The sequence below is a fragment of the Argiope bruennichi genome, chromosome 5, assembly GCF_947563725.1.
Source record: "Argiope bruennichi chromosome 5, qqArgBrue1.1, whole genome shotgun sequence".
Classification (NCBI taxonomy): domain Eukaryota; kingdom Metazoa; phylum Arthropoda; class Arachnida; order Araneae; family Araneidae; genus Argiope; species Argiope bruennichi.
In genome coordinates, this window is record NC_079155.1 from 79,899,659 (window position 1) to 79,971,747 (window position 72,089).

At 27.6% G+C, this 72,089-nt stretch overlaps 1 protein-coding gene across 1 annotated transcript; it reads right to left on the minus strand.

Moving 5' to 3' along the window:
• Positions 1-26,556: 26,556 nt before the first annotated feature.
• On the minus strand, positions 26,557-35,423 carry LOC129968305 (uncharacterized). The gene is made up of 2 exons (XM_056082160.1): positions 35,109-35,423; positions 26,557-26,958 (listed from the first exon to the last, which is right to left on the minus strand). The coding sequence occupies exons 1-2, from the start codon at positions 35,421-35,423 to the stop codon at positions 26,557-26,559; spliced, it is 717 nt and encodes a 238-aa protein (XP_055938135.1).
• Between the last annotated feature and the right edge of the window lie 36,666 nt (positions 35,424-72,089).

Below are 72,089 nucleotides of genomic sequence, written 5' to 3' on the forward strand. Positions count from 1 at the left end.
TAATACTTATTAATAAATAGTTTATAGAAAATAAAATACTTCTTCCACTTCAACACTCGTTTCGAGAAAGATGGGTTTATGCATTATCCGTTTAAAAATCGTCCCAGTTTGTAAGTTGATTTAGATTTTTTTGCACAAAAATCTCTTTTGTCCGTAGTGCTAAGTATTTGGTTAAATATGAAACTTTTGAGAGTGAAGTATCATGCTGTCCTGCCAACATCAAAATTCATACATTGTTTTTATGATCTAAATTAGAAAATATAGCCTGGATATTTAAAAAAGTGCTAAGGACCTTTTTCGAATCGCGATTTTTTTTTCTTCTTTTATTTTGAGACTAGCATATTGCATTCAACTAATTGAATATAATTTTTATCAAAATGAAACCATCTAAAGGAATTTTACGGGAATAAGTCTCAGTTCCTATCTTACGTAATTGAAATAAATTTGGGAAATGATTCAATATGTATTCAGGTTTTACCAATGACTTGAAGCATTTGATAAAATAAGGAAAATGCTTCCACAAAATGCAACCAATACTTTAGAAATCATTAAAAAATAATTATTTATGATTGGTGATAAGTCCTTCTTAATTTATCCTTAATTAATAGCAACGGCTTTTTTTATTTCCTTCTCCTTTTTTTAATAATCAGTCTTTAGTTTTCCACAGAAACCCTTTAATTTAATTAAACAATTAATCTATAAAAATAATATTGAAGTTCTTTTACTTGACACAAGATAATCTGTGTTGTGTTTGTGTTGTTTCTTATGGCACTTGCCATGGACAAGCCCGCTGTTACGAAGACAGCCATTTAAGCCGGTGGGGGAGCGTCTCTTGTTTTTATAGTAGCGCCAACTTCGGCCAAGAGTACTACTTTGCTACTCACGCATCACTCATTCGCTTGCACAACCCCTTTTTACAGGACGGAACATTCACACCTCTCACAGATAGAACGATGGAAGAACAACCATGCCCAAACCCGGACTCGAACCCAGGACACCCATATCACAGGGAAGACGCGCTACTCCTATGCCAGGGCGCAGGCTATGTTGTTATAATTTGTTGATATGGATACTACACAATTCGTGTTTTAATAAGAACTCTTAAAATTTGTGCTTGAATTCCGGTAAAGAATTTGACACGTGGGGGATTTTTCAGTAAGTAATGAAATTATGGTACTTTACAATAATTGAAATTGCATTTTGCTCTAGTATCTAAGGTAAGTATTTATCGATGTCTCGGATGACGAATTAGTTGGGATTTTATCTTATAATTTAAAGAGCATTTATTGAAGTTTATAACTGCATTTGGATAACTCTAATAATTATTCGAGTTTTTAGCTCTGGTTATCCTTTTCATGCATGTAATTGCTAGGTCATTATTTTATGTTCGGAACTTATATTCCGGTGATGTTTTAAAGTTCTACAATTCATCCATATTGGATTTGCATTAATCAAATAATAAGATATACTCTAAAATATCATATTGCTAATTCTTGATGAAGTGGGATATAAATTATACACTGATGGATACAATATTATAAACGTTAGGTTTTCGGTATGTTTTCTCATAAGAGTGCATTTCTCATATATGTGTATTGTTATAATATAAGCTATAAATCTTTATGATGCCATTTTCAAAACTGAGGTGATGGAAATTTATTTTGTGATGTTCTGGGTCTTGAAGAAAAGTATTAATTCTTAAAACTTTCCCAATCTCTTGTTCTTCACTTCAGATTCTCATTTCCTTTGAGATCAAACCCAGATGTATTTTGCACATTAGAAGTAATATTTTTAATGTGAAACATTCGGCCATTCTCACTTGGGTGAAAATTCATGTCGAAAGTTTACGTTGCCAATAAATTTGAATGTGTATAAATAATTGATACCCCGTTCTATATTATTTAATTAAGGAAAAAATCATGTAGATTGTATTCAAAATCAAGGAAAAATTATTGGTGAAATTCTGAGACTGGTAACATATGGAAGAGATTTTTTTTCCTGCTCAGATTTGAAGATATTAGATAATAATAAAAATGTTTTCTGCATTTTTTAACAATCCTTTATCAATTTCTAGTTTATTATTTATATCCCATAACTTAAACAGTAAGAATTGTCCTTCAAGGCGATTTAATGATAACTACATCATTTTTTTTTTAGCTTTTCATTTATGAAAGATTCTAATCTTCTCCATCTTGGGTCAGAGCATAAGCCATATTGGTTTCGAATTTAGTCAAGAAATGTCATGTTTTCAAGGAAATTACATATTATAATGAAAATAATCAAGGTGATTTATGATTATCTCCCCTCTAAATGGTGATTTTCTTGTTATCTTTTCTTACTTTTGGTGAAATTTTGTTTCGTACTTTTTAAAAATTTTTTTTATCTCTTTTTAAATAAGTAAAATAATGTGGTTTAGGATTATCTGTCTAGATTTTAGTTTAGTATTTGATTGACTATAATATTCCTTTTGTAATTTTTCTTGGTTTTTATTAAGTGAATGTTTGATTGTAATATTGTATTAATAGGATTGCATATAATTGAGGTTTGGACAGTGAAATGGTTCCCTGCGCCCATTACTCGCCGAAAATAATATGGTTGAGTAAACTGATATAAATTGTAAATAAATAACGAGAGAAAAAAAATTTATAAGCATAAAATAATGTATTACTTATTTATAAATAGAAGCGAGTTGGATTGTTTGTAAATTTACAATGAGACAAACTTTGCTTTCTTGTTTATTATGCATACACGTTTACAGAATTCTTTTAAAATTTTCTGCATACGCAAAAATAATCAGAAAATTTTATTTCCAGATAAAAAAACTGGATTTTCATGTTTTTTTTTTAATCCTGAATCCTTAACTGGTTTGCCTGTAGACCTGCATGCATCGATTTACCTTATTTTAACAATTTTAAACAATAACAAAGCCATTTGTAAAAGCCTACACAAAAATTACATGGACCAGATAAATAACTCAAGCATTCTATCTAAATTCAAACTTTAATCAGAACGACAAAACATTTTCAAAACAGACAATTTTTCATAATTATAAAGTAGAGAAAAATAAACTAGTTAAGTGGTTAAATTTAAATCTTTAAAAAACTCAAATTGATAATAGCAGTATTAGTAATAAAATGATTCAATTTATATTAATTTATATGATTTTAAACGTTTACAGATAACTGCTTGATTTTAAGTACAATTATTCAATGTTTATAATCATTATAAATAAATTAGAAGATGAATCAAAAATTTTCCATGCGTAATTACGATTTTGTTCGACTAATAAATATTTCTGCGAAAATCGACGCTATCATAATAAGGAAAATACAAATAAATAATTTATACACATTAAAATTACTAGAAATAAGTTTTGCTAATAATAATTTTAAATAAATTTAAAAGTGAAAAGCAGGTATTTAAAATTTTCAAGGAAAGTGGTTGCCACTTTTTTGTCATCTCCAGTTAAACTTTGATTTTAATAACTGTCTTTTAATAAGAAAAACACAATTCCTACGTATAAAAAGACGATCTACCCAGACTACTTTTTAACATGAAGAAAAATTACTTTTTTTCTAAATACGCTTTCTTAAAAATACACAACAGAGTAAATGGCCATCATTATATGATTTCACTAATCCTACAAGCTACAATTCCCCAGACTTCTGCCAGAGGCGGTGATTTTCGAAAACTTATAATTACAACGACAACCTTATCTCGCGTGTGGCTGTCTTCTAACGAAGCCAATTTGTGGCGAGATCACGGAAGTGCACTTAAGGCATTATCACGGTTTGCAACGTTTCTGCTAGAACGTTAAAACTTTCAGAGAGCCAATAGTTGCTCTCAAGGGTCATGCGATTCAAAGTGACTGCTAAAGGATGGCTGACAATTATTTAAATATGGATTTTTACTAGGATCAGCAGCAATATGTAATTTTAATTTCAATTGATTTTCTTTCAAAATCTAAAAATGCACATTAGTTATAAGTAATGAAATAATGTATCGATACACAAATATATATTAAATCATACTTTATATATGTTACCGTTAAAGTGTATAATTCATTTATTTCATAAAATAACTAGTATATCGTAAAATAACTAAAAATGTCTGTTAAAGTATATAATAGATGAAAAATTTTATACTTTACCTAGTTATTCTATGAAATGTTGTTGTTCTTTCTAATGACACTTGTCATAGACTGAATCATTGACTTTAGAAGTCAGTGATTTTAAGCCAACGGTGCGTCTCTTGTTTTACAGTAGCGCCATCTAAGAATACGACTTAGCTACACATGTCACAACCCTCTTTCATTCACTCATCCACAGATTGTAATTTAGACCTGAATCAGAGAACGATCACCCCTGAACCAGTACCCTTAGTGGTATTACTCTCGACATGGAGGACTTTGTGACCAAGACAGATCTAAACGCGCATCAGCCACCACCACACACTGAGAGTCTTCGACCAGCGGGATTCGAATTCGCAACCCAAGGGACGCGAATCCAACGCCCTACCAACGAGGCTATCCCGGCCTATTCTATGAAATAATTAATGATAGACCGTTAAAGTGAAAAATAAGCAATTTCAAAGTTATTTTATAAATTAATTGATCATAAATAGTCACGTGGTATTTTTTCTGTGCGGTTTTATCACTTTTTACTTCTGCTATCAGAGTTAATAATTTTGCACGAGTAAGTGCAGCACTGTTTTCTTTTGTCCCACGCTAATTTAATAAAGATACAGATCTCTTTTGCGTTCAATATTTTTTATTTACAGGTTGATCTCCCATTCCTTCAGAGGTTATTGCTTGAAAACAGGTTGCAAAAACATTTGTTAATAATCCAAATTGTAAAACACTAAGATAAATACACCATCTAAATTCTACGTTTGAAAGCAAGGGAATGAAACGTACACACATACGCGCCATTGCAATGCAGCTATAAGCGTTCAAAACTGACTGAAAGCAGCTAGAACTGGTTCAACGAACTTTCGAGTGTCGTATTTCATACTTTAAAGATCAAATAATCGTTATTCTACAGATTACCTAGATAAATTGTAAAATTCAATAATTTTATATACTTTAACTGACTTGTCTTATTATTTCGTGAAATACCTAGTTATTCTATGAAACAGCGGATTTCACTCTTTAACGGTAACACATTTAATATTTAGATTTTAATTTATAAGTTTCTATTATAATTATTATGGAATATGGTAATACATCTTTCTCAAATTCACTATGATATAATGCTACTTAAAATTAAAATTCTTTTTCCAATAATAAATAAAATCAATAAAATCAAAATCCTTTTTATTAATGATTCACTATTTAATAATTCTTGATAAATATTTTTAAAAAAATTATTTTCATTCGGATCATTCGAAATTTCAAAATTTAAATTCTTATCACATTAAACAATATATGGAAAACGATACAAAAAATTTTTTTCTTAAAAATATATTTATAAAAAGTAAGAATTAACTAAAAGTATATAACAGTCGTTTTCTAATAAATTAAAACTTTTAACAAATCAAATTTTTGGTTTTATCACAGATAAAAATGAAACTGCCAAATACAATGTTTTGAAAGATTATGTTGATTCAAAATATTGTGAATTACATCGCAAATTATATTACTCAATTTTAATCAAATTATCTTATCTGCTATTCTAATTGATCAAGGTATATCTCAATTTAATGCATTATTTATATGATTAAAATTCCAAGTATAATAACTAAGTAAGTCGACCATCTAACTCTCCGACCCGCCACGAAGGCACACGGATTTAAACCAAAAAAACTGAATGACCGGACCGCCGCAACAGCAATTGGTGGAAGTTGAGTCCTAAGGGCCGCCACCGGCCACTGTACAACCCTCCCCGAAGGAAGTACGTCCCGTCATCGATGGGAGGAGTCAGATCCCCCACCTATTTGTGTACCCTTCAGGGTGGTGAGATCCAACCACCATGCCGGAAGCATCTCATCCTCATTTCGATTTACCCCCCGGGGGTTATAATAACTAAATAAACCAAATGTTTGATTCAGTAATATAGAATTTATAAAAAAAAAATGAACGGGAATTTATTTTCATAATTTTAATGCAAAAGCTTTTTAACGCAGTTGGTTCGAACATTCGTTTTGTTTAGGATATTGTAAGCTGTAATTAATGGCTCTATTGAACTACAAACAAAAATGCATAGAAATGAAAAAAAAAAAGAATGTCCTTCAGTTTTTCTGTACTCAAATTCTTCAACTTTATTAATAAACAGTTAAAAAAATTTATTTCAAGAAAACTTTCTTTATTATTAATTTCATTAAGATTCTAATGCTTTATTCTAACTTTCATATGAAAGTACAAATTTATAGTCCCAAGAGTGCTTAAATAAAGATGAAAGTATCTAATTAATTTACATTTGGGATAAAATTGTTGATTATCGAATAAACATTTCAAATAAAATCATAAATATTAATTTAAAAGAGAAGAATTCATGTAATTGTTTTCTTCATTTATTTTAAATATTTAAAATTAAATAATTTGATTTATATAAGTTTATAATGCTCTAAATAATTTTAAAAACATTAGTTCTATCGATTTTATTTTTAAAATTATTTGCTCGTCTTATTATTGCCATATATTATTGAAAAGAGAAGATAGAAAAGCAACTGCTACAAACTAACACATATACAAAATTAAATTCTATGGAAACTGATACATGATATTAAAATCTAATTTAAGGAAATGCAGTATGTCAAAAACTCATTTAAATGAATACTTTATTTTATTACCATTCATTTCCTTAAAGGAAAGTGAACTTTAAATTCTGATCGGTAAATAATATGAATCTTTACTTTATTAAATATTACAGGATTTAATTATGCGAAAAAAGGAAACAACCCTTTAGTAGAAGAGCAATCAATAACTTCGTTCTTAATAGTTTCCGAATAATTAATTTACTTTTATGTAAGAATAATTATATTCCAGAGTGCGATAAATTTCGAATTTTCTCAAGAGCAGACTTTTATCTAACATTAGAAGGCATGAATTCTTTATTCCTCGAACTTCCAAATATTTTCTTAAGTGAATTGTATAATGTCTATGTCTATGCGAAACCCTTATAGGATATTATGTAGCTTATAGAGCTAAATATGCCTACGTGCCAACTCAGTTAATAGACTGGCATCACCCTAAGGACAAGTACAATGTTAACGGGATTTCTATAATTTGTATTTCGTATTAAATTCAGTGATTTTTTTTAATAAGAGCTAAAATCTAATGTATATATTCTGAATATTTTGTAATGGTCAAGTTAATGTAATATAAGGAATTATATAAATTACATTAAAATAAAGCTAGTGAAGTAAATAATTAAGTTGAGTTAATAATTAAGTGAACCGAGGAAAAATTTTGCAACATGATTTCACAAATTCAATTAGATTGCATTTAGTATAGTACTTAAAATCATTAGAATGTATGAGTGTGTATGTATGCACGCGTTCTATAGGTTAATAGTAAATTAATTTAGTTACATTAAAATCCTCCTTCTGAAGCAATACTAATGGTGTATTGAAACGGATCTCGTCATTTTGAACATCTATTAAATAACGAGGACGACACATGAAATTATATAACACTTTTCTAGACTTCCGGATCCCATCAAGGGGAGTTTGTATAGACTATATTACTAAAAAAAAATAAAACATAAAAAAGCTAAGCTTTCAACTACGAAAGAAAAATCAATCATCAGAAAGATAGTCCGCCCTATTTTAGTTTATATTATCGTCCCGTTTTAAAGCAACACTATGGCTATTTTAGTACAAACATCGTACTTTTGAAGCGTGGTCAGATGACGAGGATGCCCCCCCCCGGTTCCCAATCTTCCACACTACACCAGCGAGAGGACATTTGGCCCCGACGGATTTAACGTATACCATGGCCTTTTACACAATGGTTCTTCTGTGGAATCGGGTATCGAACCAAAAACCCTTCGATATATATTACTATTAGTACATTATTATCTCATAATAAATTTTAAGCATACAAAGTTTGGAAAATTAAATCGAATTTTTAAAATAATTCTTAAATTTTTTTTCAAATATATCTCTCTTTTGATTTTTTTTAAATAATGAATAATCCATTTCCTTTGCGTGCCCTAATCAGTCCAAATTATTCTATCTTCAAAAATTGCTGTCTAGGTGAAGGTTTACATGGATTACCAGGTCCTATTATTGGAAAATATGATTATTTTCATAATTGAAGCTTCCACAAAATATAACTACCTCGTATAATAGGATGAATGATGTCTCGAATGATAATATGAGGAACCTGATGGATGGGTCATCTTGTGAAAAGATTTTGTACTCTTGACTAATCGATTCTATCTTAAACATTTTGAAACAACAGGAAAATGTGTCTTTTTGTTCTATGCTAACAGACTAAAGAAGGTGCCAATTTTGGCATTTCTTAAGAAACCACTTGAATTGGTGCCATTTCGTGAGAACATACTATTTCTATTAACTTTTAAAAGACACAACTTTCGCCAAAAATAAAGTAATAAAAATAATTTCCGTCATACACGGCAACTGGACTTATATGTCTATTAGCATAATTCAGAGAGAAAATAAAAAAAAATAGATTTTGAAATATTTAATCAAAATAATAACAGAAAACCAATGAATGTCAATATAAATCCTAGAATATGATTTTAAAAACTCTTTCATATAACGCTAAATAAGTAATGAAAAATATTAATTTTTTATAAAAATGAAAGCAACTTTTAAAATTTATTTAAAAATTTCAGATTTTCCTTGACATTCCACTGATTTAAATTCAGTGAGGCATTTAAACATTTGGAGCCCCAGAAAGGGTATTTTATGACTCCCTCTTTCATATATAACCGAAGAAATTTCACATTTGAAAATATTCTTAGCGGAATTTACCTATTATTGATTTATTATATTTTAATTGTTTTGGAAAAAGACTACTTTAATTATTATTTCTTGTAAATCATTAACTTTATGCCTTTTAAAGATTTCCTTATATAAAAATAATATCGTAAAATTATAATATCAGAATAAAAGGAAATAAAAATGTTTAAATAAATATAACATTTTAAATTATTATATTATTAGATCCCTCCAAAAAATATAGTATAACTGAATGAATAACTAATGCAGCAATATATTGAAAATAAATAATTAATTATACTTTATTTAATAATGATTTTGTTCCTATTACATATTATTTTAATTTACATAATTTATATTCATTACAAATTTATATATTTAGGGATTAGTTTAACGACATTTTTAATCGGCCTGTTTGTGGTCCTTCCTGAACCCAGAGGCTCTAGGCCGCTGCCTAATCTAAAATTCCCCACTGTTTAAGTTGAACAACATACTCTTTATTCAGCCCAATACTCTAACATATTTCCGTAAGTGATTTATGGGATTGACTGGACCATTCACTTTTTTGCTTTTCGAAATCAATATGCCGAATGTAGCGACTTCGATGCTTTCTTTTCGGAATGGAAACAGCAAGCTGTCAGCAGGGCTGGAGTTGTTAGTCTCTTGGGGTTGATGGTTTGAAAACCCAATCTTTTGAAAGAAACATCCGAACGTACCAAAGTGTATTTCTGCTGTCCTTTACGCCTGAAATAGAGAGAATTCCAAACATTTTTAACATTTCATGCATTGGGTAGGTTTTTGAGGCTCCAGGCTTTCCACATAGGACTTTTGTTTGGTTCGAAGTTCATTCAAAAGTCCTTCTGCATTTGTATTTTTTTAATGCATGAAAACACCATTATTTTATTATGAACGTTTGAAACATAAAAATGCCCCGCTATTATTTTGAACCATAAACTTTTACTATGAACTAATACTTTGAAAGAATTTTGCTAGTTAAAAGAAAAGAAAATGATCCCATATCTATTAATATTTTTAAAAAAAATCAAAGAAAAGAATGACCAAACAAGCGTAAATTTATGCAAAGATTATTCTAATTTAAACAGTCTTATAAGTTAAAAGTAATGAAAGTGGTGGCAAATGTATTAATATTTCTAAAACAAATCAAAGATGATCAGTCAAGCATAAATGTATGCAAAATTGAAATAATCTTGCAAGTTAAAAAGAAAGAAAATGATCACAAATGGATTAATATTTAAAAAAAACAAATTAAAGAAAATGTCATATATCATGTGTGAAGGGAATGCAAAATGATACGAAATGAAATTTGATTTCCGCCTTGTAAGCATTTCACTTGATTGCAAATGTATGAAAAGATAAATTATATTTGTAAATAAAATAAAAATATCAATTTTCTTTTAACATCAATTTTCAATAAAAATATCAATTTTCTTTTTTCTTCTTTAACAAAGTCCCTTATTACTTAATACCATCACTGCCAAAAATGTGCAGATTTGGTATGGAAACATGCATAAAAAGCAAATAAAAGTTTGCAAGCTGTAACATTATTTTAAGCATTACTGAAACAGGAATGCATTTATAATATTAAACTATCGACACAAATTGCTTTCTTTAAGCAATAACTAAGTTGGTATAGAATTTATTTACATTTAATTAATATATATTGTTACAAATATGTAATGTTGTTTTCCAGAACTGTTAGTTCAATCACTAGAAAGACCGTTTTACAATCAACTCCGTTTGATTCCGATCGGGTACCGATTCAGTAATGCAAGTGTTTGGAGACAAAGCTGGCAACCATTTGGAGACAAAATAGATATTACTGGAAATATCCAGAATTTTAGCGATTGAGCCAATAAGAAGCGAGATATGCCTACTTATTCCAGAACCTTCTCTGCCCACCTCCGAGAACTATAAGATGCCGACAGTCTAAAGCTGAAGTCAGTCGTGAAACGAATCGCAATGGTGGAAAGAGTCAACGACGAATAGTTGAATCAGTCCGGCTAAGAGCAAGCATTGTGTGGAGCTCAAGCGGTGGTGGTGAATTGAGCTGTGCGCCGAATCCTGGTGTTTTTGCGTTAGCAACATCGAGTCGTGTGTGTAGTAGTGAGACGAACAGTTGGATTCAGCAATCACATTTCTACATTTCACAGTTTTGCTAAAAAATGAGTTTATTTGATATTCTCAGTATGAATTAATCAATAAAGTTACAGATAGAATTGGATCAAGTATCTCTATTGCAAATTCAATCTCCTTTTATGATTCAAGAGTTTTTATCTGCACCTATTGATATCACCAGTGAAAAGAGAGATTTGTATTCTAAAGTGCTGAATGGATACCAGGTCAGTAGCTAGTGACTTTGGAAACACAAATAAAGATTCTAAAATGGAAGTAATTAATAAAAATGACGATATCTCAATTGAGAGTCAGGATCTGAAGACCTTTCTAGGAAATTCTATACCTTATCCGGAGCTTATAGAAAGCGAAATACTTACACGAGAATGGATTCTCTTATTTGAATGTTGATTGCGGAGCGAGCTCTCCAATTGCACTAGGAGTATTATTGCTATGATCTATCTGCTTGTGTTATGAGTCTCTATAAGTGCCCTTTTTTATGTATACGTCAGTTATGTTTTCCTTAATTTTACTTCAAATTTTCTTGTGGAATAAAGCAAATTCCTTATCCAATGTGTTAGACTTGTTTCATGCACAGCTACATTATGATTTTTGTAACAGCATGAAATTTTTATTGCTTGTTCAACAAATGTAACGCCAACTTCTTTTTTCATTCGATTTCGATCGTACCAAGGTATCAATTCGAAATTCACAATCTTTTTTAATCTTTCCTTTAGATAAAAATAAATCTTTGGCGGCATAAAACCTACTCCAAAAATGGAAAAAGGAAAGATTAGAATTTTGAGAATAAATATTTGTCTTCTAGATTACAAAAGAATGTCCTTTAGCGTTCTTAATTTCCCTAGAGAATGTGAATTCATTTATTCAATTCGAGTCTAAAATGTAACTAAAAAAAAGTCCTCTTACGCTAAAATACTATTCGAATTGCAAAAATCATATGAACAAGAAAAGGTTCACATTATTGCCGATTAATATAAGAAAGTGAAGAAATAAAAAGATATTTTATTTTTTTTAAAAAAAAACATTTTTCATTCTTTGTAAGAATAATGGAGAATTTCTCTATTTTACCGAAATGACTTTCTACAAAAGGAATGGAGATTTCTGTAGGCAAACAGATGCATCCTTTAAGGAAATAAATGTGATGCATAAAAAAGAGTCAATAAATTTATACATGTCTTTGCGATTTAACTATAATTTTTGCTCAATTTTATCATTTATTGGAAAATTCAGAATTCAGATCTAGAAAAAAAAATAGCGTATTTCTATATAATCATTTATTTTTTGCAAAAATTAAATGATTATATAGAAATTGAAAATAATACTAAATAATCTTAGAAGTCTATACAATTAAATTAAGATAATAAATTTAAATCAGTAATATAGATATCACTTTTCATTGATAGATTTTATCGATAATTGATCGATTCTAATTTTCTTAATATTAGAAAATCCTTTCTTTAATTAAAAACTTGATTATGCTTCGTGGCGTACCCTTAGAATTATTTTCTTATATACCAAATGCTGAATAAGCCAAGACTTAGATGTCAATCGCATAATAAAAATAACATATATGATATGTTTATACTATAAGTTTTAATTAGCAAATATTTGAGGTTGTTATCCTTTTCATATATAAAAACATTTAGATATAATTTTTATGGAACAATTTCTCTTAAAATATTATGCTTTAAAAGTTTATATCGAGAATAATTACAGAATAATATGAAAGCAATTACGAGAAGAGTTTTGAAAAACGCACGATTTTACAATCATGTGTAAATTTTTAAATTAATACATTATAAGCATTTTTTTCTATGAAATAACATGTTTTTGTTAATTATTCATATCGAGTTTGATCCATAAAATTCCATCATATTTATGTTTCAATTCGGATAATTATATTTTATAATTTCATTTCAAAACTTCTGAATTTCATGATCTCAGAAAAATGAGTAAATGTTTAAAAAAGTGTTCAGAATCGGATTATATGCAGAACAGAAATATGTAAAGAACGTATAGGTAATCCATTTTGCGGAATATATTTGCATAATCATTATAAAATAATAATTTTCTGTATTGAATGTTTTTTTAGTCTTAATATAAAGAATAGTCATTGTCATTATGTGTGTACTCCATATCTGTTTTTAAACAATTGGCAGAATTCATTAAAACATTGTACACTCATTAATAAAAGTAAAACAGCTATTATTGTCAACATTTCAAAGTGCAACAATTAATTGAATATTCAATTAATATTGGAAATTAACTAAATTTGTAATTTTTCTCAGCTGTAACGTTCGGAGGAAATTTTTTCCCAAAATATAATTTTGTACCATCTTAAAACTAAAATTTTTATCAGTTCCGTGATACAAAATTAATTTCCGTGTAATCTTTCTCTTCAAATCTTATTATTTTTCCAAAATATTATAAATGATTGAATAGATGCAGACGATTTTAAAATATGGATATTTATAAATATTCCAAGAATGATTCGAAAAAATAGCACATTTAAAAGGAAAGTTTAAAAGCAGAGAATTAACGATTTATATCAAGAACAATTATTTATTTGTGTTATTTTTATATATTTTAATTTTTAAAACTGAATTGTTTCCTGAATTCTGAAATCTTTTTTATACTTTGGTAGTGGTAAGTAAAATTTGAAGTACTTATATAACAAATATTAATGGCTTAAGAAGAAAATTATTTTTTGGTGGTTTTAAAAATTCGCCTAATTTTAATGGATTTGTCTTTTAAATCAAAACATTTTAAACGATGAAAAGATTTTGTGCATATAATATTTTATTAAAAAGTATACTTTACACTAAAAATATTAGGAAATGAATTTAATTCTAAACAATGTAAAATATATAAAATAATCCTAAATTAAAAATATTTATATATACCTTATTATAAATGATCACAACAATGATTCTGTAAATACAAAGCTTCTGAAAGCATGGCATGACACAAACATTGCACCACAAAGAAATTTCTAATCATGATGCTGGATAATTTAGGTATTCTATATTACTCTTGCAAGTTTCCATTTGTGCACAATTATTATATCACGCCAGTGCGTAACGTTCTTCTTCTGTCTGTATTTTTTTAAAGCTGTAGAATTTGTTCTTAGATCCGTTGTTAACAATTTCAGCTAATATTGATGGTGTTTTTTCTCTCAACTATTTACTATCAATTTATTAGTATCCACAAATTATTAATCACTCAACTAATAATTATCAAATACATTCTACATATTTAGAGATATTTTGCAAGCCTTAACTGAAGCTGCAAACTATCGTCATAAAAAAAGTCATGAATTTTATGTTTTAAAGACAATGACATTTTAAAGACATTACCTTATAATCAACCTTTCAACGACAACAAATTGTGCAGAAATAAAGTTTCTTTATCTCCATTGTCTAATCTTACCTAATCACTTTATATTTCATACTTTAATCACCTTTTAAATAATAACTATATTTACTACAAATAGACACAGAAAATTTTAATACAAATCTGTTGCTACTTCAGAACATGTCCTTTTCTATTTGTCGAATGGGAAATGATGTATCCTCTTGAAACAACTGAAAATTTTAATCTGATACTCCTTTCACATTCAAATATAACTAATCTAATATAATATATTATATATTGGCGAATATAATATATTGTATATCATTATATATTATAATGCATATTGGCCATCTATGTTTGTTTATTATAGTCAATGAATACTGAACTCCACAAAATACATGATTTGAAAAATTTTACTAACAGAAACCAGGTAATAGTAGTTCATTAAATAAATTTTTAAGAAATAAAAGATTAAAGTAAATTGCACTATACCAAGCCAGGTATTTCAACACTACGCTGATTCATTAACTAAATAATCTGTTTTTTATGGTGAAAGTCAAAAATAATCTACTTAACTTCCTAGTAGTTTTATTTCTATATAAACACAAGTATCGAATGAAATAAATTCAATTCATTTTAGCATGATACATTTATATAACAATTATTACTATTAAACATCGCTATGGTTATGGAAGTCACTGCTTTTTAAGACGTTCTTGGTCATTAACTATCCCAATAAGTGCATTTCAAAGGATACAAAAATGAAACATTTATTTAAAGATTGGTTTATCCATGTAGCATTGTTAAAATTATTTCAGAATGCTAAATAATCTAATTCCCACCATATTCCTCCTCCCCCTCCCAAATTTTACTAATACCCACATTTGTAAATATGAAACCTAACCTAATCCAGCAACGTCCTGTAATGGGAAACTTCCTTCTTGCACCAGATGAAGAATCTCAATGTAAATTCATGGCAGCATTACAAGGGCATTTGCAGACAATGTAATTAACATTAATTCCAGGGAAATTCCGCTTCGGAATGCACAAAGCGAAAGAGGGTATCAGTAAGATATTACTCTTAATAAATGACTGGATAGCATGCCAGGATTGTTGCCATCCTTTCCTGGGAATCTGCCTTGCTGAACTCTTTCGTTAAATACCTTCGATGTCTCGTATGAGTAGTAAAATAAGGGGAGTTAGTCATTAGTTCGACTATGTATGCCATAATAACATGATTAGCTGTTTACTTAGTTGATAATAAGTGAGATTGGCCAGATCATTGTTATATTGAATCAAAAGGGAAAACAATTTTCAACATGCCGATGTATTAGAGTCGAAGAAATATTGTTCTGGCAGAAATAACTTTGCGTGATTATATGTATTCATAAAATATATTTGTCATTGGAATATTTAATATATTGAGCCCTTCTTGTTGAGAAAGGAATTTATTATAGTAAAAAATTAATTAAATGATATTGTTATTGCAAAATATTTTTTTAAACAATAAATAACATTCAGTAAGTTTATGTAACAATAAGATTATATTTAAATCGATTATTTTAAATCATAAATTCTGTTTATTCAAAAGAAAGAAACAGGAGAAGATTTTAAAACATATAATCTTTAAATATCTTGTGCGCTCACTTCCATAATTTGAACTTAAGTAAATTTTTTCTATTGTAGATTAACAGCATGAATTGCAACAAACAAATTCAAACAAATCTATATTTGTTTGAAATAAACTTATTCTGAATATTAAAAATTTATAATGTGGCTTTTTTACAACAAAGTATTTAAAATTAAATCAAAAGACCAAAAAATTTAATTTAATATATTTATTACATTTAATAATCTTATTATTTTTCAGAGAACAGTTTCAATGTTTCTCTGAATTTCAAAGGATAAATAAAGTTTTCCTTGATTTTTGACATATTTAATTTATTATTTAGTTTACTCTTTTCATTTGTCAACATTTAAAAGGAAAATAATCCTCAAGGTCCCATATAATTGTTTTTCCCGAAATGCAAAATGATGATGCATGATCTTATATTTCAAAAGATTCCTTCAAAGTTTCATCTGAATTACTTATATAACATTTAAAATAATTAAACTTTAATAATAAAGATAGTCTCACTGTTCAAATATAATCGGAAAATAAACCTTAAATGTATTAATTTTTCAGTTTTTTTTAGGAAAATTTGTGTATCTTTAATTTTTTTTAGATAAGAATTATACAATTATACGAAATATTTCAAAATAATAACAGAGGAAAGAGTAAAGTATTCTTGTCCTTAGAGGTCAAGAGAGGATACGGTTTTATGATTTCCATTCGACCAGTTGTTCTTTTAATTTTATAGGAAATAAATCAGGTCATTGCATATAAGATAATAGAATCTGACACAAAAATAAGGCTATCTAAAGCTATGCTTCTTTTAGAGATAAAGCAAATAAAAAATTTAAGAGCAAAGAAACTGAATGATTTAATAATAAATCCGTATTATTTTATCTTAATCAGCATTAATGCCTACACACACGATTATATACCTACATTAAATAAATGTCGTCTCACACTTAGACAAATTTTTCAATAAATTTCCTTCAGACATCCGATAAATTGGATTCAGAAAAGCAATGAATCTCTCTGCTTCAAAGAGGCTAATTTATATACCAAAGGCTTGTCGTGAAGATCATTGTGACGAATTATATAATTAGGGGCTCTTCTAATTTGATTGGAAATTTAAAATATCACTTGTAAGTAATGAAGAAAAACAAAAAAAGGAAATATTAAAACTATAAATAAACTGACATGTATGCATTTTTGAAGCATTATTATAAATGTTTTGTTATGCTGGACTTTATTCCAGATAGGTTGGTGCAACATATTTTTATGCTTCAGGTCTTCATAGAACAGAGAATTCAATATGAAAAAAAAATGAAAAATAATGAAATTCAACTTAGATTCTATGGAGAAAATCATTTTCACAATTTTCGTCTTTTAAATATGGGATAGCAGCAATATTTGTATTTATCTTGTGTAACATAAATAAAATGCATTCTATTCGAAAGCTTTAAACTTGTTTAGAAAGAATGAAAAACACACTGTAATTTGAAAGTATTGTTCAATGTACAGATCCATCAAGAATACATGAATGATCAGTCTTTATAATTATGTTGATTTCATCACCAACCAATTAAAAAAGTAAACAATGTTGTTTAAAATCTATACTATTAAAGAATTAAATTTATAAAATCACAATATTATAATTTTATAACACAAACAAAATTATCTAATCTGTTTAATTCTCAATTGATATAAAATTAAAATATTTCACTACAAATTATTCAAACATTTTCGAAGTTAAATAATGTAGAGTTCCTTTTATTGTTGAATAAATAAACTATAAGGTACGATGCTGTTGAAGAGACAAATAGTAATGTAGTTTTCTACCTACTGAATAAATAATACACAGTAAATTCGAAAAACCATATTTTTCAATCCGAGTTAGTCTTAATTGTCTCATTATTGAATTATTATGTTGTTCACTAACACAATTGGAGATGATAAATTTCTTCACTTGCTCTAACTTTGTATCAGATGCATAAGGGAATTGCATAATGGATTAATTCACTTGAAAACTTTAAGCGGCAGCAGCATTTTGCGCTGTAAGTATTTTCATTTCATCTGTTGTTGATGATTAACATCATAAGGAGGTCGAGCATAACATTAATTAAATTTGAATCGTTTATATTTTGTTTATGAATTAATGCTTGCAACGTTTATCATGTGAACTTAAAATATATGTATTATTTACAGTGTTTTAACAAATATAATTTAATACAATAATGAATAAATTCTTCCCAAATAATAATTAATTACTTGATGTTTACAGATTATTTTTTCAACATCAAGAATGAGGTCAATACAATAATGAAAATGATATAAACCACTGAAATGTTCAAATATAAGTTTTTATATTTCATGTTATATATAACTAATGTAAATATATTTTAATTTAAACTAAAATGCAATACTAAAACTCTTAAAATCCATATTGCTAAATTTGATTAATTTTGAGTTTATGAAATATACTTCAATTTTAATTTCATGTCTAAAATTAAAAATTTTAATAGAAATATTCTATATAATGTTTTCACAATGTTAAATAAGACATGATTTTTTAAAGCAAAATAACTTGCAAAAATCATAAAATTAAAATTAGTTTTTGAAAAAAATCCAGATTAACACTACTAAAAATTAACATACTTCTATTATTGGATAGATTTTGGGACAGTCTTTGTAATAAATATTTAAAGTTGTAATAAAATAAGCATTTAATAACAAATATTATGGTTGCTAACTTACTGATAATATTCAAATTTTGTTTAATGATTTGCTTTCCACTTCAGGCATCTAGTTTGCTCATCTAATTATGAAATTCAAAAGTTGTTTATAGTTGTTATTATTGCTGAAATTTATGCTAAAATTTTAATGTTAGAGCTAACTGATGAAATATTTTTTTTTTTTTTTTTGAAATTTTAGAGCACTACGAACTGTTATTTTTGAGCAAGGCAATGGAAAAAGGTATTAACTTTTTTTTTAAAGTTTCAAACAGACGACTAAGATAAATAAAATAAAATGTATAAAATATCGAGAACTTTAAAAAGTATTTTTAATGAAAGAATTAATTCCAAAACAGAAAATTATTGCAAGCATTCTCATCAGCATTAATAATCAAAATAGATCATTTCAAGATTTCACTGTTAAACAATAACTAAATTAAATCGGATGTTGACAGAATTATATATGAATGTAGCTATCCACTAACAATAAAACTTACAGTTGGAACCAATATCGAGGAGTACTTAAAAGATAATCACATATAATCGAAAACATTTATACATTTATAAAATAAAACACTTAAGTGGTTTAAAAAATATAAAAATTATTTAAACATTATTTTTATACAATGTCTTATCTTTTGTTCCACCCTATTTGTAGGCCTTTTAACTGAATTTATTGAAATATTTATTTAGCTTAAAATTTAATGTAAAGCTGAAAATTTAAAACAAAATCTTTAAAAAACCGTATATTATGAACTTTAATATTAATAAAAAGACGCATAAAACATTCCATTTTCATCGAAAAATTTGTAAAAAAAAATTCGCATAATGAGTAAATTACTAAACACGAAATATCCCCCTTTGCCCCTCCCCTTCCCACCACAGACCATTTACTCCTTCTCCTTCTCTTCGCCAATGAAAAGTTCGTGAACTTTCGCCTTGAGCGAACTTGCTTACAGATTAACTATAAAATGTGTACTATCGACCACTAACATTAAAAAGATAAATGTCTGAACTTTAAAATGGAATAAAAATAATTTTTGTAGAGATTCTTAGTTTTGAAATTACTGGCCGAAAGCTTAAAACATTGATTTATTAAAAAGAATTTTTTTATAAAATTAAATTATTGAAACTAATTTAAAAAAATTATATTATTAAAAATATTTTTTAATTATATTATTAAAAATTAAAAAAAAATTAAAAATGGTTCTAAGGTGCACATTTCCACCCTCTTATACATACCAATGAAAAATTAGGTAGCTCCAGGTTCAAAGATCTGTTCTACAGACTACTAACAGGCACACAGATCTTTATTAGTATTAAATATTAAATATAGAAAACATTTTTTTAACAAATTTTTAAATATCGAAAGAATTCTCTACTTTTCAAGATAGTTTCAAGGTTAAGAGTTTCTTTTTAAATGATTATTCAAAAATAATGAGTTTAACTGCTATATAACTAAGCTATCAAAATTGTTATAAAAAAATCCCAATCAAATATTCAAAAATTTAAATCATTTCGAAGTTTATCGTCTATAATTTCGGAAATATTTCCAGAAAAAAATTAACAAGACATACTATCTAAAATATAAGTGAGATAAAACGTTGATTTTCCTAACTTTTTATCTTTAATTCACAAATAATTACTATAAACATCAGCATACTTTGAAATCGATATTTCTTCTAATTCAGTGGCAGGCAGCGACAAGGATATGAAGTCAAAATTTAATTGAGGTAATCGATTAACTAATAATTAAGTTTCTAAAACATTAAAACGGTAGATTTTCATCTGGAAATTTCATATGTACAAAATTTCAAGAATATTAAGAAGTGAGTGAAGAATCTATACCGAAATTAAATTTTAATGAATGTGAGCAAATCAAGTAAAAAAAATGCGCACAAAAAGTATTAAATGATTGTGCTTCTTTTTTAAATATATTTATTGTAATATTATTTTTCTCTGATATTAAAAATGTTGATGAAATGTATTTTTATCCAAAACTTATTTCATGCTCAGAAAGAAATACATTTTCAAACCATAGTGGAAGCATTTGTGCAAGGGAAATATATATAATAGTTTTCTAGATCATGAGTGACAAGACTCACTATAAATTGAAGAAAAACTATGCATACATTTGCATTCAATATACATGGCAACGTGTGTATTAAGATAATTTTTGAACATTTAAATCTTTGCAATAACAACATTTGTTGTAGCTGAAAAAAATAAGGAAAAATGTAGTTTCTAAATTTTATCAATGATTAATTTAGAGAAACATGTTTAAAAGCTAATGTTTTGAGAATTTGGGGGGGGGGGGATTTGATCTTATTTCTATTTTCACAAGATTTCTTTAGAGGAATGAAATTTTCGAATATTTTCATTTTTGATAGTTTGTAGTTAAGTTTCCTTGAAAAATGCAAAAATAGCTTTAAATATTTGAAAAAATTCAATAAAAAAAGTAAAAAATAATTCACTTTATAAAATCATAACAACATTAACCTCAACTTATTAATCAATCATATTTGTTAATCTTAACTTTTAAAGTTAAATTTTAGATTTATTTTTGATCGAAATGATCAAATATTTGCTCCTATTTAAAATATTTTATTGGTCCGAAAATTCCTCCTTAATAATTTCTTTTAGAATAATACCAAAACAAATTCCATGAAACAGATCTTAGGAAATACATATATTCCAAAATTTCTGAATTCTGCGAAAAATAACTTCACTGTCAATTATCATAACAAGCAGTATTTGAGATGGATATGCTATCCAGTTAATATAATGTATTAGTCAACTAAACATTTCAATTTTAGACATACGTAACTGTCTATCACGTCTATTTTGTAACACAAAGAAATTTATTTTCTTTCATTTTATGTCCCTTTGTCATTAGTAATCATATAATTATTTTTTAAAGTTAATGAAGTAGACTATATATATATATATATTAATTTCCCTAATAGCATGTGATATTTATAGCATGCATGCCAGTAATGCTGGCTGCTATTCTGAATGTCGTTAAGATATCATAACAGTATTGTCTGGCATTTTATACTAATATGACTAGATTTAAATTAGCCATTCGCTTGGAATACTATACTATTTAGATAAATGTTAGTAAGTTTCTGAAATTAGTTCAATAAGTTCACGCCCTTTCTAATCTCTTCATTTGTCAAAGTATTTATATTGATTAATTAAGGCTTTAAATAACAATTGTTTGTAGAAGAAAAATGATAAATTATTTTCATGCATTTTTAGTGGAAAAATAAGGATTGTAGAGAAACATATTATTTAATACCAATAATTTTGCTTTTTCTATATAAAAATCGTTTACTATTCCAAATAGTTCAAATTTTCTTTTTGAAGTATTTGTAACAGTGAACTATTGTAACTATGTCATTAAGCTTTTATATAAAACATTTTTTTTTTTTTTTGAAATTTTGAAATCATTTTTAAAAAACTGTTAGATTCCTTGTGTTATACATCTTAAATTTCAATTTGAGAATCCAACCAGAAATGAGAATATTAGATAAACAAATAAAGAGAACAAATTATGATTGTGTGCACATGAAACAATAACTTTGAAATCCCTCGAAATTCAAGGAAACAAATGTTATGCTTCTTCAACAATGTACAATCTTGTTGAAAAATCATCCGCTCTATGTTTGTTTCACCACATTTCCCAGTGACATATACTGTAAGTTCAATTGTCGGATATACAACATGTCATGAATATAAAATGATGTTCTTAAGTCAATATTTTTCCACTCCCTGCTTTGAGAGCATAAATCTGAGTTTCTCTAATGTAAGTCAAACAAACATAAAAATTGAAATTCTGGAAGGATAAACATTTAGATCATGACTTCAATCATTTGGAAGAATTTATTCGAAGAGTGAAAATAAAGGAAAAAGTTTTGTGGTCTCAAACTTATTGCTTTAAGTACACTGGTTTTGTGGTTTATTGTCATTTTTCATCCTATATCTGCAATTCTCTCACCCTCAAATACCGAATTATATGAAAACCATGAATTCTGGAAAGTAAATATGAGCTACGGCCACTCATATTTTATAATCTAATGATGGTACTCAAACTCATGAAAACTTTAGTATTTCGATAATTTTCATTTAAATCATCATCGTTTATTTTAATATCGTATGAAATAAAAAATTCGGTGAAACGAAATTACTGAAAATTGCCCCCATGGACTTTGCACTAGTATTTTCGAAGCAATTTCCTTTTTACTTTCTCGTATGCGAAGCAAAGAAGGATAAAACATTCTAGTGGTAGAAAAATTCGAACCCGAAATCTTGACGAATCATATAAAATAAAAGGTTCGACCTTAACCAAATTAAAGAAAACTGTCCCACAAACTTGCATTAGTACTTTCGAAATTTCAATACAGGAATATTACTTCTCGGTTTTGTTTAGTTATATTAACGTCCTGTTTTAAAGCATTAGGGCTATTTTGGGGCGGACCTCGTAATTTTGAACCACGGTAAGATGATGAGAACTACACCTGAGCTAACACCCTCTCTCCAAGCTTCTACACCACACCAGCAGGAGGATGTTTGACCTCGACGGATTTAACGTGCACCAGACCGGCGTACACGACAGTTCTTCGGTGGAACCGGGTTTCGAACCTGAAACCCTCCGCTTCCGAAGCTGAGACCTTATCACCAGGCCACCGCAGCCCCGTTGCGTCGATCAAATGACTGCCTTTTTACTTTCCTGAATGTGAAGCATCTAAGGAAAATATATTGAAGTCTTCAATAAATTCGAAAAGGAAATTTTGACGAGTATCCAAATTTTAGATCACCCTGAGTCTGAAAATGATATTTTTAGAATTATATCTGTCTGTTTGTAAACATGGTAACTCAAACACGTTTTAAGTTAGATAGATGAAACTTGGTATATGGACTTTATGTTAAATGTGTAGAATTAAGACAAACTTTAAACGAAATCTATTCAGAGATCATTGATTTATTCGTCTGTCCAAATACACGTGAGCACGATAAATAGAAAGCGTAAAGATTTAGATAAATAATATTTGTTACACAAATCGAAAGATTACAATTTATTTAATATTTGTTACACAGATTTAGTATCGAAAATCGTATTCCGTGTTAAATTTTAAACCAAATCTGTCAAAAGGTTGAAGTTTGTCTGTCCACCTCTTTTATATTTTTGCATACATATAAACACAATAACACAAAAGCGCAATGGTTTAAATAACTGAAATTTGATGTATCGTCTTATGAGGACAATTTTTGTTCTATGTCAAGTTCCAATTAAGCGAAAAAAATTATCCAAAATATCTATTCGATTTTATAATACTTGTGTATTAATTGCATATCCTGGAGATATTGATATAAATTGCAATCTAGATTCAACAATCGATATTCTGTAACTGTTGTTGGCCAATGACATGCAATAAATGCAACAAGACCGGTTTAATTTACCAAACTTTGAAGCACGTGTGCTTCAAGTGAAAGTTGGTGAAAAAAATTGTGCATTCATGCCATTTATTACCTTGTCAAAGATCCACAATTTTAAGAAGTGGCGTTGAACAGGGTGACATTTTTATTGAAGAGTATGCGAAGAAATTTTTAGAGATTTTTTTTTTCGTGGTAAAAAATGTTTTCTGAAGACAGACGAATAATATAAATTAAATTTAAAATGCTAAAAATATATTTAGAGTTCTATGTACTATAATAATTTTCAGGGTTTTTATTTCTCTTTAAAAAGGTTTAAACATAAAATAATTATATTTAAATGTAATGAATAGGAAAAAAAATTGAAAACACTTTACGCAATCACATGAAAACAATAATGCAATTAATAAATAGCAATTCCAATCAACTCATGCTTTTTTTTATGGCAGTTAAATTAATTTGAAGGAGAAGCTATGATATATTGGAACAAATAAAATTCCTTCTTCACAGTGATGTATAGAGCAAATAGTAATTTTTTTTGTTGACGTGCATTTTTATTTATCATTTAAATGTTTTATCAGATGAAATAATAATATCAGACGATAAATATTCGAGAAAGATGTGTGCACGTTTCCAGATCACATGAAACGATTCAATGGATTTTTATATCGTTTCATTACATGCTGTATGATAGTACTGTCTCCAATTTCTTTTTTTCGGAACCTATGTGACTCTAGTAAAATTATTAACGGATATATCAGATATATAGCAGTATATATCGGATTTTAAGTATTTAACTAAAACATAAGAGCATATAATCGCCCATATCAAATGTTGAAAAGTTTATAAATATCCGCATATGTTTTATTTTGTTTAAACTTCAGACCATGTTTAAAAGCTTGAAAGGCAGTTTACACTTCATTTTGTTCACAATGTTTTTCATTTAATTTCGGTTTCACTTTATCGTATGTTCAATATAGCAATTTTTTTTCTTCTCCAGCTAGTATAATTATTGCCTATAAAAAAGTAGTTAGTGTACGTCTATCTAGTTTACAAATTAGCGCCCCTTGGCACAATCTTTTATATTTGCCAATATAAGTGCAAATACCCCTTAAGTATCCAATGTGATAAATTCCTTGTAGTTACGAAATACATACTTCTTAAATTTAATATTATATATATATATATATATATATATATATATATATATATATATATATATATATATATATATATATATATATATATATATATATATATATATATATATATATATATATATATATGTAATGATATTTTAAATGAAATTTCAGCTTAATTAATTTCCAACATTTTATCTTAATTTAGCCCATAGTAAATTCATTCTAAAATATTCTCTTATTCCGTGATCCAATTCCACTTTCTCTACTTAATTAATTCAAGAGAAGCTTCATAAAATTGCTTAATCAGCTAAACGCCGATATTTTCACACGCTCGGCGTGAAGGGGTAAAAAATGTCCAGTAAGCACATTCTTTCTTAAAAGATCCCGGTGTTTCCCTAACACGTGATTGACAGACGTCAGAAATCCCTATCAGAATCTTAATAATATATTAGCACTGTGGAGAAATATTTTCCCTATCAAAATCTAAGGTTATATAAGGCGAGGGATAATTTATTTCGCCCCTTTTTTCCCCACTCCGGCTTTTGTACTGCGCTGCGGCGGACGTCTTGTCCGCGTCTCTGCTTGTAAATAATTATGCTTTCCCAATGGATATTAAAAAGAATTTAAAAACGTAAAAAGTCTCTTCAATGTCTTCAAACTGCATCATGCTTTACAACAAATAATATTACATATTAAAAAGGCCGACAGGATTCGAATTTGTTACATATTAAATATATATATATATATATATATATATATATATATATATATATATATATATATATATATATATATATATATATATATATATATATATATATATATATATATATCAACGAAGATTTTCTAATAAAGAAAAAATTAATGAGATACCGAAAGGATACATATAAGAAATTACTCTTTTTAACTCACTTTATGGTTTCATTTAAATTGAGAAATATATAGCCATATTATTATTATTTTATTGATCAAATAATAAAGGAGTATTGTGTTCACATTACATTAGCTTATTTTTCTATCCTATAAATATCCAAAATTAATAAGCAGCTTAGGCAAAATATTTTAATTAAACTTTAAAAAATAGATTAGTATATTTGTATTAAATTCAGAATTGTGGGATACCTTCAGTAATGAGAGCAAGTAATTAATCAGAATTTCTAGAGCATGTATACACAGCTTATTTTTTGGTTTTATATCAGCCCAAAATGGAAAAAAAAAATCATTCTTCTTCTTCATCAATCTTAAAAAGTGACTTCATAATCACTTTTAAATTCCACACATAAATACAATACATCGGAAAATGTACTCCTAGAGCAGATAAAGACCTTTCCGTGGTTTTCTCCCACTCCAGCAGCAGAGACTTTGGGATTTTAAGAGCATTCAAAGTGCTGTTTTGTTGCTCCAAAATTTTCAAAACTCCCTCTGTTGACTGCAATACGTAATACGTGTTTTCTGCGTGTAAGAGTGGTGAAAAGTTCTCATTATCTGGGCTGAACAAGTCCTCCAAAAAATCTGAAATTACCGTTATCTCGCGTAACAGGCGACGAAGAATTAGAACTGTGAGTGATTTCTGCTCTGCAACCAACTGGATAAGAATGCTTCTTCTGTGCTGATCATCAACCTGGAATGCATTTAAAAAAATAAAAGTTAGCGATTTTTTGTTTAAGTATCTGCTTGTCTTCCAGAAGCTGTAATCAATTATTCTAGAATGTGTTGGTTATTTTATTACTTGCTTGTTACACTACTTTTTAAAAGTTACATTCAATAGTGCCACCGAATATGTAGTAAGCAGTTTTAAAATTTGTATCCAAAATGTTTGCATTTGAATAAATTTGAAAGATAAAGGAATTAGATATCTTTATTTTAACTTGTTAACCGGGCAATTAACTTATATTCAGTTCGTTTTACATTGAAATATTTCGTCATATCCAGTTAACAGGTTAAATTCAGAAATATTTTTATCTTCAAAGATATTTTGATCATAAATTAAGAAATATTTTTATCTTAAGTTCGGAGGTTTACAAAAAAATGCAGTACATTTATTTTCAAATAGATTAAATTAGTATTAAAAATTACGCCAACCGAACAGTGCCACAAACGAACCACAAAGAGAAATTAAACGAATAAAAGTATATTTTGCGTATCATTACAACTGTACTGATATTTTTTTTTATTATGTGCAGCATTTCAAGACCTTTTATAGAGCCTAATTATCATTTCCCCTTCTTTATTTAAGCTGCTTTCTTTGATCTCTGATGTAATATAATTTTTTTGCAAAACCTTTTCAGTCAATATTTTATCAAACACTGATATATATAATAGCTTATATAATTTTAATTGCATACTAGAAATAAGTATTACATGAAAAAGTATTTAAATGCAAAGATATATATTCATTTTTTAAGCACAAGTTTAAAAATACAATTTTGTGTCTTGAACATTGCTTTAGAAAATACTCAGAAAGAAAATAAAAATGAATAAATGAATTATGGGTGTAAGGTTGCTTTTTTCCACATATAAATGAGATAAGTGTAGTCATATGATTAAAAATTCATGATAATAGATTAAATGATAATAGTATATAAGATTTCTACTATATGTATTTAAGGGAATCGTATGTGTATGTATTTGGAATATATGTATTTTTGGAAATTTTTAAGGAAAAAGAATTAATCAAAATTATGAAAAGAAATTAAAGTCAGAAAAAACAGATTGAGTTTGAATTAACCATGAGATTCCCTGAATATAGAAATTCCAAAAACATGTTACTTTTAATATATATAGAATTGTGGAAAAGATCATAACTTTTAAAATTAATCGTTTTTAAAAGTGACAAAATTGAAACAACAGAAATTGATTTGAAGCAACTTATATCTGAAAAATATTCGACTAAGTATTGGAAGATATTCATAAATTTTTATATGGAATATATTTTAGCACAACTTATAACAGTAGACGTCTTTTCTAATGAATCCCACGTGATTTCAATTATCTTTAAAGCATTAAGTATTGTTTAAAATGACTAGAACGATATCCTTACATTTAGAAAATGTATTTCTCTTTGTTCTTATAAAATATAGAAAAGTTAAACTAACCCTAGATACATGAAGGAGAGTTTCTGAAATGTTTTGTTTTAATGAATGAGTGAATCGCATGAGATTTTTGCCCAGGATTCTTAAAACGAAAGAATGGGTTTTGTGTAGTCTTCAACCGTTTTGTGTTGTCAGTGTTTCTTATTTTCGTGAAAAATAAATCGTTGTTATCTGATACAAAACCTTATGGACTTTCCACCGTACAATCTACACAAGAATTATGATTTCTCTTACACAAAAATATTCTTTGGCAAACATGCCAATGCATAGCTTGGCATCTCTATAAAATGTAATGAAGTTCTAAAATTTCTAAACGTAGAATTATTGAATGAAATGCGGTCACAACCGTATTAAGAACTAATTATCATCTTTTAATTCTCTACATCTGATTGTATATCGCACTATCTTTCAAAATACATACTTTTATGGGTTTTTCTATTTTACACAAAAGGCATATAATACCTTATAACGAATCTCTTCTAATAGTAAGTGTGGAATATTTACAAATTTCCCAACAAATAACCAATTTAAAAGATACTAAATCAAAGATAACCAATGATATGAAATACATATCGAGAAAAGAATAAAATAACATGCATCTGTGACATCCCCTATCTAAAACTTAATCACAGAGGAGAAGTTTTATATCAAATATTTGCTTGCTTTCAACGAAAAGAAACCAGAAACCTTTTAGTTTACTTAATTCCCTTAGAGGACAAGAATTGAATTAACGTTTTCGAGGATATCAAAATTTAAAAATGTACCCTTACATAAAATGTTATCAAGGTTCCTAAGAATATAAAAAATTAAAAGTCTTCTACTGCAGTGTATTAATGGATTAAAAGGAAGGAATGAAATAATAGTTTTAAAAGTGTTTGAGTAATTGGGTTCTTACTTTAAAAAATGAATAATGTATTTCTAAATGGTATGAAGAAAGTAAGAAACGCGGTTCTAATGAATATGAAAAACAAGCTGTAATAAAATATGAATGCATTTTCCGTAAGAAGAATATTAGGTTATAAATAATTCAAGAAATAGGCATTATATATTTAATTATTATTAATATTATCTATTATAATTATTATTATCTATTTTATTATCTGCATTATTATTATTTATTTTAATTATACTGTACAACCACCACCCTAGATAGAAGAAGTTAATATATACCGGTTATCAAGAAGCTTTGTATTGTTTTCAAAAGATTGTGACTTATTAAATTATGATGTCGTAATCTGCTTCATTTAAAAATATGTTAGTTTTTTCTCTTTAATAAGTACAGCAATAATTCAGTTATTGTTATAATTTTTTAAAAATACAAAAAAAAAAAAAAATGTGACTTGTCTATAAATATTTAAAAAAAAATTATTTTATATTCTTATTTGTTGTATTGTATTGTGTGTTATATTCCTGTTATCTATACTTATATAAATCTCAATGAGTGTGTGTGTGTTGGCGCTCCACAGGCCAGACCGTTTGACCTACAGCTACCAAATTTGGTACACGTATACCTTAGTGGTCGGGAATGTGCACCTGGGGCCCCTTTTTCGAATTTTTAGTTAGAATTTTAATTATTAATTAAAAACTAACTTTTCCGCCAAAAGAATCTTCCATTTTTCCCACCGCCAAATGAGTAAGGCTTCAGGATTTTTTCCCAAGAGTAATGAGGCTAGGCTTAAAATTTTCCGGCCGATTATTTCAAACGATTCTGTTTATTTTCTTAATGATTGATGCATTTAAAATTAAACATTGTTAATGAATCGATCTTTCAGATTCATTCTGAAGTACTTTTGAATTAAAATAAAGCAGAATAAGGGAAATTAAAAATTTCTAATCCACATAGCGTTATCCCAACTGGCTTAGAAAAATTCATGCAATTGCGTTACCGTAACTGGTGTTGAAAATTCACGCATGCGCATTGTGTTCTGATTGCTGACAACTATTATCAACGGATGCGAAATCGATTTTAATTATTTTTAGGTTAGTTGTACGCTTTTGTAATTAAATATATATTTATGTTAGTTATATATTTTTTGTATATGTTTATAGTTTTAAGTATATCGTTTATAAGTAGTTTTTTTTAAACCTTTTCAACCGATTATTTTAAACGTACCGTTTTATTTTCTTAGTGTTTGATGCCTTTAAAATTAAACATGGTTTATTATTCGATCTGCTCACGATGAACCTGAGAAAATTTTGTTGACAAATTCTTGAGATATTACATAAATTAAGAAATATATTCTTTAGTGCCCATAAAGTTTAAAAGCTCAGTGACTCTGTTTTCAGTAATCATATTATAAAAAAAATACTTTCTTTCAGTAAAAAGTATTATATTAATTGCAGATTAATCCTTTCCACTTTAATTTAAAGTATAAATTCTATGGGAGCTAACAGAAAATTAGAGAGATACATATTACGTTATGACTTAAGGCCTTTATAATATTATGAATGAATTATATGACAATCAAAATGTGAAGTTTTAAAATATTTTGATGAAGAAGCTATTAAAGTAGTAATTGCATAAAATATTTAATTATTAAAATTTTAACGAGCATTAAGATTGGCGAACCGGCTGGTAGAAAAAGGCGGCTAGTAGATAATAAAATCCACAAATGTACACTTGACAATTACATAATTCGAAAATAAGAGGAATAAGAAATAAAATTAAAACAGTCAATTTTTTTCTTAGATACTTTTGTGTATGGACGTCTTCCTGTTCATACATGTTAATTGAAATTACATAGATTACAAATTTTATTTATATTACTATTTTACATTTAATATTATGCATGCTTATTAATTATTTATTTATTCTTTACAGCCCATAACATGATGAATATCTTCAAAGTCCAAACTATAATTATGTAAAATGAAACTATAAAAATAAATTAAAAGATATTAGCAATGATTTTACGCGTTTACTTTAAGCGTGATAATGAAATCGGTTGCTGAATTATAGATGATAAAAATAAAAGGAATAACTGAAAATGAAGAAGCTATAAAAAAAGGAGAGAGATATAATTTGTTAGCGACGCTATTAGAACTTAATAGATAATTGTTATGATTCTTGATTTCCCAATTGGATGTTTTTTTTAAATCAGAAAAGAAACGAATTCCTCCAATGGAATCGGCTATGGATAAGGGAAGAAAAATTTAAAATGCATTAGTTAAAAAAATAATTAAAATCAATTAATAAAGAATTTGATCATCCGTGTTTTATAAAGAGAAATGTTTGTATAAAGATATGAAAAATATTTAGAGATAACTAAAACTGTATCTTTAATTTTAATTTCGATTTTTTTTAAATTTCAGAAAAAATAATTATTTTTAAAATTTTTACAAAATTCAGCCAATTGTATTCTTTGGATAGCTCATTAGTTTACTATCCTGGATGGTGCACATATGCTTTTCTTACAATCCTTAGAATTGATACTATCATTTAAAAAACCAAAAACTCGATTAAATTTTCCTTTATTGAATTTTAAAATGTGGGCTTTTGAAGTACAACGATGTACCCCAACGACTAGCTGCTTCAAATGTTATGACTCTAAATGCGATGCGACTTGTTTGGCATTGGTGACTTGGCGACTTGGTCGACAAACATTTATTTTTCAAATATAGATTAAAACTTTTAATTATTCTCATAAAATGTTTTCTATAAGAAGATACTTAAGGAATGTTATCTGTGGGGAGGATGTGTGATGCCAGGAATCCAACAAGAACGATAACGGTAACGACATCTTATTCCTTAAGAAAATTCGAAACTTAGATAGCAAAATACGCTGAAGTATATACGAAAACAGCATTCACAACACAGATGATATTTACTAAACATCGCCAATGGCATTTGGCGCGCTGAATGCAGCCAGAGAGTTTATTTTGCTATGTACACTTGAAAAAAAAATTCACTGAGCTAGCTCGTTTAAGCTCTCTCTCGCGGTTCCGTGACAAGGAATAAAATCTTCTAGAAGAATTTCTGGAGCTCGAGTCCTATTATAGATATTGCGATGATTCTTGTATTTTCTCGAACCTTCCTTTTTGTTTCCAAATACTTACGAAATCTGTCTCTAAATCTGGGAGAACTATTCACCTAGCATCCATTCTCCATCCATTAAGAATATCTATAAGTATTTCTTTCTTGATATGAAACTAACTGCGTGGAGAAACAGTATTACAGATTCATATTTTTCAAAAGTTTTCGAAATTTCGAAAAAATATAACAACGTCCTTCTTTTTACATCTATTTATCGATTATCCATGTCTAGGGATTGCAATACCGGACCAAAATTTCAATACCGGTATTCGGTATTTTTTAGTTCTTAATACCGGGATACCGGTTTTAATACCGGTATTAGAAATTTTAGAAAAAGAAAGAAAACACAGGTGTTTTCTTTCTTTTGCTTTATTTGCCAGTTTTATTAGAGTATAAATATCACAAAAATAATTTGTAACATAAATTATAACAGTATAATATACTGTTATAATTTATGTATTATAAAGTATTTATGTAAAAAATTAAAGTATTAAGTAAGTATTAAAGTATTAAGTAAAGTAGTTATGTATTATGTATATTTTATATTATAAAGAATCACAAAAAAGTAAAGTAACAAACAGTATATAAAGAACACAAAAAAAGTGTAAATATCACTATTCAGTCTGTGGTACTATTACAAATTTTTGAAATGTGATCTTAAAAAACATAATGCATCAATTGTATTGTCATTAAGCCTGAAAAGTAATTTTGTGTAAAAATGACCAGCTGTCGAAAACGCACTTTCGGCATCTACGCTAGTTTCTGGTACTGTTAGCGATGAGCGATATACTTATTCCAAGTATTTACCTGTAAATCCCTCATCTTCAAATAAATCGATTTCTCGTCGGATGGTTTTAGATATACCTGATTTCTGTATTGTATTTTGGTTCCTTGATTTTTTTTTTATTTATCGCTAATTCTAATTTTTGTTCAAGAGACAATTCCTTTTCACTATCGACATTAGTGTCATCATAATCTTCGATAACTGAATCGAATTCTTCTGAATGTGGATAGGTTTGTGGGTAAAAAATTTTAAGAAAATTTACTATAAACTTAATCAGATTTGAATTGGTTATTTTCTTTTCTTCTTTTTCATTTTCAAAATCATTATAATTATGTAAATACCATAAGACATTTTCTATTTCGGTATGCCTTTCTTGTGTGCTATTTTTCAATGTAATATATAATTCTTCAGATAGTGATGTGTGCTGTTCTTTCAGTGACTGCAACATGAAATGTATTGTTGCATTAGCTGTTAATAAATTAGAATCTCACCAACACAATGCATCAATTGTCGGTTTTATTGGAAGTAGAGCTGATACAGTTCTGGATATGAAGTCGAATTCACTATCTGAAAAATTAATTTACACAATGAAGTGAATTATTGTTTTTTGAATAGGATTTCTCAGTTTCAAAACTCCTTCCATCATTAGGAGTAAACATTTTCAACGTGTTTCAGAAACTAATATTAACATATATTCTGTTTTATTTTCAGTTAGTATATATTTTAGTAATATGCCATTTTTTTATAGGGGAAAGTTTAAATATCTTAACGATTTTTCGAATTTTATAAATTATAGGAATCAATTCTTGATGGGTTAATATTTCATCCTCATTAGCAATATCTTCAACAATTACATTGTCATTATCTTCATTGTCAGTATCACTCTCGCTCTTACTCTCTTCAAAGTTGTAATCCGAAGTTTCTATATCCACAGTATTTGGATTCTTCAGCTCTTTATTTTTTTGATATAATACATCTATTACTCCTAATTGAATTCCATGAGCATAGCACAATTGTTGATTTGCACCAATCAACTTTCCAACTTTTTTCATAACTGTTGCTCCATTAGTCGTTATGATTACAATATCTTCTTTCAGGGATAATCCATGTTTCGCTCATTTAGATTTAAGCAATTAATTAAGCCATTTATTTGCTAATTAATTTCGCCCGTTAGGGAGACATAAAAACAAAAACGTATACTATTTTGCGAAAACTATTTGCTATAAAAACAAAAACGTATTTATGTTGGCGATCCCTGAACATATAGTGGAGACCATTTTAAAAATTTCTAGTAAATACCGAAAAACCGGTATTTACACTTGTGAATACCGGTATTACAAAATTGTACAAATGGCTCAAAATACCGGTATTCGGTATCCCGGTATTCCGGTATTGCAATCCCTATCCATGTCTTGTTTAATTTTTTTTATTTGTGAAGATCTCTTTCAATTTTCTAGCAGATATTATTTTCTTTAAATTTTTCCTTACATATATTATAATTTAGTAATCTTTAGAATGTTCCTAAATTCATCCTTTGGTGTTAACATTATTAATGATAATTACCTAATTCCCATTGATATGGATTGTATTTCTTGAAGGAGTTTTAAAATCAAACAAATATACAAAAATAAAAAACGAATTTCTTAAAATTTATATTAAAATTGTGTGTTTTTGAGATGATTTGCAACAGTTACAAGAATTTACTCTTATCTTTAAAAAATAATTAATTTGGTAAAATTTTAAATATAAAAATATATAAAAAAAACAAATTAAAGCAATAAAAAATCTACAAAAACAAACAACTGACAGGCCAAAAATTAGTAATAGCATAAAATAACTAATTGTATGAACATAAACATTACCTTATTTATTTCGATAGTTTGATGAATATCTACTAAAAGGCTGTCAACAAAATTCAAGCACATAGATAGCAAGTCTTTATTTAGTTTTTTCAAGGACACATTGAAGAGTCCAGTGATTCCTTTCACCGCATTCTTAACGATTTCGATTTCCATTCTGAGACCTTCCTCACTTCGAAGATAATAGAAAATATTTGAAACCGTTTTCAGAATCACTTCACATCGTTTTTCTGTCGATTCCTCATCGTTTTGATTCGGCAGAAGACAGCTCGTGGATGAAACAGAATTCAACAGAATGAAATGTTTTACAAATTCCATGGCATCGGTTATGTCTACTGGATCTGAAATGTTTTCTTGAAAAGTTTCGGGTACAGTTAGAGTCAATGCATCGTCCTGCACTGAAAAAATGATGCAATAGCATAAATATTTTGCATTTCTATGGTGTGTATTATATGCATGATTAATAATATTTTACTCAATGTTAAGAAGTTAAAATTAGACTTGCCATATTTTAATAAAATGTAATATAAAAAAGATTAACTTAGGAATTCTCATCTAATATAGTTATATGAAGCACAAATATACAAATATTGACAGTATGAAATTATATGTCATTATAATAAATAATGTTTATTTAAACATCTCAAAATATACTTTAGAGGAATATAGACTGTGTAGAAAATCTAAACCAAGAAGTGAAAAGGGTAGTTGAAGATATAAATTTATAAGAAATCTAGTTCACGCAAGGATTTAATTTAGAATTTTTGGCGGAAAAGTATATGGAATCTATTTTCTTGTTATAGAACTGAAAGATTATTAACTCATCGAAAGATCAAATTTTTTTTAAAAAATGGCATTAAGAAATATATCTTAATTATTTTATGGTACCATTTTTGAATGTATTATAAACACTCAAATGACATCCTGTAAATTAGCTAATCTATAAATAACTAACAGTACAAATAAACGAAAATAAACGGAGAAAAAGGTGAAATAAATATTGACGCAATATGACACAATAAATAAAAGAATCAGGATAATGTTGATACAAGGAATAAATGAATCATGAATTTCCATCTGGCGACTACTTAATCATGAAATTGCTTTTTACACATCGAAAAAAAACACGACATTTTTTAACATGTTACCAAGGATCCCATTCCTTGTTTAATATTTTCATACTATTAGGATTTCAATGATATATGTTAATTATAAAGATCAAGTTCATAAAAAATTGCATTTACCAGCGACTAAGTCGATATTTTGAGACTTTCTGGTAATGATTCTGTCTAACACTACCAATAATAGCGTAATTTGGGCCTTGCTATCTCATTCTTAATTCTATAAATACCGAAATTCCCCTAACGCCCGATGCACGAAACTAATGTAGGTCTCCGATATACCTTAATATTTCTGATAAATTTTCACACCAGTTTTAAGTACGATTGATTAAACACCAGTGATGCGTGCTTTGTTCGCTAGAAGCGTTTGCTTAGATGGGTTTGGGGGCAGGTTTTTTTTTTCTGAGAACTCTCAAAGGATGTCCACACATACAATTGCTTATTAATCATCATTAACTGCATCCTCACTCAGCCCCTTAAGAACATGATGGAAGGAGTAAGGAATTTTTCTTATATCTGAAAGAGGACATCGGTATATTATGAAGTGCCTGAACTCTAATTATCTTAGAATTAATAAGATAATACGTCCAGTGACATAGTATTACTGCCATCAGATAATTATGATGGTCGATATTTTTTATCACATATCTCTTTGGTGCTATGCGCTTATATAAATGAACGTTTCGTTCTGAACCCTATATGAGCAATGACATTAAATATTGACATATTAGTTTATAAAGATTCATAATCATTATCATTATTATCAATTATGTTTCTATTAAACAAATTGTTTGTAAACCACTATTTTATCACTTACATGATTCATAGCCGGGTAAGTGAGTATTGAGTTGATTTTTTAGCTGAATCATCTCCAATTTCTGCTGGATGTTAAACATATTCTGCTCCAGTTTCTGGCATTTTTCTTTCCAGCTATCCACATCGGTGGAAAACGTGTCCACAAGAAATCTAGCATAGTCTTCTGGAGTCATATTTTCCGGAGTAGATTTGATTACAGCTACTGCTACAGCTAATTTTACTCTCTGTACATAATTTACTAATAGTTCATCTTCTTCCGATTGGTTGATAGTTTTATCTGAAGGCATTTCATTAATGCCTGAGAACTTTGATTCCATCTTTCTCTAGATACAACTGAAAAAAATGCATTAAGTTTTGTCTAAATATTCTCTAAGCATATCTTATAATTGATACAAAGTGAGCTTTTCATAATTTACGAAATACAATTGTCAAGTAAGAAATGCACAATATACACAATGTCCCTTCTAATAGTTGCTCAAAGGCTAATTCCAAATTGTTAGAGTGAAATATATAAATATAGTTAAAATGCTGGTGGTGCTCTAAGCATTATGTAAATTTAATAATTACATAATTGTAAAGCATTATGGTTTATATTTAATAATATATTGAATGAGACATTTAATGTACTGCAGACCAAATTATGGTGTCTAATTATACATATGCCTCCCACTTTTGGCATACATAGTGAAGTGTCCATTCCTAACCTACAAGTTTAAGCAAATAATGCTGTATTCTTCCTTAACTAAAACTGAATCAATTACAAAAATTCCAATATCACTTTTTAAACCGTCTCCGAAAAAGTTGCCGTCAAAGCTCAGAAAAAAACGCCGGCCGTTTACTGGCAGTAAAAAGAAATTTAAAACTTCAAAATTGATATATTTTTATTAGAAAAGGACTGAACCTTTTCCGTTTAAAATATTTCTGTTCCAGGAATATTCAACTAACTTTGACAAATAGCGGAAAGAAATTGGATGGAAATACATTTTTTGATGGCAATGCATAATTTTTTTAATAATTTATATTTATAATTAAGCTATACATTTAATGTCTTGAACAACAATTTATAATTAAGCTATACATTTAATGTCTTGAACAACAATTTATAATTAAGCTATACATTTAATGTCTTGAACAACACACACACTCACCACTCACACATACACACACACATATATGTATACATGTGTATTTGCATTATTTCGAGAATTTTTCAGAGTGCATGGATAACGGTTTAGAATCAGCTGTTGCGCTACTATTGGCACACTTCAATATGTAATGTCCATTGATATAGATTTTTCTTACATATAAGTCTGCGTAAACAACCTATTCAAATGCAAACTTCTAAATGGATTTTCTTAAACTTTTCCTCAGAAGTACTGAAAGATATGATGAAAAAGGATATATAAGGAAAAGGTCTCTTGAAAAATAATTAAAAAGTTCAATTTTCATTAATTAAAAATCTTTGCAAATATAAAAATCGTAAATTTATCTTTATTTGAAATGAACATTTGCAATTTCTAAAAATCATCTTTTGTAATTATAAAAAAAAACTGTTTCATAAAAAAAAATTGGTGTAATTTATGTTCCCTTTTTGATTAAAAGTAAGGTTAGAGGTAAAAAGAGTATTTCTAATTTTGGAGGAAAAAAAGTTAAAAAACAATTTAAATATGTTTAAAAATATATCTATTTATGAGTACATGTTATGCCGTTTATAGACACTTCAGAAATAATTTAAATTTACATGCAGAGTGTTCGGTGTGAATATCAAGTTTAGCGGTTCGTATGCAACGATTTACTAATTTCAATTACAACTCTGCTTTAGCAATGAAATTTGTCGAAAGTCATAAATTGTGTGGAACATATTCTTTCAGATTGGATTGTACAGACGAGGCGTTAATGTTATAAAGAGAAAAATAGCCCGAATAAATCAAAGGAAATTTAGGGTTCATTGATTTGAAATTATCTGAATAATTGGTTTATACTTTATAGTTTTTTTTTTTCATAAGCATGCATTTAAAAATGCAGGATATATATATATATATATATATATATATATATATATATATATATATATATATATATATATATATATATATATATATATATATATATATATATATATATATATATTAATTCACTTGCAGGAAGATCCATTTATAAGAAGTCAAAATAAAATTAAAATTGAAGTTAAATGATGAGTTAAATTTTTATCAGGAAACTATAACTGTACAAAACTCCAATATATCTATCTGCAAATAAGAGAAGAACTATTAAAATTTTCATAGTTCTTCTCTTATAATTCACATAAAATATTCAAATTTAAATAAAATGTAAAAATCAGAATCTGAAGATATAAAGGGTTTTACATCAAGTTTATATTTTAGACATGAGATTTAATTTTTAGCTTATTTAAAAAGAAAGATTTCTTTTGAATTAGTTTCTTCAATCAAGACATTTTTATTCTACTTATTGTCATTATGGTATCACCCATTATTGTGCCGTGATTACTGTATCTAAAGAGTCTCGATTTCGAGCACTCTTAAGTTAAACATATTAGCATATTAGCAATAAATTATATGAAATCCTACCATTATGTAATTTTAAGATTACAGCGTATCTTTTACAGAATCAATTAAGTTATTAAGAATACTGCAGGAATTATTTGAAAAGTTGCTCTATCGAAAATAGATTACACAAATTGAGAACGGCTCATTTGTTTACAATATTATATATCAATTCAAATGGAAAAAATTTGAAAAAATGGAAAAAATTTGAATTTGAAATAAAGATATTCTTTAAATTCAAACAAATATTTCTGTATGAAGATATAGATATTACAAAAGATATCGAATATTTTTAACAGTATATCACCTTTTCTTATTCCTTAAGTTACATATTAAAAAATCCCGAAAACACCTAATTCTGCATATATGGAATTTATCCAAATATGACAAAGTAATCGAATCCGATTTCATTGTCAAATACCTTCTTTGGATTCTCAATAAAGTTTGATGGCAGAATTATAGGGTCAATCGCAGACAACATGATTAACATTAGTAGCATGTTTATCCCATTTCGATGGGAGAAAATGAGAATGTGGGCATGAAGACAAGATTATCTTTAATAAACAATCGGATAGTAATTCAGGATTGCTGTCATTCTTACTTAAGATTCCGCATGTTTCTGTTTCTTTATTAAGTATCACAGCTTTGATAAATCGCATGATTTGTTGCAGAAAGTGAATTTTCATTATTATCTTCGTTACAAATGTTCAGGCTAAAATGGGAAGTTACTGACTGGATTAAGAATAAGTATTTAATATATTAAAAATTGGCAAATTATATTCGAAGTAGAAGTCCCTAATGTGCAGGACAATATCTTTTTAAATTTTCACGGTGCTCTATTTTTGGAAATTAGAAAAATATTATATTTTATTAAGGCTATTCCTAATCTCCAAACTAGCAAGTTCCTTTATAAATGGAATAGTATAAAAAACACACAAAAGTATAAAAAATTTTAAAATTTATTATTAAAAATAAAATGTATTTGTGAACTTCTAAAAATATTTGCTTAGTAAATTTTAAAGTTCAAAACTTGTATGTGATTTATTGAAATGCATTAAAAGCAGAGTGTGGGGTGAAATAGATGAATTAAAATTGTAAAAACTTCTAAAAAGAATTACATAGTCACTTTTAAAGTTTGAAGCTTGTATCTGATTCACTGAAATGAATTTAAAGGACAGTGTGAGATCAAATAGATTTTTTTCATCAGAATCACTACCAGGTAATGTAAGGAATTGAAAACAAGAAAAAAAAACTTTCGGGTCATTTGAAACATTTTGAAAACGGATTTTTGTATATTTAAAGAATGAGATAAAGGCTGAATATTCCTTTTTCATAAATCCTGAAATATTCAAATAATTTCATTTAAAATCATATTTTATAGCCATCCCAAACAGTCCAGAGAAGAAGATAAGATTAAAAATGCAGAAAGGAAGATTTATTTTCCTTACAATAATCCCATCTTGGTTAAATATAAAATAAATTCAATTTACTTTATGAGAATATATTAGTTCCTAGTAGGATTATTTATTAATTATTTTTGTGTCTACCTCTCTGCGATTGATCTTGATTGATTGTTCTATTAACAAACGCATGGTTTGATAATTAGCTTAGATAATTTCAGAAATTCATCTATCAATGGTTACGAAGTCTTTTATTTATTTCTCTACACTACCAATTTGTCATTTACCATATATATATCTTCAAATACACAATTTTTGCAATAATAATTATATGCTACTTCACAGAATGTATTTATTACACTAACATTTTTCTTTTCATATGAAATCTAATCGTCTCTTATTTATGCTAATATGTTGATATATCTGGCGTATCCCTAGGCTAAAATAAATATATGCTTAATATTTTCATGCAATATATACTTTTCTATAAAATATTATATCACACAAAATTCTTGAAACATTTGAATCATTTTTAAATAAATGAAAATATCTTTTGAACCAAAAGAATTTAAAATGCCCCCAAAATGTTCCTAGAAATCGTCTGCATCAATTCAATATTGACTAAATTTCTAAAAATTAATACAAATGGAAGAAATAAAATTGGACAGAAAAGAAGTTGATATCACTGGAAGGGCCAATTATGAGATGATATAAAACTATTTCTTGTACAATAATTTGCTCCATCGGTACAAATGAAAAACAGAAAATACTGCATTAATTTCTAATTAACCTAATAAAAATCTTAGATAAATTTAAAAAATTCTAATTAATATTAATTAAATTCTAATCAATCATTTAGAAATTAATAATAATTAATTTCTAATTAATCAAATAGTTAATTTTGCACTACGAAAAGTTGACAGTAATGTTTCACTTATCATAATTAAATATAAAGAATTAGTTGAATTCCAGCCAGTTGTTTAGAAAGTGTGGAACTTAATACTTACATATATGGTTACAAAGACTTTAATTTATATTATAATAAAAGTGTGCAATATTAAAAATCATTATGAAACAGAACTTTAAATAACAGTTATAATGCTTAGCTTAAAATATACTATTGAAGGACTCAATAGTATATTTGTTTAGTACAAACCTCTAAAAGTTTGATTATTTAACGGAATAAATAACGAACTATTATGCTAATATATGAATCTTTCTTTAAATATCGAAAGTTAATTTTTCATTAAAAATCGAACGTTAAAAATTACATTAGAGCAGTTATTCTAAGGTGCCAGTGGATCTTAAATCCATTAGAAAGCATGAAATAATTGGATGGCAAAAATACGAAGCAATGAAGCGAAATCAATAATTTGAACCAAAAAAGAAATTTATAGGGTAATAGGTAAAAAATATCAAACTAACAAAAATAAATTATATATTAAAAGAAGTTAAAGGAATTATAGACCATATTCGAAGAGGCCTTTGGCTATTCAGTACCAAATAACATGAGAAACAAAAGTAATTTGACGCTAATGTTACATTCAGTGTTTAAAAAGATTTCATCCAGTCGACAATACTGTGAAATATGAATTTTATATGTAAATAGTATTCCTCAATGACAAAAATATTAAAATGAATTACATTTTCACAAAGACATTAAAAAAATATTTTTCTGCTAATTCGGAAATTAAGAGCGAAGACAGAAAAGTTTATAAATATTGTCATAAAATATAGTATGTTTTTAAATATTTAAAAATTTATTATTTTGTAGATAAGTTAAATTATAATACTTATACATATTTTTTACGATTTCAAAAATTTTATTTCTGAATTAAAGGCATTATCAAAATCGATATCTCATGCTTTAAGTTTCACTCTTTCAAATACAATCAATAGTTTTAAATGTAATCTTTTGGTGTACATAATTATATTCAATAATAAATAAACTCATTCGAAAAGTGAAAACAAAAGTCAAATATAAATTCATAACGCAATAGATAATTTAAAAAATATTCACAGAGAGAAATGATTATATATATATATATATATATATATATATTCTCTTACATATATATATAAGAGAATTATATATATTATTAATCTGTAATTTCTTAATTTTCATAGATTTTCAAAATCAAACTTTGATTTTCAACAATATCAATATGGGCTATCAAAATAAAATATGATTTCATAATTCGCTTTTATGATTATGTTGCCAATTACTATAATATTTTTATAATTCTCTTATTAAAACCCACAGATAAATGCAATCTAATTTCGCATTAATTAATCTAGTCAATGCATTAATTAATTAAATGCGTTAAATGCTTATGGATAACAAATTTTAAAAATGCTGAAATATTTCTTAAGTGATTTGAATTTAATTTTATTTTATACTTCATAGAAATTTAATGATTTCAATTATATAATCCACGTCTATTATTAATGAAGGAAAAAATTAATGATAATTTTAAAAAAGGGTCATCTTACAATTTTATTTGTTTAGAACAAATATGTAAGAAATCACATTAAGAGATTTAACAATTTCAACCAGTCTAAAACATACATCATATAACAGGAATACTTAACATGGAATACTTATGCTCCATTTGAATCTTGGAATATTCTTCGGTATACCAAAAGTTCTTTGTTAATTATTAGTTTTCATTAGGATATAAAATTTCCGAAATTTCGAGTTTAATTAAAAGAACACATTTTTTAATATTGAAAAATGTTGTTTTCGTCGAGCGAATTTTTATTATAAACGTCCTCCTGATTCTCCTGTTAAAAGATAAGACCAATGTATCAGAATTTTATATAATAGAGAGGGAGAGAGAGAGAGAATATATTCAATAATAAATATTAGATGGTAAATTCGGTAATTGCACTGTGACATTTTATCATTTTGAGTGATGTCTTAAGTGAGAAAAGGTTCTTACGTCTGGAAATAAAATAAATAAATGAAAAACAGAAATTAAGAAATTGAAATTGCATTATCGTAACTACCCAATAGAAGACTATTTATTTATTTATTTTTTTGACATTAAAGATATCAATTATTTTGTACAAAAATAAAATGTATACTGTCATATAAAAAAAAAATATTCCCCGATATTAAATATGTAATTATTCAGTAGTTGGCCTTGTTGTAATTCCATAACCATAAAAATTAATTTTAACCCCATCATTATAATAATTTCATTCTTTCACAGAAATTTCAGTCGTTGAAAATCAATTAAAAGTTATGAAGAGATAGTAAATATCCGGTCCTAAAAAGAGCAAATGATTATAGCATTATATATAGTGAATTAACAAATTTTGTTTGCAAAGATTAAAATTTAGCAATCATATTCTTAAGTTTCTAATCGTTATGCATCCTTACATATATTAACACGACATCCGAATGAAAATTTCATCATAATCTCGTTATGTTTAAATTCAAATAGATTTGTTAACATGGTTTAGCTTTAATATTTTTAAACCAGAAATCAGTAGTGTTTGAAATGTTAATTACAATTTTACTTCACATGAAACCGTATAATTTCAGCATTACACTGATTTCAATAATTGTTAAAGACATTAAAAAATATATCAGTAATAAAACACTCACCTATTTTATTAAATTCTACATCAATGATAGATAAGAAAAACTTTCAAAGAATTTATCTAATTACATTTCAGTTAGCACGATCAGTTAGCATTCATCTGTATTATCCATGCTACTTCTGTCTCAAAATTGGACAGAAGATTTATAGTGCAAACGATAATTTCATGTAAAAAATCTCAAACTCCAAAAGCGATAAAAATTAATTTAAAAATAAATATTAACTTAAATCGTTTGCTATTTACTACAAAGTAGACTTATTATATAAATTAAATTTTAGTAATGATTAAAATTATTTATATAATGAAGGGGAATGTTTTAAAAAACTCGCTATTTAATAAAAATTCTCTGCTGGCAATGCAGTTGAATTGCGAGATTCCTTTTTTCGTGCTGCCATCTATATTTCATTAATTTAACTTTTCGTCAGATTGAGAATATATTTTGGAGACAGTTTGTCTTTATATATTCAAAATAGTTCTTTAAAATATGAAAATTCTTCTATGTAAGTATTAAAACCAAATTTATATTTAGAAAATAGCAGAGTTTATGCAATAAAATAAATAATTTTTGTATAACTGTCTATCTGCCTTTTTTAACAACAATAGTAATTATGGAGTTTGAAATGCTAGAAGAATTAAAATTTTTTAAATACAATTTTAAATTAGATAAAAAGCTCCACATTAATTTTATAACATTGTTTGTTTAAAATATATATAACAAGCATTTCCAAATGGACATATTTGAATATAATTGCTGCATGATTTTGCGCATTACCTCAAAATTTTTCCTAATTTTTGAGAAAATAATTTCACTTTATTTTAAATTAATTTTTACCGATGAAACAGTTCGGAGAAAATAAAAAAATATACTAAATCAATTCTTGAATTCAATTTATTTATCGAAAATAACAGTAGTATTATTAGAATTTCTTAACCATACATCATTTTTCTTTTACAACAAAAATTTAGTAACCATAGAGTTTTGTTATTTTTATTAAATTATTTAGAGCAGAATTTAAAAATAGAAATGATCATGATATAAATATGAATAAATGAGGATTATGGAATTAAGAGCATGAATTAATTGTGGTATGATATTTAAAAACTCTATAGAAATTTGCTCTATTTAAAAACAGCAATGGCTAGATCCTAGTTGTGCCCTTTTATTATTGTTTTCTTAATTGTTCTAGTTATTCTTTTCAGCACGCTCTAAATTCTAAACCATATGAATGTTATATATCAATTGTGAGCCCTTTTTTTAATATTTGATACGTAGTCTAAAGAATTTCTTTAGAAATATTATCTACTTTATATGATTAAAACTTAACTTCTGCTTTTATTTTTCTAGTGGTAAATAAATTGACAGTTTAAAATTTCAAATATTTAATTTGTAAATCTGCTTTCCAATAAATCTAAACTCTGAGAACGATTATCAGTTTAAAAGGGAGTTGGTCTACATATGGTAATTTTTCAAGGCTAAAAATGCATGATAGAAAACACTCCAGATCAAATTGTCAATGAATGGTTTGAAGATATTTGCAACTTCATTTTACTGCAATCCTAAACCTGATTCAGTGTGGTTATTCAGAAGCTTAGGTTGAATAAGATTAAACTATGCCATTTCAAAGCAAAATTAAAATATCCTCAAGGCTTTGAAATACGAAGACTTACATTTTAAAATATCAAGTAAAAAATTAAGTCTGAATAGAAGAATAAACTGTTAAGAAGAAAAAAAAAATAATTAGTAGAATTGATAAATAATTTTACTTCATTCTTTTTATCTTGAATGCATTGAATACAATTATTGTGCATTTATTACATATTTTAACATTGTTTCTATTTACAATCAGATGCTTCAAAACTATAATTGAATAAACAAGGATTTTTTGGCACATTTTTGACATATGTATAATATATTTGTATAAATTTCTTGAACTTTCAATAGTTTAAGTTATTGCCATTGTTTGTTCGGTCTACTCATTTTTATAATTATAATGATATTTGTAAAATGAATTTGTGTAAACTTTACCCTCTTTCACAGATTTCAATACCCCATTTATTGTTTCAAATTAAAGAATTTTCATTAGGTCTGTGACCCTGATGATTTATGTGCAAAATAAAGGGATACATCTTCTAATAAGTGATGCATCTTCTGAGTTAACAGGAAGATGAATTTAATATACTGAAGTAAAATTAACATTTTTTTTTTCGTTTTCCTCCAGATTAATATAGTGCATTTAGATATAAAAGAATTGTTTGGATGGAGTTTTACTCTTGCTGGCAGCATGGGCAACGAGAGGTAGATTCTTCATAATATAGTAGAAACAAAATATGAAGGAGTTAATATGAATAATTTACTATTATGTTGTCTTCATCTTTCTTTTTTTCTACTATTTAATCTTTGTTCTTTATTTAACTTTAAAATGAGTCAACAAAAAAGATAAATCTATGTAAAAAGAAGTAGGTGAGGTGAATAAACCAAACAGATCCGAAGGAAAGATAAGAAAAAGATTACATTGCTGTTATTAAGTCGACTAATATTTATTTATTTATTCAGTTGTCAAGGTAGTTCATTATTCTATAACGGATAACATAAATGGACCTTTCTTATTAATATCGGTTAATTTGTTATACTTAAATATTGTCACTCACAATTTTGAGTTCATTATTTAGATGACTAAGAGTTTTCAGATAACAGTTTAAATCCTTAATGTTTTCCTTTTTAAAAAAGTTTAATGGAAATATTAAAACAAATGTCTGAAAAGGCGATTACAAAAAGTAATTATGCAAATATTTGATATATCTTTGCTTCAAAACTTAAAATTATATAACAAATTTTATACTCATAAGAACATGAGTATACTAAAATTACTGCTGTTTCTATGAAAATCCAAAACCATTTACAGTAATTGGAAATATATCAATTAAAAAATTGATTATTACTTAGTGATAAAAAAAAAGACGAACAATATGAAATATGTTGAAATGCATAACAAAACCGTCTCTGTCACTTTTGTTACATTTAAAAAAAATTATTATAATGGGAGCTCATTTCTTAAACAATGAAACACACAAAAATCGCAGTAAATGATCCTTGTTATATTAATAAAGGTTGTCCTTATATGAAAGTAAGTTGATTTCAAATTTATGAACAACTTTACCTGATGATCCCATAATCAAATAGATTGCTATTTCAACTCATCGTATAAAATAAAACGGATTGAAAGATAGTTTAGATTTAAGAAAGCAGATGTAAATAGTTTAGAAAAAGATTTAAAAAAATATATAATCTGATGTAAAAAAGTAAAATCAATCATCAATATTATTCTGTGCATAAGTTTACCATAATTATTTTCAATACAGTAGTTGGATGAATACAATGCATTTATAATAATTCAAGAACTGTGATGATGTTCCAACTAATTTAGAAAGATCGTCCTTATCAAATGGCTTAGAATGCGCGCAAGTGAAATTTTTAAATGGTGTTTATAATGTGAACCTGATGCATACATTGTTAAGAATATATTATAAAAATTTCTTTTATCAAATTAAGCTAAAAAAATGATGGCACATTTTTTGCCACAGGAATGCAATTACCAACGTTTGAGCAATTCAAAAATTACAATCTCAAAGGTATGGTCCATGGCAACACAAATTCGATCATTTAAAAATTCCCAACATGCATCCTAGTTTGATTAATTGTTTATAATAATTACGAACAATATTACCAAGAGACCGTTCTTTAATTAATCTGTTATTTTTATTTTTTATTTTGATATTGTGCATATATAGATATTCATACCTTTTATACCGTATATATAGATATTAAAACCATAGGATTTCTATGGATGAATGTAAGAGAAAAAATATTTCAAATAATTTTTTATAAACTTTGATCTTTGGATTTTTATTTCGATAAACTTCCAACAGATGGCGCTACAGAAAAACTTTGCTTCCTGAAACTTTATTTCAAAACACATTTTAGGCTAATTGTCAATCGGTAGTAAAACAAAAACAGAAAAAAAAATATCGTGAATTTTCATTATTTGAAATAACTTCAACATAATAACAATAAAAAAAAACCTTTATTTTATTTGAAATTTTATTTTTTGTACTAGAGTGTTAATATAGGCATGCAAAACAGATATATTTTTTTAAAATATTAAACGGAATAGTTATAATAATAATTTTCCTACAATATTTGCAAACTAAAAATGATTCACAAAGAAACAAATTTATTTTTATAATTAGAAATAGAAACTTGAAAGCTAGTTATTCAGAAATCCCAGTTAATTTGGCGTTTTATCCCTGATGTACCAATTGAAAGAGAGTATCTTAAAAAAATAGCAACAAAACACGTTTCTTTTTTTTTCCTTTTCGTACGTCCATGCACAGAAAAAAGAAAGTAAATATAAGAAAATAGAGGCAATTATAGTTATTGTTTCTGTTGATATACTCCAAGTTATTAAAATTATTTCAGTATCGCTTTACAAATCTGGATACAGTTTTCAATGCACAGTTTATTTTCCTTACTGCATAACCCTTTTAATTTCTTTTTGAAATGTGAAATTAAATGTTAAATTTTAGATACTATTTATTAACACATCATTTAATTTCTTATATTTTTATTAGCACATCATTTAAGCGATAGAAATAACTTGTTGTAATATTATCTTTAAAATTTTCATATAGGTCTGTTGGGATATTTTATTTCTAACCATCTTTCGTATATGTATATATCGAAATAAAATGGAAGATGTCAATACTTACATTATTCTTGTCAAAATAGTTTTTCTGATTATCAACATTTTCAATAATTAAAGGGATTTCGACACCAGTATTTTCTAGAAAAATATTTATGCAGGTGGGGAAAAAATCCATTCGAAGATCGATAAATTACAGATATGATTAGCACATCATATAAGCGATAGAAATAACGTAGAACTTAACTGCTGCTTAACAAGTTAATAACATAAAAGAAATATAATTCAAATTTTTAGATTTTATGCACTTACCCTAATAAATAAGATCGTTGCTCATTATCTTGATATTCAAAATAAAGGGAAAAAGAATATGATCATACGTCAGATGATAGTTTCTGGTATATATTTCGCTTGTATATCTAAGCAATACTATGACTTTAATCAGATCACGTGGCGTTTTAGAGTTGATCGCGCTCATAGACAAATATAATACCAAAAATGTATTGGGATCTCATAGAAATCTGAAACATGGACATTTGTAGAAATTTTGAGTTCGGATTTATTGATGTTTACAATACATTTTCTTTTTATACTTAAAAGAAAAAGTGAAAATAATTAAATACAAAAAAGTGAGTAAAGGATTCATGGCCGAAGCAAAGTTGTAACTTTTCAGAATTCTGCACAGGGTTACTTTGTGAAAATAATTGACAAATACGAAATATTTGAAATAATTTGAAGGCAGATGAGATGAAAGACACTAAATTGCATAAGGTGATTCCAAAGACCTAATGATAAAGACTCAGCTCTTCGAATCCGAAGAGTAGTAGATGCGAGGATGAATTTGCAAGAGCGATTTTTTTTCTAATTTTAACAGGTATGACACATGCGAAAACCATCAGGGGTAGACGTTTTCCAGTACTATAATATGACAGTTTGGATAAAAGATATCACTTGAATTGTTGGTCAAGTCATGTGATCATTACTGACCATTAAACCATTAAGTTACTGAGCCATCCACCAAATAACAGTAAGACAGCTTCAGATTATGACTTTAATATTTCGAAATTATTTGGTGATATTATTTATTCCAACCAACTCTCCAATTCCTTGAAACTAGATAATCTACCAAAATTAAGTGAATTATACCTAGAGAATTATAAAGTATTACATAAAAATCTTTGACTTACATTTATCGTGTTCTAAACTAATACATCTTAGATTTGTCAGTTGCATTTGGCATTTAATTTATCAGCTAATTTACAAAACATTTAAATGTAATAGTAAGTATACACTTACTTAATGTAACAGCATATTAAGATTTACATTAACAGTATCTTAAGTATAGGGTACAGTACAAAAAGTTTTCTGTATTACTTAATGTTAAGTAGTACAGAACATTAAGTATAAACATATCAGTTAATCGCTTTAAAATTAACTGATAATTTTGTGCTGCCGAGCATCAATCAAAAATGAGGATAAGTAAATGCATAGAGAATTACCAAGCATAATAAACTCCTTGCATTATGTATTATATTAGCTCCACTGCCGAAAAAAAGCTTCAACAACAAGCAATAAACTTTACAAACGTTACCTCATGGAATAATTAAGCTTCGAGACGTATCACAGAATTTTTTCTAACTATCCAAATAAGCTATAAACCCTCACAAGCAATCCACTCATTTGTATACATATACAATTTTCAGCTATTTATTTTCCTTAAAAATCCTATGCGTTGTCAAAAAATCAAAATTATAGCTGCCTTTCGCCTAATTGAATCAAAATCCAACCAGTAGTAACCGGATAAGCGCTCCCTTGGCGGAACTTTTAATACGAGCCCTATTATTTAGTGTTTCCGAAAGTATACCTTTATACATCTCCACCATCGACCCGGAGATCTGCAATACCTCAAAGGATATAAACTTTGAGTTTTATGGGGGAAAATTTCGCAGATGGAAAAAGAAAAGACTCAGTTGCCATACAATGAATTTACGACGCCGTTGAAACTTCGGAAGCAAATTCGGTAACAGGGTACAAGTTTTCTTGATTTTTCTGCTAGATAGTCATTCTTTTTATGAAGCTTGTTGCTTGGCCACGAGACCTCGTGGGATAATGCAAGGGGGGTTATCAAGGCGCGAGGTAAATTTATAGCGGGTTTTTAGTTCTGGATGCATCTTTATGGTGCGGATGTGGATGTTGTTCGATGAAGGAGATGAGAATTTTCTTAAGGTTCAAAAGGGATTTGATTATGGCCAAGTAGAAATTAATGTCCAATGTTTGTAAAATTTTTGATATATTGCGGTATAAAGGTTATTGATATTTTTTCGGGGGTCTTCAGTCTCAAAAGCTCATTCTTGAGTTCATTGAATTAATTTTCTGTAAACTTTCAATCCATTTTTTGTTTCTTATGTGACTTTGTCCTTTTCTTATTTTCAAGATCGAAAATGGGATAATTTAATAAAAAAAATTCTGCATTTAGGTGTCTGAGATCATCGATGTTTCTAATGAAATAAGAAATCATTAATACGATTTTTTGACGGTCTCGCTGTTCAATGTTTTTAAATGATTCACTGAATATTTTATAAAATATCATTATAGTAAATTAAAGTTTTGAGGTTTGTAACAAATTACGTTAAAACGGTTTGAATTGATATACGTTAACAATTATTTGTCATTATGTTTATTTTGAAATATTATTATGCATTGGTAATATTGTTTTAAAAAAATTATTGTCAAAGTAATAAAACAGTTTAAAATGACCGATTAGTTTTATAAATCCAATAAAGAAATTTATGTGAATTTATCGTACCATATTTATTTCAACTATATCTAGTAATTCTTAAAAGACATAATTACTATATTAGAATAATTATATCGTTACGAATCTGTGATGCTGTTTCCCAGCATAGTTGGTTCCATCATCAGAAAGACCGTTTTACAGTCATCTGTATTGGACGAGTCCGGATGTCGCATCGGAGGTCCGAGAGCTTGGCGACCATTTGGTGACGAATTTGGTGACTTTGGAGCCAAAATAGATTATACCCGAAACATCGAGAATTTTCCCGATCCGTCCATTAGGAACCGAGATACGCCTCGAACGTTCCTGATTGGTTAAGAGGCTTCTAGCCCCGCCTCCTGAGACCTATAAAAGGAGGCAGCCTGCAGCTTCCAAGGTGGAGTAGTCGGAATCGACGGTAAAGAGCGATTTTTCCAGAGATTATCAGAGCAGCGACGGAGTCAAGCTGGTGCTGAGCTAAGCTATGCGCTACTGTCTACAGTAGAATCTTGTTGTATGCACATCTCGGCTGATGATAATTGTCTTCTCTATGCTGTATATAGTTGTCGTCCTTGTGCTGTCCTGTGTGTCTTCGTGTAAATAAACGTCTTTGTTTTATTTTCTACTGCCGCCTGCTGATTGAGCGTTCTCCACACCATATAACTTCCACTATCCAAACGAACCCGGGAAATTTCGTAACAATATTAAAAGACTTTTCTCTAAGAATATAAATATTGGTTTCATGCTCAAACGAAGATAAATCTGGTAACCTCAGTGGCCATGATAAAATTGCGATATCCTTAATGGAATGCTAAATTCCTTATCAAGGTTTTTCATTTTTATAGTGGTTAGCTTTTAATTATCCATCGTTTATAGGCTGCATTCAAATTCTTATGTATCTTTTTACAAGCAAAACCAAACAATAGCAAAAATAAAATGTACTAATTTAGGATATTTCTTTAAAAAAAATAAGGGGATCATTAACATTTCACACTGCTTCTACCTCACTTTTACAAATTTTTTTGAGCTATTAAAATCTTCTCAATATACACAAATAAAAATATTTATAAACAAAAAAAAATTCTCAAAAAAGATATTTATAACTAGAACTCTAATCTTAAAACAGCTGTTACTAGCCAAATTAGCAAGTCTTTATTTCATATAAGTTCGAAAACAAAAGGAGCATTTAAATATCTTAAAAATAAAAAAAGAATTATTTTAGGAAATGTGTTAAAAAATTAATATACTTTTGGAAGAATTTTCATTTCTGTGAATATCAGCACAGAGATTGAAATTTCTGAGTTAAGAGAAATTTTCGAAAGCGTTCTAATTTCTAAATCGACTTAAATGCATATCACCAATTAATGATTTTAGAATACTCTAATTTTCTTTTATAACAGCAAATAAAGTTATTATATATTTCTAAATATGAAAGTAAATTTCTGTGATACTTTTAAAATAAGCTTATAAATATTTTACATTTCTAATAAATTAATTAATCTAAAATTACCATAATAACTGCAATTATACTAGCTTTCTTTAATATCAATATAACACCATGATTCTAAGATAAATAATTAATTACTACTTATTTCGGAAATAATTAAGAAAAAAATGGGTGAAGTTACTAAGTTTTAAAATTTGGAAACATTGTTTCTGTTTCTTTTCCAGAGTTCAATGCCAGCTGAGAAATTTTTCTTAACTTCCGGTGCAATGCATCCTCAGTCATCTTTGGTTTCTTCACATTACACTTAATCCAAGTTTATTAATGAAATTTTACCAGTTATCTGGTTCTCAAAATACTTCTAAGTCCAACTCGTAGTAAATATTTAATCTAGAAAAAACCTAAATTTTCACATTCCTACCGAAGAAAACTTGGTAGCTATATGAGGAAATAACCTAGAATACGCCGGAAAAATATACCAAAAATGAAAATGATGAATATATACGACACACGCAGCTTCAGAGCGCCCTATCCTGAAGTATGTATAATTCAGTGGCAGATTTCAAATTAGGCAGAATAGATTACTGCTTTGGGCCGCTAGGTTGTGAGGGAGTCGCTATCAGGTCGACTAAAAAATATCGTTTTCCGATTTACCAAGTAAATAGGTTTGTGAAAAATACAACTAATAGGGGAAAAAAGATATTAGGATAATACGAACACTTCATCGAGTACAATTTGTCAGATTACGTCATGTTTCTTTACATTCAGGCATAAGATGTTTATAAAACTAAACATCCATTTTAATATTATTGCGAAAAAAATATCAAAACTGGGATGCAATCTGCAATCATAATAAATAAATATAACAAATGCACTTTCACAAACATAAATTAAAAATATTAACCGAAAACAAATCAGGCATTTTGAAAGTATGCCAAAATATGTAATTAAATTAATCATTTTATTAAGTGAGGGATCTTATAATGCCCACCGCTTAGAGTCTTAATCTAACAATAACAAATGAGATTTTTAGAAGAATTAAAATATCAAATATCAATATGTATATTTTATCAAATGTATTTAATATATTCAAATGATAATTTTAGAGGAACTTTAGAAAAAATATCAATTCTTTTTTTTACACTGGAGCATTTTCCAAATTGCCGTAAAATGGCTCCAGCATATGTACACAGTCAAGTACATGTATTTAGTCACAGTACAAAAAAGTTTTAACACATTTTATAAATAAATATATTGATTATCTCATGCCTTTGAAATTGATTATCTCATACATTGATTATCTCATGTCTTTGAAATTGATTATCTCATGTCTTTGAAATTGATTATCTCATGTCTTTGAAATTGATTATCTCATGTCTTTGAAATTGATTATCTCATGTCTTTGAAATTGATTATCTCATACATTGATTATCTCATGTTATCATCCCATAACCTAATTCACTTTCTTATACTTTTTTCATTCTTAAATTTTTTAATAGATTATTTCTGTATCCTTCAGTTTTTCCATCTTTCTTCCTTTTTCTTGTAAATTTCAAAGTCTCTATTTCAAAATATTACTTATCTATAAAGAAATTCATCTATTTACTATGGAATTCAAATTTTTCCATCTAAAATATTAAAAAGATTAGGCAATAAATTACTGCAATCAAGAGGGACAAAAACATTCGACGAATATGATGGGTATGGTATAGCTTTCCTTTAAACTTCTCCAGACTTCTAATGTCATTTTTCCGTTTTCTTGTCTGAGCAATTTCCAAATTAATTAACCTTTTTTGCTTTAAGCCATGATTGGTTGTTCATCTTCTAGCATTGACTCTTATGTACTCACATAATTTCTTTGTTATCTTTTAATTTGAGATTTTATATATTTATATATTTGTCCACATCAATATAGCCAATATAGTATGGCCTATAGATATGGAGTCTAAAGTTCAACTTGGATTAAAAATTTCATGCTCCATCAAACATATACCAATACTTCATTAGTGAAAAATGTTAGTTTGGGAGAGTACTTTTTTATCTTTCACTCATTAACTGTTTCCAACTTCTGACATTATTATAAAGAAGCCAAATCTCATTATAAATCACATTTACCTCCCTATCCAAAAAAAAAGAAAATGATTTCGTTCCTAAGAAGTGATAGAAAAAATCTCACATTCATTCTGCGTGCGTTTAGAAAATTTGTCAGAAATCCATTGGTCCAGTTTGTTGAATTTTCGATTGCAATTTGTTGCCGGTAAATAATAAAATGACCAAACCCAAGATATCTTAGTTTGTCCTTCAGTGGATTTGATGGAACCAATCTTTCCATGATGTAGTCTTCGTGCTCACATTTCCTCAACCAATCATTTCTGGAACTACTGATGATATCGGAATTTGATTCCTCAAAACTCATATAGTTGTTTTGATAAAACTCGCGAAGAAAATTATGAAAATTAGTTTCTTTGCCGATTTCAATATAAGTTAAATAATATCTGTTCAAATTGCACCTCACTCAAAAACTTCTATTGAGAAGGAGTACAGGGCGCTGTTCCATAACATTTATATGATTTCTATATCGTCCATCCAACTGTTGGGTAATGCAATTGTAAAATTTGTAAATTCGTTATTTACCGTCCCGGTATATACATAGTTGATATAAAATAAATTTGGCAATTTGGCGACATTTTCAGTTAAAGCTAATGAACAGAATCTAACCGAATTTTATGATGGATGTATGGGGAAAAGATCTATCTAGCAAAGAGCCAAAATTCAAACACATTCCGCATTCGCCTATATTCTTCGTAGATATAGAGAAAGAAACTATAAAATAAATATTTTAAATTGATTCAGCTGCTATTCAGTTTAGCGCTCTTAATAAGAAAAAGTTTTGAACAAAAAAGTGAAAAAACCAGGCATCAGTCTAAAATACAAGATTAACCAAGCAACAACCTCCAGAGACAAAGAAAAACTATCTTATAAAAAGAATTTGCAGACCATAGCGGCAGGAAAGAAAAAGATTAATAGCACGTTTAAGATCTTTTCTGTTGTGGTTCATCATTTGTGGCTCCATTGCCTCTGCTGCCAGATTCTCGGATAGTATTTCACCTAGCCTTCTACATACGATGTGTATTGGAGCTCTCTGGAGGATTAATGTTTTGTTTTGTGTTAAAGACGTTTGACATGGACTAACTGCGAAATAAGAGCTCGTTAAGTCTGCTTAAGCGCGGTGTCTTGTATTTACGGGACATCTAAATCTAGGAGAAGTTTAACATTTCACTGTCTTTCAGAGGTATTACAGATATATATTTTTGTGAACACGCCTTCGTTAAAGATATATTACGTTTCAAAGAGAAAAACATCTCTCTTTGGCGTTTGATGTAGGTTTCAGAATAAAATTGGTGTTAAAGCAAGATTATAGTTTATATATCGAAAATAAAAGAGATTTACAAAAAAAGGTTTAATAAACAAAACGAAATTTCTCGCTATTTCAATTTGTCACCTTGAATATTAAAATCCAAGATTTGTATTTAATCATTCAACAAACGATTAGCGAACACTTGTAATATTTTTTCTAATGTAATTTGGCAATTATGCCAATGGTTGTAACCGCTTAGATATCCAAGGTATCACAGAATGTTGTACACTATTATTCATTAATTTATTGAATAATAAATTAATGAATAATAAATATTATTAATTAATTTATTTATTTATTAATTAAATATTCAGTATTCAAGAATATCATACAAAATTCAGGATATTGTTTAATATTATACTAAATTATAAAATATATGTGGGCTACTGGAGCAGCACAAAATGCAGCATAATATTGTACAATATCGTCCTATATTTTATAATATTTCGTAACATTAAACGATATTGTAGATGTTATAAGTTGTCATTATATATTTTAAAATATATAAGGGTTATTAAACAATTCCGAAAAATATTTTCGAAGCCGAATCTGATGAAAAAAGGGCTCAAAATTCAATAACTTTAAGACTCATCTGATAATATGATTTGAAAAGAAGTTGCTTATATTATCATTGCTTATGAATATTGATATTAATGAATAATTTAACACATTTACAAACTCAAGTGAAAGTGCAAAATTAATTTTTTACGATGAATATTTAAAGTACAACATACTTTTAACTTTGATTGCAAATACCTTATTATTAAAGCCATTATTAAGTTGCACAATTATCGAAATTTAAAAGACAGTTAATTAAGCATTATTATAAACACTTCATTTTTTGTTCATTATAAATACTCTGTGTTCATATTTAAAATTTCTCATATTGTATTCAAATTTATTTACATTTAACTACGTTATGTTTGGCTAAATGCACAAATTAATAATTCAGTGACAGAAAGGAAAGAATTTGTTCATATTTTTTGTTTCTTATCACTTTTTTTTCTTTCAACTTTTTATAACATTTAATGTAAGGATGAGATATATAAAATCATCTTTCTGCTTATTTCTTGGAATATTTACTCCGGATGAAATCTTTTCAGGTAATATTTCCATCTATTCTAACAATGTTGTTATATCAGCGATTCTCAACCTGCGGGGCGCGCCCCCCTAGGGGGGCGCAAGAATATCCAAGAGAAAATATTATTTAAAAGAGAAAAAGAGAAAATATTATGACTGAAAGGAAAGCACACATACACATAGAAAACAAAATACATTTCGACATATTTAATAACTTATTGAAGTAAAACAACTTACTTAATCAAATCATACTAAATTAAAAACAAATTTAATAATTATTAATGACTTCCTTGAACCTGTCTTGCAGAGCAAAGTTTTTCGAAGGAAGGCTTAATATTAGAAATAGCCAGTCTCAGTTCTCGAATATGTCGAACGAGTACCTCAATTTCATCACAAATCGCGAAAATTCTCGGCCTCCTGTCTGTTTTCTGCTTTTAGGAAATGGCGATTTCTTCTCTTAACTCATAAACACGTTGCAAAAATTTCCCACGTGATGACCATCTTGCCTCGCAATAAAATAGTAATGCTGAATCTATTGAACCCATGTCTTCACAAAGTGCAGAAAAGATTCTCGATTTCAGGAGTCATTTTTATATAATTTACTACGGTTACAACTGTAGTTAACACAATATTCAAACCAGGACTCGTTTCTTTCGAAGCCAAAGCTTCTCTGTGGATTATGCAATGTGTGCACTGATGTGATTTTTGTTTTACAAGTACTTGTATACTTTGGAATCTTCCGGACATCGAACGAGAACCATCGGTGCATATTCTGAAGCAATTTTTCCATTCTATGTTTGCCTCGTTCATAAAATCATTTAAAATAGCAAATAATGCGAGTGCTGATGTTTTGAGTTCTATTGGTTTGCAGAAAAGTAGTTCTACTACTGACATATTACTACAAATTCGAACATGGCAATTAAATGAGAATCTTTATTACTATCTGTTGCTTCGTCAAGCTGTATTGAAAAAATTTGTCACTCAAATTGTTATAATTGTTATTACTTGTTATATGATTTTAATTTAAATTCGAAGAATTCTCTGGGTTTGTGACGTACTCACTATGAAGCGTTTCCGAATGTCGTTTAAGTTTATTAGGTTTCATGCTGTCTGCGGCCAACAATTTTGAGCAAATATACAAGGGCCTTTTTTCTTCATTTACTTCAGTACTGGTAAACCCAAAATTTAAGTATTCTTGAGAATATTTCCTTGATTTTATTTTCGGAACCACGCTCGTATGTGTACTTGTTGATGCTTGACTATCGTCTAATGCTTGCTTACTTCCGCTTAAAAATTTATTCATGAGTCTGCATAAATCTGCTGCCGTGAATATTTTATATGGTGAATTGCAATTAACACAAGAAACATATATAACTTACAAATTCACAATTGATTCGATAGTGAAAGAAAGATCGACTTGAATGAGACTGGCTGGAATTGAAACTTGCGTATCGAATATTTTCATTCTTCTTATGAGAAAACATTTACTCCGCGCATGCTCGAGACGGCCTCAGTCATGTGGATTCCCTTGCACAAACATTCCTATTTTTTCACTTTCGTTTTGTCATGCTTCTGTTTTATTTCTTTTATTATTCTAAAAAGTGTATTCCCAGTTTTTAAATTTAGCTCACCCCGTTTAGGTTAACTTTCATTGATGAATCTTTCTACTTTCATATTCTTTTAACGTTATCTCCCTATTTGGATTTCATTTCAAATATAATATTTAAATTTTCTCTGCTTTCATTCGCTTCATCTGTTCACTGTCCGCTTGTCCAAAATGAGAGATGTGGTTTCTCGCCAACGTTGGCTCGCTTTTACTCTTCTTTTGGCAGCTAATTAAAAATAATTTAAAAACAGAATCCAAAATACTCAATATAAATTTTTGTTGTATACATTTTATTGTAAGCGGGGGCGCTATGAAAGTTATGATTGAAAACTGGGCCATGAATACTGAAAGGTTGAGAAAAGCTGTGTTATATGATGATAGTATAACAAACCAAAAACAAAATGTTCTCAGACAATACATGCTTAAATTAAAATTAATAATAAATTTCTTAATTCTGCAAAGCATTGTCGGTCTTGGAACTACTTATAATAAAATATTCTCTATCTAGAAAAGTCCCAATAGGGCAACTGATATTGGAATCAATAAAACGAAAATTTAAATTCTGGAATATTATCGTACATGCATATTCTCAACATGAAATATGTTAAAGTTATTATTGTCTGATTTCAGAACAGCGCAAAAGCCATCTTAAGACAGATCCTGTAATTCTGATCGCGATCAGAGGACAGAAATGACCCCTCATCAGTCAACCGCCTTTCTAAGCTTTCACTACACCTGCGGTAGGGCTTGGTTTGGTTTGGTTATATTAACGTCCCGTTTGAAGCAACACTAGGGCTATTTTGGGACGGACCTCGTAATTTTCAACCACGGTCAGATGACGAGGACGACACCTGAGCTGGCACCCCCCCTCTCCACACCACACCACACCACACCACACCAACGACCTGCGGTAGGGCATTTGAATCCGACAGATTTATCGCGCATCGCGCTTCTTATATTTATTTTTCGGTATTATCGAGTTTTGAGTTTGAAAACCTCAGATAATTATCTGGAGGATATATATATATATATATATATATATATATATATATATATATATATATATATATATATATATATATATATATATAGTTTCCTGTGAAGGCTCACCCTCAGGACTCCATGGAAATTGGAATATGTAATAAAATTGTTTTTTTTTTTTAGTATTTTGTTATTTTAAATAATATATTTCATTTTTTGCAGCTGCAATTTTGTAATTATCAATAAGATTCATACTCATCAACTTCTGTTTATTAAAATTTTATGTATTATTCTGCTTATCGATTTTGAAAACACGCTATTTTCATAATTTTTTTTATATATAGGTAATCAACTGATTTTTTTAAAGATTATATATATATATATTATCTCAGCAAATTTTTTTTTCATTGCATATGCATTTATAATTTTAATTAATTAATGTTCGTATTTTTACAAATGAAATATAATTTCAGAAACTAATTTAATTAATTTAAAAAGATGAAGTAACGATGAAACAAAAACATTAACACTCTACCTTCAAAGGTGATAAACATAAATACTATAGAGTAACTATAATACGAGTAGTAGTAGAGTTTTTTTTTTTTTTTTTTTTTTGGATAATGCTAACATTAAACTTTTCTGCTTCTTTGTTTTTAATGAATTACTTTTTATTTTGACTATTTGTTCACTTGTATTTGCAGTCGGCAGCAACAATTCATGTCGATACTGCTTCATTCAGTGGTGGAGGGGTGGTCGGCTGTACACAAAAAGAGGATCCATATGTATTTGATCAATGTCAAAGCAAGAAAAAAAACCTATAAGAAGTTTTAATTTTTTTAAATGTAAGAATACCGAGGAAAAAAGGGGAGGGGGAATTCAGAGACAATGTCTTGTTATTCTTCTAGCTAAGTATTATTCGTTTCTAATACGAAACTTCCCTAACTTTTGCATACACACCAATTAACTTCGATTCCACCAATATAGGGTCGAAATGAGAGGTGTTGTAAGGCATGTTTTTGTTTTATTTAGTAATGTATAGAGCATTATACATTTTTCGAACAAAAACATATTTAACAAGACTTAAAAAGAAACTAAAAATCAACACTGGAAAAGAGAAGCTAATAAGAAAACGGGATTACCAAAGAACTTAGAGTAAATACGCTCTTCTTACGCACTGCCTGTCGCCCCTTTGCGTAATGAAATCGTCCACAGAGATATGCATGGGTTTCTGATATGAACAGCACTTGATGACTTTCTAAATTATTTCCATTAATTTCATTCCGCATCCGATAAATGATACTTAAATTAATAATTACTGTTTTAAGTGGACTGCCACTTGATGCATTTAATTATGAAATTGTTCATCCGGTGCTGAAATTTCAGAACCGCGGTGTCCATGACATTAATGATATATAAATATTCTCAACTATCGCGTTTTCAAATCACGATTAAGATTTAAGTAGTTCATTTGAAATTCCTGATAATACCATGCATTTATTGATATCTGAATATATCGTTACATACATTAGTGAATATTATCTCAAGTGAAATTAAATATGTGTAAGACAGAACCTAATTTCAATTTTTAAAATCAAGCAAGTGTAATTAAATTCACTAGAGTGGAATATTAAAGGATAAATTATAGATATTTCTGTGTCCGAGCCTTTACACTGTATCATAATTATAATTTTAGTGAATATGATTGAAATTATAAAGCAGTTATTCATCAGTAAATAAGGGTAAGCCCCACGATCAGAGAACTATTTAATTCTATTTGTGTTAAGGATTAAAAGTTCTCAAAATTCACTACATGGCATAAAATACATCGCATAATAAGCTAAGATATATTTAAAAATGAATAAAATAATAAAAAAGCATTGTACTACTTTTTGTGTCAAATAAGAACATCAAAATTGCATTTTAGTCTTTTATACGTCTAATTTTCTTACTTAATAAAAAAAAAATCACAACTGTTTATTTCACATCACTCTTATTCACTTTGAAATACGAATTAAATTCAACATTCTAATGTATGCATTCAAATCAAAATTTACAGTAAATTCTCAGTTTAAGGACCTAATAATTAAAGAGTTTTGAATAAAAAGGACAAAATTCATCCCATATTCTTTTGTTTTTCTTCATCATTCTTATTAGCAGGCTTCATTCATATTTGCATCATTCTTATCACATGCCGCAATTTACAGATAAAAATGGCTTACTATATGTAAATTCTAATGTATGCATTCAAATCAAAATTTACAGTAAATCTTCAGGTTAAGGACCTTATAATTAAAAAGTTTTGAATAAAAAGGACAAAATTCATCCCATATTCTTTTGTTTTTCTTCATCATTCTTATAAGCAGGCTTCATTCATATTTACATCATTCTTATCACATGCCGCAATTTACAGATAAAAATGGCTTACTATATGTAAATTCTAATGTATGCATTCAAATCAAAATTTACAGTAAATCTTCAGGTTAAGGACCTTATAATTAAAAAGTTTTGAATAAAAAGGACAAAATTCATCCCATATTCTTTTGTTTTTCTTCATCATTCTTATTAGCAGGCTTCATTCATATTTACATCATTCTTATCACATGCCGCAATTTACAGATAAAAATGGCTTACTATATGTAAATTCTAATGTATGCATTCAAATCAAAATTTACAGTAAATCTTCAGGTTAAGGACCTTATAATTAAAAAGTTTTGAATAAAAAGGACAAAATTCATCCCATATTCTTTTGTTTTTCTTCATCATTCTTATTAGCAGGCTTCATTCATATTTACATCATTCTTATCACATGCCGCAATTTACAGATAAAAATGGCTTACTATATGTAAATTCTAATGTATGCATTCAAATCAAAATTTACAGTAAATCTTCAGGTTAAGGACCTTATAATTAAAAAGTTTTGAATAAAAAGGACAAAATTCATCCCATATTCTTTTGTTTTTCTTCATCATTCTTATTAGCAGGCTTCATTCATATTTACATCATTCTTATCACATGCCGCAATTTACAGATAAAAATGGCTTACTATATGTAAATTCTAATGTATGCATTCAAATCAAAATTTACAGTAAATCTTCAGGTTAAGGACCTTATAATTAAAAAGTTTTGAATAAAAAGGACAAAATTCATCCCATATTCTTTTGTTTTTCTTCATCATTCTTATTAGCAGGCTTCATTCATATTTACATCATTCTTATCACATGCCGCAATTTACAGATAAAAATGGCTTACTATATGTAAATTCTAATGTATGCATTCAAATCAAAATTTACAGTAAATCTTCAGGTTAAGGACCTTATAATTAAAAAGTTTTGAATAAAAAGGACAAAATTCATCCCATATTCTTTTGTTTTTCTTCATCATTCTTATAAGCAGGCTTCATTCATATTTACATCATTCTTATCACATGCCGCAATTTACAGATAAAAATGGCTTACTATATGTAAATTGCAACATATGATATGAATGAAGAGATATGGTTAAATATTGTGCAAAACGGTTGAAAGTGCAGGTCATTGGATCAGAACTTCCAAATTTTCCACATTATGATTTATTATGAAAAGATCATTACGAAAGTGTTTTTAATTTAGATTTTTAATTAAAATGAATTAAAATTTTGACATTTATCTTCAGTAACTTAAGAACACACTGTTGCAAGAAATTTATTTCTATAGTAATGTAAAAATTAAATAGAAAATCCAGCATTATTTTCCTTACATTTAAACTTTCCATTTTTAAAAATATTTAAACATATTTTAACATATTTTGTATCATAATTTTTGATGCTTTAATAAATGCCTTATATAGACAAGTGTTTCGACAATTTAAAATCTTCATTCGTTCGCAACTTTTTTTTGAAAAAAATTTTTTTTTTAAAAATATTATGAATGTAAACGAATGAACCCTAAAACCTTATCATGCTAATCGAGATACTAACATTTCTATTTTTAATTTTTTTACAAATATATTATACTTTTATTAAACATTTTAAGCTTTCAATATATATGACAATAATTTTAATATTAAATTTTAAATATTTTTGATAATACAAATCACGAGCTTCTAATTTTAATGAGATTATTTTTATTCCTAGATTTCCGACGGCTTATTTTAGATTGAATATGTTCTTGATATTTCGACTTTTAATAAAATAATTCTGAACTGCATTTTCATAGCCCATTAGAGAAAATAGTGACAGTCTTTCAAAAAATTATTATACAGCAATTTATTCTAAAATGTCTCTAGACAATCTTTACTTTCAAATGCTAATTTGTATTTTACAATTATCTTCTTAAATAAAAACTTTCGATAATATAATCAGAATATGCGAATAAATTGTTTCTTAATGATTTTAATTTTTAGAAACACCATTATTATGAAATGCTTAGGGTGATATTACTTTTTTTATAGATAACATATTTAAAACCCTACGCCTGCATTTTTTCCCGATACTTTTAAATTGATTGCAGCTGGTGTTTTTGATATAAGCTTTGAAGAATTTATAAATTTTAAATTGTTAATGTTTTGATATATCAGCAAAATTACAATGTTAATAATTATAATGAAGTCCCCAGAAATTGTTTGTAGTTTTTCTAATAAAAATTATTTAAGAAAGCATGGCAGGATTTGTTGTATTTTATTAAAGCGATATTTGTTTTTCAGTCTTATTTTATGTTAATTAAGATTCAAAACTTTTGAAATACCTTCAAATAAACAGCCGAGTATGTTATATTTTTCATTTATTTATTTTCTTATGTTTTTATTTATACTGCTTTGATGAAACGAAAAATAAAAGTTCCAGAATATAAATTGCCAAAAGAGAAAAAAAATGAAGTATTTTCATGGGGATTCTAAAAGCAACATAAATAGAATCCAAATACATTGTAGAGATTCATTATACCATTTTGAAGTAATTTGTTCCCATATCATAATTTAAAAATATATTTAAAGAATTTTGCATTCTAATTGCATCCTTTAAAGTGTAATTTAAGGAAGAATGAAAGGGAGGAAGTCATGTAAATTAAATAGAAGGAATCCACAACATTCAGATTGACAAAAAAATTCTTTTATAAGGTCAACAACCAAAGAATCCAATGAAATTTTTATTAACTAAACTCAAAATGGCGATACACGTTTAATGTTTATCAGTTTTTTTTTAATGTTAAAGACAAGAAGTATTCTTATGAAACAACATTGAGTACGATTCCATATGTTATCAAAATATGTAAGCGATGAAATAATCAGCCAGAATAATGTCCTTTCTGGATCTAAATAAAACTGAAAACCTTACAAAAATTCAATGTAACAGGAATTCTACTTCATGAATGTTCAAAACTACTGACTAAAGAATTGGACAATAATTGGGCAACAATAACTACATTGATTTTTACATTTTCTTCAAGGACAATACATTTACCTATACGAAGTACGCAAAAAGAAAATTTTGAAATCCGAAAAAAACTTTGAATCCCAAATTCGAACAAATCACCAAGTTTCAATCCGAAAAAAAAAAATACTTTTGGAATTATGTTTGTCTGTGAATACGATAACTCTGAGCTAAACAAGTGAAATTTAGTACATGGCCTTTGCCTGTCTATCATATAGCCTTATGTCATAGATAACCATCAAATTTTGAAAAGATAACTACAAACCGAAGAAAGTTCGATGAATAAAATTTGGTACACAAATTTAAAATTTAACATATAGATGAGTATCTAATTTGAAGCCAATTTGCTCAAGAGATAGGGCTTATGTGAGTCTGTCATTCCATGATTTAAAAACTCCATGACTTCAATTTTAATAAGTATTTTTGGGCTAAAATTTGCAGTTCTCTGGGAAATATTAGTTTCGATTGTCCAGAAAAAAGGCATCCATAAATTCAGATTCGGTTGCTTGTTTATTTATTTATTAACTGCATCTCAGCGAGTACTCGCACTGTAAATGAACGCTAATAGTTCCTTTCATAACTATTGTTCGCTAATAGTATGCGGTTAGTAATGTACAGTTACACTTATTCAGAGTATACGAGAAATTTATACAAGGATAATTATCGCTAGTTATGTTTTCTTGGTTTTATTATTATTTTTCTCTTTTGCTATTTTTAATATCTATTATTTGATACTGTCACGTAACATTCTAAGAGGCCATAATGTAAATGAACTGTCTGCCTTTCCTCAGTTTTACATTTTAATTTTTTACTTTTCTTATTATATCGTCATTTATAGGACATGTGTACTAACCATATTGAATTAACTGAAAACTGAAAATTAAACTTTTCTAAATGTTTTGGTTATTCTATATATTTGTTGATATTTTTTATTCTTGCTTTTTTTTGTTTAGATATAATTCTTTAAATTAATTGGTGAAATATTTAACCCGAAATTTAATTCTTAAGCTAGTTAAATAACAACAAAAATTTACATGGAAATATTTATAAGAATAGATCCAATAGTAATAGAGAAATTTTTCCTCCAATTTAGTTATGGTACCGACACTTGACTAAAAAAAAAGATCTATTTGAAGAATTTTAGCAATAGAAACATGAAAGAAAAAACAAAAAAATTGCAGATTTCGAAGATTGAGCAAATATTATAAAATACTAGATCACGGGATGATTATAACTCTAGCCGAAACTCTAGAGTAAATAAATTGGGAACACGCTTTACATAGCAAGGCCACTCAAACTTGATTAGACTAAAATGGTATTAATACAATTTTTTTTTGTAATGGCTCTTAATTTAATTTTAATTAATAATAATGCGAACAGTTTTCAGATTTGGTCATTTTGGCAATAATAACTTGAAAAAACAAAGCTCAAAATTAAATAATTAAATAAATACAAGGAAATATCAGAAGAAGCAAACGATATAAAATGGGAAACGTCTCGTAATAAAATAATTGACTCCTAGGAACTCCAGTGAGTAAACAGATTAAAGTGAATTGCAAAGAAAACACATTCAAACAGTAACCTATTTTAATTAAAATCTCTGAAGTAGAAAGCTTATTCAAATGGTTTTGTTCATTTAAAATTTGTCAAATGAGCACTTACCTCTGATTAGTAACAATTCCAGAATAGCTTTCAAACTCATTTGATTTATCCTAAATTTGTTAGTGAAAACAATTATCTTAATGATATATAATTGTTTAAACTAAAGAAAAGAAATCAAATAATTCTTTTAGAACTACATTAAACCTTGTATTACTAATAAATAAAAAAAATGGCAGAAAAAACTTGTAATAAAAGAAAACAGAAATATTCGCAGTAATGTGATTACCGTTTTTTTTTTTTTTTTTTTTTTTTTTTACTAAAATATATTTTTTTTTATGCTTGACCATATTATGCATCATAATTAAATTATTTTATTTATTTTTTTTTCTTTATAGTTCTGTATACGATTTTTAAAACAATTTATATGAGACTTATCCGAAATAAAAGATACCTGGTTTTATAATAGTAAAAAAAAAAAAATGTATGACAATGTGTATTAAGCGTTTATTAAAATGCGACATTCGCATGATAACATTTATTAATATATATAGGGAGCCCAAAAAGATTGAAAATTGGCTTATTTTTTTACGTATTAGAGATAAGTGGTCAATGTAAATTGTAATTTTGTCAAATTTTTTTATAATTTTTCAAAACTACATTCTAATAAATTAAATCACAGAAGATTTATTTTCTTTCATTTAACTATAATTTAGCCGTTTTCAATATTTATGTTAAAATACTTTTTAAGAAAGAGGCAAAATGAAATGCAGACGGCTTCCTTGTTAGTTTACTTTATTCTCAGAATTATTTCTTTTCAATACAACTCAACCAAACTTGTCTTTTATATAATGAATTTCATCTCAAATTTAATGAATTTGATCTACAAATTGGTTTTAAAGTTATGCGATTTTTTTTCTGATAATCTTGTTGGATGGAAAAGAAAATCTTTCTAATTGACCAAATTCGTCTAGAAGGGTCGCATAAAAATGTAAAAATTGTAATGTTTTGAAAATTCTTCGGAAAAAAAATTTGGATTTTACATTTAAACTATTACTAACTAACTAAACTAACTATTCCGTAATTTACATTACATGCTTATCTCTAATAGATAAATAATTAAACGGCGCTTCAGTCTTTTGGCATACCCTGTATGTAAAGTAATTGTTCAGCTATTTCATTTGAATAATTTAAAAGCATTTGTGGAATTTGGAATTTTATTTGGATTTTAGGATCGAATTTTTACATTCCTGTGTCACAGAAATCTAACTCATTGAATAGGATCCTATGGCCAATGAGTGCTCTTTAGTGAGGTTCTTCGAATGTGCAATTCTTAGAGAAACAATCTTTAATGACGATTTAGAGTAATAAGAAATGAGATATCAGCAGAAAATAGGTGCTGACTTCTATTGGGCAATAATTTCAAACAAATAGATATCTCTGATCCCCCTTTCATACATCCCTGATCATACATCTAACTTAACCCCACTGATCCTCATTAAATGCGATTATTTTCTCCGATAAAAAAATTGCCAATGTACAATTATTTTGATAAATAATCATTAGATAACTTCCTCGCATTTACATTTTTGTACGAGAAATGGCAAAAAAAAAAAAAATGGATGATTGCAGCAGGTGGGGGTAATTAATGCCAAAGAAACAAAAAATTCTATCTGATTTCATCCTTCCGCCTTTAAATAAGTATCGCAATTGTTTTAGCACACATCTATTTCTAACTTTTAAAATAATTTAAGTGATTTCATCAGCTATAATGAATTCAGAGTCACGTTTACGAGTGTAAACGATGATAGGGATATTAGAGAAATCATTGGAAATCGGAAATATAAAATTAAACTATTATTTATAACTATTTGGTTTAATTCGAAATCGATAATTCGAAAGAAAGACAATATTATTTGAGCTGGATTATTACCATATTTTGTGTTAAAAAATTTCTATTATGAAAATAAACTGAAAATTATTTCAAGCTTTATCTTCAAAAGCAATTATATGCATTTTTTCTTATGAAGAAAATATGTAGTTAGTGTTTAATATAACTCTCAATATGTTGCATACACTTTTTGAAGTTGAATTGTAATATGGAACTAACTTGTTAGCAACAAACTTGATAAAAGTCGGGTTCTCAAAAAATATTAATCTTATGATAAGAGACAAATGTTATTGAGCAGAAAACAATGCATATAAATATAAAAATGCTATTTTTATAGCATGCGATATGAAATGTACAATCATATTAAAATTTATGAGCGATTGGTTGTGATCTCTTAATATTCTTCTTTCGATACAATTTTCAATTTCATATTTAAGTTAAACTTGAATTTAACCATAAAAAAAATGTTACAAATATGGCTAAAAGGGATTCTTACCTTCCATAATTTTTACCTCTTTTAATAAATTTTTCAAGCAAATATACTATCATTCCAAAAAATAAAATTTTATGAAGATGTTATATGACATTTTTACAACTGTCATCGGTATTTTGAAATCGCATAAATGGACCTCACATGAGCCATCATGACAATTATGTAGAGTACCTTATGTTATTTGCAAAGTTTTGTAACACATTTCCTTTTTTAAATTCTATTTTTTATTCTATAAAACTAATAACCTGAAATTTTCTTGATTTGGACATTATATTAGCACATATTTCAAAGTTTATAATATAGCGAATTAAAAAAAAATATTATGGTATTTTGAATTTATTAATAGTTATTCTCATTACCATTCTTATTAATAACTGAATTTTTTTTTAAAAAATGTTTCACTTTTCAAAAATTATTTCCTACTATATATGTCTTCCTCATATAATGAGCAGTATAGGAGGTCACATTCTTGATATAAAGGATTTCTTAGACATTGATTACAATGGTGCTGTTCCATGCAAGCATATTATCCTGCAGAAATCCCTTTCATATATCTGGAACAAATCCCATTCGGTTCCTCGGAGTCTTAATGGCCTATTGGGAAGATTCCCTCTTATTATAAGAACGGTGATCTTTGCCATTCACATGACCATTATTTTCGAACGACTAATCCTTCGAGACTGTCAGTGAACCGCCATTTGTTGACATTCTAAAAGGCGATGAAACAGCTTTATTAAAATTTGTCAATCATTCTTACATTATTCGGTGACATACTTTCACAAGCCTCGAAATACAAAATGTTATTAAAATTTTCATATGATTTGGCATATAATGAAGACCATCCTTGATGTGAGGTAGTCAAGTGAAGCGTTAAATGAAGCTAGAATGTAATGTTTGTTCCCTTGTAATTTATTCGCATGATATTATTTTAGCTCTAAGTTTTCAAATTATTAGTATTATTATTATTTATAATAAAATTCTTTAAAAAATAAATAAATAATTGCCAGTATCAAAAATTTTAAAGAAGTTGGTAAACGTTTTCGTAAATTGTTGTTTAAAAATCGAAACTTTTTATTAAATTGGAATTAAAATATTCTTTAGAGAGCAACTCTAAGAGCCAAAGTCGGCAGCGGTGGCCTGGTGGTGAGGTCTTGGGTACTGGAGAACTTCAGGTTCAAGACACGATTCCACCGAAGAACTGTCGTGTAGCGGGTCTGGAGTATGTTAAATCCGGCCGGGCCTCCTCCTGCTGATGTGGTGTGGAGGGGGATGTCAGTTCAGGTGTCGTCATCGTCATCTGACCAAATTTACGAGGTTCATCACAAAATAACCCTAGTGTTGCTTTAAAACGGGGCGTTAATATAACAAAACTAAACTAAAACTAAGAGCCTTGAAAATGCCAACAAATGATTCATAACCTTTCCAGGATAAACTGTAGCAAACATCATCTAATGATAGATGAATGTTCTCAGAAATAAAAATCAATCAAAAGGCATCATATAATAAACCAATCTCAATTGTGCTGCAGATATATGAATATACATACTAATTTTTTAAAATCTTAAGATGTCACTTATATTAAACGTAGAAGATAAAATGAGGAAAGTGAAAATGGCAACTTAAAAAAAATTTAAAAAAACCTCCATAGATTTTATCACTTTAGCATGATAATGTTTTAAGACAGATTAATCGATATTCATATTACATATAATAAAATACTCTTTACATTTCGTTACAAACGGATAATCCTTAAACTGTCTTGTATTTTTTTTTTTTTTTTTTTTTTTTTTTGTGAGTGTGTTGGTTCTTGAAATCGAATGCCGGTTGTTCATAAATGGCCATTTGCTTTTATGTATCTATATGGAAGAGAATTTAATTTAGGATATCCATTAGTTTACCACTTTTAAATTCCTTAAAAAGTAGTTGCGATCTGCCTGCCTGACACGAGTCTTAAATGATTTTTTTTATTTCCTTTGCTTTATTTATTTGCATATATATTTATAAAAGAAAACGTTCGTGAAAGCGAACGTTCGTGCGTACAAGCGGAGTCTAAGCGAATTTATTTGCAGTCTTTTAAGCGTCTTG

Excerpts from the sequence above, each read along its gene's own strand:
- LOC129968305 (XM_056082160.1), bottom strand. The coding sequence starts at position 35,423 with ATGGAATTTGTAAAACATTTCATTCTGTTGAATTCTGTTTCATCCACG. Across the intron at positions 26,959-35,108 it reads AAACTATCGAAATAAATAAG|GTTGATGATCAGCACAGAAG; the intron begins GTAATGTTTATG and ends AATGCATTCCAG.